We start from the raw sequence: 72,089 nt of genomic DNA, 5'->3' as shown, positions 1-72,089 counted from the left end.
CGACGGGAGTAGAGAAACCAAAATGAGAGAGCTTGTGTAGTAAAAACTCGTAAAGAGTGCTATCAAGCGACAGCAAGGAGGTAAATGAGAGAGGTCAGCTAGTGAAAACCCGCAAAGGGCGCTGTTGGCCGAAAGGATGACTCCATCTCAAGAGATTTTGGCATGTCCCACCGTTTTGAAAACGCAGATCCATTTTGGTTCAGGGGGGAATGCAAGTTCATTGAAGGTCAGGCGTCCAGCCCAAAAAACATGTCATATCCATTTAAAGTCAGCATTGTTTCCCTCAGATAAGTCTTTCTTGTCCTGAAAAGGACACTTCTTTTCTGAAATTTGCTTTCTCCGTGTCTTTATTTTATTTTTCCTTTAAATCCCTTTCATTTTTTAACCCCAAGTCCCAGATATACTAGAAAGGATAGGTGGCGGGTCTGGCTCCACGGAGTTCCGTCTCAAGAAGGAAAATACCTCGTTTCATTGGTACGTTTGTCCAAACCTGATGGATCATAATGTTGACTGCATTTGAAGTAAAGTCACAAAAAGAAAAAAAAGGAGAAGAAAATTTTTTCCCCAGCATAGCCTACCCCAACGAATCAACGGCAAGTCCGCCTTGTACAAATCCCCATAGGGCTTTCTTTTTGTACAAATCCACACAAAGAATCCACTTTGTAAATATTCCCCAAAGAGTCTGCCCCAGCGAAATCCCCACAGATTTTTCCTCTTGTATAGATCCCCACAGGGTCTCCCTTTGTTTAAACAAATAAAAAAAAAAAAGGGATTTCCCCAACAAATCCCCAGCGAGTCCCTTTGTAAAGATTCCCCAGCAAGCTTACCCCAACAAATCCCGGAAAGCCTGTTTTGCAAGAAATCCCCAGCAAGTCCCCGTTATACAAATCCCCACAGAGCCTCCCCTTGTACAAATCCCCACAGAGTCTCCCCAATAAAATCCCCGTTTGAAATCCCCAAGAAAAACCGATGGAAAAACCATAGCCTTACAAGGCAAATCATCACATAATCTGGAAACGCAAGCCTAAGTAGTCCAAAGGGTTTTTGCCATTCAAATCCAATCAATGGCGGAATTTCTCAACAGAAATAAGGACGTAGCAAAGTAACTGGAACAATCAAGGTCACCGAACCAACCGCCATTTCCAAACTAACAATTGTTTTTTGTTTGAGAAGTTGAAACAGGTATAATCCAAGACAACCGTGCAAGAAGCAGGTGTCACCCAAAGAAGAAGGTACATGAGTACAAGAAACAGTTCGGCAGTAAGGAATCCACTCGAAAGGTAAGTTTTCACGAAATTCTCTTTTACCTTTTACTAAAACAAGAAAAAATCAAAAAAAAGGGAGGTGTCGGTTAGTATCCTCGAACTTTCCATTTAGTCAGCATTAGGGTTTTAAACCCTAAACTGAACGTTTCCCTTTAGTCAGCATTAGGGTTTTAAACCCTAAACTTAACTTTTTCCATTTATTCAGCATTAGGGTTTTAAACCCTAAACTGAACTTTTTCCTTTAGTCAGCATTAGGGTTTTAAACCCTAAACTGAACTTTTCCCTTCAATCAGCATTAGGGTTTTAAACCCTAAACTGAACTCTTTCCATTCAGTCAGCATTAGGGTTTTAAACCCTAAACTGAACTTTTCCTTAGTCAGCATTAGGGTTTTAAACCCTAAACTGAACTTTTCCCTTTAGTCAGCATTAGGGTTTTAAACCCTAAATTGAACTTTTTCCATTTAGTCAGTATTAGGGTTTTAAACCTTAAACTGGACTTTTTCCTTTAGTCAGCATTAGGGTTTTAAACCCTAAACTGAACTTTTCCCTTCAATCAGCATTAGGGTTTTAAACCCTAAACTGAACTCTTTCCATTCAGTCAGCATTAGGGTTTTAAACCCTAAACTGAACTTTTCCTTAGTCAGCATTAGGGTTTTAAACCCTAAACTGAACTATTCCCTTTAGTCAGCATTAGGGTTTTAAACCCTAAACTGAACTTTTTCCATTTAGTCAGCATTAGGGTTTTAAACTCTAAACTGAACTTTTTCCTTTAGTCAGCATTAGGGTTTTAAACCCTAAACTGAACTTTTCCCTTCAATCAGCATTAGGGTTTTAAACCCTAAACTGAACTCTTTCCATTCAGTCAACATTAGGGTTTTAAACCCTAAACTGAACTTTTTTCCTTCAGTCAGCATTAGGGTTTTAAACCCTAAACTGAACTCTTTTCCTTTAGTCAGCATTAGGGTTTTAAACCCTAAACTGAACTCTTTTCCTTTAGTCAGCATTAGGGTTTTAAACCCTAAACTGAACTTTTCCCTTCAATCAGCATTAGGGTTTTAAACCCTAAACTGAACTCTTTCCATTCAGTCAGCATTAGGGTTTTAAACCCTAAACTGAACTTTTCCTTAGTCAGCATTAGGGTTTTAAACCCTAAACTGAACTATTCCCTTTAGTCAGCATTAGGGTTTTAAACCCTAAACTGAACTTTTTCCATTTAGTCAGCATTAGGGTTTTAAACTCTAAACTGAACTTTTTCCTTTAGTCAGTATTAGGGTTTTAAACCCTAAACTGAACTTTTCCCTTCAATCAGCATTAGGGTTTTAAACCCTAAACTGAACTCTTTCCATTCAGTCAACATTAGGGTTTTAAACCCTAAACTGAACTCTTTTCCTTCAGTCAGCATTAGGGTTTTAAACCCTAAACTGAACTCTTTTCCTTTAGTCAGCATTAGGGTTTTAAACCCTGAACTGAACTCTTTTCCTTTAGTCAGCATTAGGGTTTTAAACCCTAAACTGAACTCTTTTCCTTCAGTCAGCATTAGGGTTTTAAACCCTAAACTGAACTCTTTCCTTCAGTCAGCATTAGGGTTTTAAACCCTGAACTGAACTCTTTTCCTTTAGTCAGCATTAGGGTTTTAAACCCTAAACTGAACTCTTTTCCTTCAGTCAGCATTAGGGTTTTAAACCCTAAACTGAACTCTTTCCTTCAGTCAACATTAGGGTTTTAAACCCTAAACTGAACTCTTTCCATTCAGTCAGCATTAGGGTTTTAAACTCTAAACTGAACTCTTTTCCTTTAGTCAGCATTAGGGTTTTAAACCCTAAACTGAACTTTTCCCTTCAATCAGCATTAGGGTTTTAAACTGAACTCTTTCCATTCAGTCAGCATTAGGGTTTTAAACCCTAAACTGAACTTTTCCTTAGTCAGCATTAGGGTTTTAAACCCTAAACTGAACTATTCCCTTTAGTCAGCATTAGGGTTTTAAACCCTAAACTGAACTTTTTCCATTTAGTCAGCATTAGGGTTTTAAACTCTAAACTGAACTTTTTCCTTTAGTCAGCATTAGGGTTTTAAACCCTAAACTGAACTTTTCCCTTCAATCAGCATTAGGGTTTTAAACCCTAAACTGAACTCTTTCCATTCAGTCAACATTAGGGTTTTAAACCCTAAACTGAACTCTTTTCCTTCAGTCAGCATTAGGGTTTTAAACCCTAAACTGAACTCTTTTCCTTCAGTCAGCATTAGGGTTCCGGGGTTTAAAACTAAACCTAATTAAACAAAATTAAACCCCATTAATTAAACACTTAATACAATTATTTACACACATATCAAAAATATAAAAAAAAAAGGTAAAATCACCAAGGCGACAAATAGGACAAAACATGCATATTTCGTGATTTTCCTTTTAATAACCGGACTATGGTTCAACTACACATGACACACACATTTTTTGTATTTTGTTTGATAAAAAATAAAAATGGACAAAATCACAAATAACTAACGAAATGCCACGTAAAAAATCCAAAAAAATTGTACAGCAAGACCATTTGCTATTATTTTTATTTATTTTGGAGTGATTGTTGCGTAGAACAAAAATCACGTGCTCACACCCTTTGACCCATTTAACTACCCGACCCAAGGCTCTTTTAATCCTGACCGTTGATCAATCTGATCAACGGTCACGATCTCCCCTTTCCATTTTTAATTCCCCAAACCTTACCCTAGTCCCCATTTCTGTTTAGCCAGCCGCTTTTGAATGCTCTCCACCCTCAAACTCTCTCGTAGGTTCTTCGGAACCCTAGCCGCCTCCGACCCCTTTTTCACCGTACTTTCACCGAAATCCATGGCTTCTCAGGCCATGGATGGTCTATACTCACTCCTCTCCACCATTAGACCTTGGTTGTTTGAAGTTGTGAGGCTTGACCTCGACGATTCCCTCTCAGATCTTCTCCGATCTTTGATTCCATGGTTTTTCCGGCCATGCTCCGGCACATTCGAGACTCAGGAGCTCGGTTCTTGACCTTCCTGACCCAGGACCAGACATGTCTCCAAGCCTTTCTCATTTCTAGGGTTTCTCTGAAACCCTAAGCCATTTGAGGTTCTTTCAACCGTTATTTGTTTAGATCTGTACTATGTCTCTGCTTTTCTTGACATCTAGAGTGATTTCCCCAAATGTTTTTGTCAAAATCGTTTCTCTTTGATTTTTTAGGGTTTCCGCAAGGATTTTGAAAAATTCTTTCTGATTCTTTTCTTCTTTGCTTTATGCGTGTTTGTTTATACCTTGCTTGTATGATTTCTTTTATTTTATGCATATATTGTCTTTTACCTTCTTATTTTCACCTGTTAATTTCTGCTATGTTTTCACTACTCTTCTGGTATATGTGCCTACCATTAAAGTTATTTGATTTTTGACTCTGTTCATGTTCTTACATGCTTCATCTTCTTGTGTTCAAGTTTGCATTGTCTCTTTCTTCTGAACTCATTCATGTTCTGAGATTTTCGAATATATTTTTCATGATTTTCTTCCTTTGTTGTTCAAGCATGCTATCATGTCTATTTTGTTGAGACTCTGAAAAACAAATGGTTTTCTTTCCCACCTCCATGTCTGATTCAACATTTGAAACCCTAGGATTTGGGGTTTCCTTTTGACGATTTCGATTTTTTGTGTTCGAGTCAGGGTTCCACAATGGGGCCCTGGACTCTCAGACTCACTATGAGTCTGCAGTTTGAACCTGCATCTCCTTACTTATGATTCTGAACTTCTCTTCGATTAAAATTATCTTTTAAACAACTTGAAAGTCTCTTCTTGATTTACATGGACGCCCCCTTTCCCCTCACCATTAATCCCAGCGGCATGGACGCCGGTGACCCCCACTTTAACACCATAGATGCACCTCACCACCCTGAACCCAAATCCACCAACCGCTTAGCTCGAATCCCCTCCCACCTTCTCGAATCTTCATTTGAAGATTCGAGTCGGACCTCGACTTACACCGATCTACCCCAGCTTCACACCAGACAGTCCCCGGACCTCCCTCATGACCAAACCATGCTTGGTTTGGTCCGAATCTAACCGTGGAAACCCAAATCCTAAATCTTGCCATCTAGGAACCCTAGAAACCCCGAGCCTGGTCTGTGTCCGTTTGAGCCAAGTTGATTAGGGTCTAATGGACCTTAATCGAAGTGTTCTCAGTTGAGAACACTTCGATTAAAGTCCGTTCAACCCCAAGAAGGGTCTTTTCAAATACGAGCTAAGGCTTCCTGATTTTTCAAGGGGTTTTAAGGTAAGTTTGTTTTTCTTTTCTTTATTCAGTTCGTGTGTTTGTTAAAGGTCTGTTCGTATGGCCAAACGTCTTGTTTAATTTGTGTTTTTGAATTTTTATTAACTGTTTGTTGTCCACCTTTCCCGGACCCCTGTATTTGATCAAATTATTTTTTCTTCATTCACTGGTAATGTGTGTGTATGTAAACTGCATAGTCGACTGATTTGAAATTGGTTGAGTAATCAATTCCCAAGGTCATCTTTGTTTTGACATTGCAATCTAAACCCTTTGTGCAATACTGTTGATTCCAATCCTTGTCTTTGATTGTATATGTTATAATTAGTATAGTCGATTCGATACGTGTCGTCGAATAGTTTCAGCTGTTTGAATGATAACAATTTGATCTGTTCTTGTTGAACATTGTTTGAATCAAATTGGGAATCAAGTATAGCTACTTATAGTTGTTAATTTGAATCAGAAATCTAAGGATTTGGTTTGTAGTTGCAATCTGAATTGGTGGCATGTGCACTTTTGCACAATATGTGCATAAAAGCCCTTTTTAGAAATTAAAATAACTTGACAGCATATGCTATCAGGTTATATTCTTGCTGCCCATGTCTGCTTTCAGTTTAATAAGCTGGTTAAAAGGGTTGTCAGGGAATCTCATGGGAGGGTTTCATATTTTAAAATGTTGAGTGGAAAAACAGCAAGAAAGGTGGGGGTTCTGATGTGTTTAACAGACTAAAAGGGGCTGATGTTAGGCTATAAAGGGAGGAGAACTTCCATTAGTTCAAAAAAAAAGACTCGAACTGAAATTGGGGACTGAAAATTAGACTGATTTTGAGGGGTTTTAGAAAGCATAGATACATAGAGAGATACCACAGAATAGGCATATACAGACACATACACAAGAGAGAAAAACATATAGAAAAATCAGAAATTGTTTCTTCCTACTGTTGTTTGGGTTTCATTTGTTCAACCTGTTCAATCAATTCTGATTTCTTCCAAGCCTCAACTAAGTCTATTGGTTGGTTTGCATTGGTTGTTCTCCTAGACTTGGTTTGTTTTGGAGCATTGTTTCTACTGCACTGTTTGCTGCTGTTATTTTGTTACTGCTTGTTCAATCGGCTATCGTTGCATCTTGCACTGGGATTTGTCCTGTTGTTATCTGCTGTTACTGTTGCTGCTTCTGTTGCCATTGTTACTCTACTGACTTCCCTTCTTATTCAATTGTAAGCATTTCCAGGTACACACTTCTGAAACCATGTTTGCTGAAAGCTTGAAGTTTGAAGTAGAAATAAAGAAATGAATGTTGTTTACTTTACAATACTTGTATTAAAAACATAGCAAAAGTTGAGTGTTAGTTAGCTTGTATTTGTTTAAGTTCATTTTATCTACAATTACTCTGTATGAATTAATATACATCCTAACCGAGGTGGATTACTAGATAGTACTATTGTTAGATCAGATGTGTCGGGAGATGATATATTTGTTAGATCAGTTTATAGCTCATTAAAATATACCTTTGTGCAATATGTACTTAATAGAAGTTTTAGTCTATTTAACACTACGTGGTTATAGTTGTTAAGAGGTCTGTATGACAAGGAGTGCGTGTGTGTTTAGTATATCTGCAGTCAAATCTCAGTTTCTATTCTTGTTTCCCTAACATGTAAGGCAGAATGCTTTAATTCAACAGAAAGACTCATCATAATTCTGAATCGTTTAAACTAACTCTATCAAATTGGGTCGCGTTAGGCAGTTTATAGGATCACGTCTGAATCTCATTGGTATTAGTTTATAGTAGTCAATGCTGTTTAATTTGTTCAAAAGGTCAGTTCGAATAAAATGAGACAGACGCCTAGGGTGAGTTTAGCATGATATTTGTCTTGTATGCAATTTCTTTTGTCAAATTGAAAGCATGTCTAATAAAGCACAAAATTTTTTCCACCTTGCAATAATCAATCAGATAATTAATAAGAGGTCGGGATTAGCTAAGCCCGCAATTCAATTAGCATACATTTTCTTTCTTCTATTTTTAGAGACAAACATAATAGAAATGTAGTCACTTTAGGATATCCTTTCTAAAATAATGAGACGAGCCTCGTAAAATAAAAATGCAAATTGCGGGGCCCTCAATAATTAACCATAATAAATACTTAGAATTTGGGATGGACAGTTTAGTGAATTTCGTTGTCTTCCCCAAAGATAATAATGCGTTAGACTCTTTAGGCGCGACTCAATTAAATTATATTCTTAAATTCGGGTGCGCATTTATGTGACCCAAATTCAAATCTCAACGGAGTCGAAATGTGTTAACAACTACGGGTGCATTGATTGTGATGTGGTTCGAGATGCATTTTCACGACGTTGCAATTCTATAAAAATAAATGATAATAATAAAAGCGGTTTAAATTTAATAAAAGCACATAAGTCACAACATGTATTTAAATAAGATATTTAGCCATTGTAACAATTTAAGCGACCGTGCTAGAACCACGGGATTCGAGGGTGCCTAACACCTTCCCTCGGGTCAACAGAATTCCTTACTTAGAATTTCTGGTTCGCAGACTTCATTTGGAAAAGTCGAAAATTTCCTCGATTTGGGATTCAAGATAAACTGGTGACTTGGGACACCAAAAGCCAAACCTTTCCCAAGTGGCGACTCTGAATTAAATAAATAATCTCATTTCGAATATTGTCACTTAAATTGGAAAAACTCCCCTCGCGCATTTAAACCCTCCGGGGTGGGCGCGCAAAAAGGTGGTGTGACAAAGGGTATGGAATTGGGCTGGCCCGGCTGGGATTCAAATTGGGGGGTTAATGTGGCTATAATCAAAATATAAAATGGGCTACAATTGAAACGAAATGAGGCCAGCTTTTAAATAGCCAGTTTTGTCCCTTTTTATTTCATAAAATAGTAAAAAAGATTTTAAAAACAAATTAAAAGTACTGACCCAACTAATAATGCATAAATATTAATTTAAAAATATTGAAACCAATTTTACATTTGTAGAAATGCTATTAATCTTAAAATAGGCTATAATTGCAATTATATGCAATTTAGTTTTAAAAATACTAAATAAATTTATAAAAATACGAAAAAATCATCTTAATTATATCAATAGTTCAAATATGATAATGGAAATAAATTATTCACTAAAATAATAATTTTGGGAATAATTATTGGATTTTGCACTGTTAAAATAGGCAATAAATTGATTTTAAAAATCCTTAAAAATTAGGAAAAAATACCAAAACTCTTGGGCATGCTTATAAATGCATACACATGCTATTTTGAAAGTATTTTAAGCATAAAATATATAGGAAAAAATTGGGTATCAACAGCTAGTGATGTGGCGGTTGGAGAAGTTTTGGGGAAATGTATCAACAAAATCTTCCATCCGGTCTACTATGCTAGCAAGACCATGAAATGATGCCCAAGTCAACTACATAGTGACCAAAAAAGAGCTACTTGCTATTGTTTTTGCTATGGAGAAATTCTGCCCGTATTTGATGGGAACAAAGGTAATTGTTCACATCGATCATGTGGCGCTTAGGTACTTGATGAGCAAGAAAGATTCTAAGGCAAGGTTGATGCAGTGGGTAATTCTATTGCAAGAGTTTGATCTAGAGATTCAAGACAGCAAGGGTAGTTAAAATTAAGTGGCGGACCACTTGTCCCGATTGGAGGAGGAGGGAGGCCACATGACGACCTTGATGTCAATGATTCCTTCCCCAACGAGCAATTGCTAGCCATTTCAATGACCGGGATGCCATGGTTCACCGACTTAGCAAATTATCTTGTGAGAGGCATTGTACCGAATGAGTTCTCTTCAAACCAAAGGAAGAAGCTCAAAAGAGATTGTCTTGACTATTATTGGGATGAGCCATACCTCTTCCGAATTTGTACCGATGGTGTGATTCAAAGATGTGTGTCGGATGAGGAACAAATGAGAATTCTTGAGGCTTTCCACTCTTCGTCATATGGTGGTCACCATGGTGGAGCTAGAATGCTACAAAAGTGTCGAGTTGTGGATTCTATTGGCTACTCTCTACAAGGATTCTAGTGAGCTTGTCAAGCGTTGTGATAAATGCCAAAGAGCCGGTGGAATCTCAAAGAAGAATGAAATTCCTCTCACCACCATTTTGGAGATAGATATTTTTGATATGTGGGGTATTGATTTCATTGGTCCGTTTGTTAGCTCTTGAGGGAACACATACATTCTAGTCGTGGTGGATTACGTATCTAAATGGGTTGAGGTCATTGCTTTTCCCAACAATGAAGCAAGGAGTGTGGTGGCATTCTTGAAAAAGAACATCTTTATGAGGTTTGGTACCCCAAGGGCCATTATTAGTGATGGGGGTTCACATTTTTGCAACAAGGCTTTTGATACCGTACTCATAAAGTATGGTGTCACTCACAAAGTATCGACACCCTACCATCCTCAAGCAAGTGGACAAGTTGAAGTCTCCAACCGGGAGATCAAGAGTATTTTGTCAAAGACTGTGAATGCCAACCGGACGGATTGGTCAAGAAAACTTGAGGATGCTCTTTGGGCTTATAGAACGGAAAACACCAATGGGATGTCTCCATGTCTATTGGTGTTTGGGAAGGTGTGTCATCTTCCGATGGAACTTGAGCATAAGGCCATGTGGGCTTTGAAGAAGTTGAACCTTGAGTGGGATGTCGCCGCAAACTTAAGGGTGGTACAATTGAATGAGCTTGATGAATTTCGGTATCATGCCTACACAAGTTCGTCCCTATACAAGGAGAAGATGAAGTACCTCCATGACAAGTACATCTATAACAAGGAGTTTAAAGAGGGTGATCTTGTGCTATTGCTCAATTCCCGGTTACGGATGTTTCCGGGCAAGTTGAAGACTAAATGGAGTGGTCCATTTGAAGTGGTGAATGTAACCCCCTTTGGTGCTTTGGATTTGAAAAACCAGAATGATGAGGTGCTTAGAGTCAATGGGCGTCGGGTTAAACATTATCTTGGCAAGGTTGATGATGGCCACCTTGTGGCAGTTCTTCATTTCAAATGATTGGTAATCTGCGTCGTGCCGCGACGTTAAATCTAGTGTTTATTGGGAGGAAACCCATGTGTCTTTTTCTTTTTCTTTTTCTTGCTCTTCTTCATTAGATAGGCTTTTTTTGTGCTAACTAGTTTTGAAGTGTATGCAGGAATGTGTGTGCATTGCAGGGATTAAGCAAGAAAAATTAGCAAATTGTCACAAAGTGCGGACTGCGCCATAATTATGCGGACTGCACAATCACTCTACCGCCGCACAATTCTGTGTGCGGTCGCACAGTTCTATGTGTGTCGCACAATTATGTGCGCGATCACACAATTTTGTGTGTGGTCGCACAACTGAAAGACCAAAAGTGCATGCTCTCTCAAGATTGGCCTGTCAAATTTCACTAACAATTGCACACAGAATTATGCAGTCCGTACAAATTTTGCAGCTGCACTCACTTTTGTGCAGACCGCAGAGCTTCTTCAAAGGTTCAGGCAAAGAGTGCAGACCGCACTCAAAATTGTGTAGCCGCACTCAACTTCATTTTTTGACCAACTGGGTCAACCTATAAATAGGACCTAAATGCACTTCACACTTTACACACTCTGAGCTTTGGAACCCTAAGCAAACACAGTGCATGTTCCATTAGTTCTCAATATTCCATCATTTCATCAGTGTAGATTTTTACATGCATCCTTCATAACTGGTATGTTCATTATATCTTTAGATTTTTCAATTTCTTTTAGTTTAGTTTTTATTCTTTTGTGTTAGGGTTATTTTTAGGCCAAAAATGTTAATTGATTAGTCATTTGCACTTAGAATCATGTGGGTATTATCATATATGTTCCTTGGGGCATGGGTAGATCATTAATGTGTTTAATTGAAAATACCATGTCTTAATTGTGTGAAAATTGCAAACCACAAAAAAAGTGTTGTGTAACTTCAAATTATGCGGACGCACTCACTGTTGTGCGGCTCGCAGTTCTCTAACTTAGGGCATATGTGTGCATGGATTTTGCGGACCGCACTCAAAATTATGCGGTCCACAATGAAATTGTGCGGTCCGCACTGTTGAATGATCAGAAACCCAGTAGTCTGAACCTAGGGTTTTGCGGTCGCATTCAAAATTATGTGGTCCGCACAACAAGTTGTGTGACCGCACTTCAAAATTGTGTGGTCCGTACAAGGTATTCTGCATCCGCACTCACTTTTGTGCGGTCCGCACTCCCTCTTCTATAGTTTGATTCCTGCAACTGTCATGCATTTGTGTACACTATTTTGAGCTCTAACTAATTCTTATTGCTATGAATTGCAGACAATGGTTAGATCACGTGGTCGAGGTGACACTTCTAAGGGAGAGGTGAATCTTCCCGAGACCGAGGCCAAGGCAAGAGTAACCTACCACTTGCCATATAGAGAGAAATAAACAAGAAAGCTACAGCCAACAGAGTCCCAGAATCTTTAGGCACCAGTGAACATGCCTCATATAGGGAAGCTTCAGAGGGAAACTCTGTGCAAGCACAGCCGGAAGCCCAATCACAACAAGTTCAAGGGAGATACCAACTCTGTGATGAATCCTCCACCTCAGCTAGTTCTTCTGAGGGTTCAAAGGCAGGCAGCCAAGGTTCAGAGCCCTCCTCTACATACACTCCTCCTGCACTAATTGATTTAGATGATGATGATGATGTCCCGAATGATGGGAGAGGAGGTGACACTCGAGTGGGTGGCCTTGAGAGGTCTAGGAAAGCTTGGCTAACTAGGAATCGGGGTGAACTCAAGAAATTGATAGCCTCAATTAAAAGGTCTAACATAGAGATAGTAAGACCCGACTAGAGCATTTATCACTTGCTTTGTGAAATAGCCGTTTGGACTTAAGAAAGTCAAATCGGGCAAAATCACTCAAACTACTAAGAGGTATAGAGTAAGTAATTGAGTGTGATTGCTATATTGTATCCCGATCAACCAAACATGCCCTAAAGCTCTAAATCCGTTAGGTAACTAACTAGGTGGAAATTGCAACCCTAGATCTTTTATAACTTAAAAAACAACAAAAACCAAAAATATTGTCTCTTAGCTCGACAATTATAATCAATAGCTTAAAAGTAGAAGTATAAACAACATTTGAAAATGTGGAAGTGTAATTTGGAGCACATCATACATTCACACTAGGTGTATACCTAAACCAAAATCTAACTCCATGTGGATTCGACCCCGACTTGCGTTGGATTTTTATTATTTCTTCGACTGCCTCACTACCTATATTTATGGTGTGAGTTTGGGCAACATCACTCGTGCATGCTTATAAAGATGGCCGTTGAGAACATCTCAGCCTTGCAGTTGAAGAAGGGGGTCAAAAGACATGAACCTACGTTCCTGGCTACCCTTTGTACTGAAGATATAGAATGCTCCTTGGGTCTTATTCATTCACCCGTGAATGAGCTGCTATTGGAGTTTGAAGACGTCTTGCCATAGGAGATGCCAAAGTGACTCCCGCTGAGGCACACTATGGACCATGAGATTGAGTTGGTACTGGTCGTAAAGTCACCCACTCGGGCGCCTTATAGAATGTCACACCCGAACTCACAGAGCTTCGGAGAAAGTTGACGAAAATGCTAGACATAGGGATCATCAATCCCTCCAAGTTCCCATACGAGCCCCCTGTGCTATTCCAAAAGAAACATGATGGCAACCTACGATTTTGTATGAATTATCGGGCTCTAAACAAAATCACTGTGAAAAACAAGTACCATGTCCCGCTAATGGCAGATTTGTTCGATATATTGGGTGGTGCGACGGTGTTCCCCAAAATAGACTTGAAGACAGGTTATTGGCAAGTTCGGATTGCGAAGGGTGATGAACACAAGATGACCTGTGTGATAAGATATGGGTCGCATGACTTCCTAGTTATGCCATTTGGCTTGACTAACGTTCCAGCCACATTTTGCACTATGATAAACCAAGTCATCCGAGAGTACATTGATATATTCGTGGTGTTCTACTTGGATGACATTGTGGTATATAGCCAAACACTGGAAGAACACCTGGAGCACTTGCGAAAGGTTCTAGCCCGATTGGGGAGCACAAATTATATGCGAAGCTATCCAAGTGCTCCTTTGCTCAAAAACAAATTGACTTCCTCGGACATGTCATCGAGGAAGTCCGGATCAAGATGGACCAACAGAAGATTCAGGCTATCATAGATTGGCTGATGCCTAAGGATATCCACGCCTTGAGGGCGTTCCTTGGCCTATGTAACTTCTATCACCGATTTGTGAAAAATTACTTCCTCATCGCAGTTCCACTGATAGAACTCCTAAAGAAGATCACGCCTTGGGATTGGGGTCTAGGCGAGTGGAGGCCTTCGACAAATTAAAAGCGGCTATGTCTAGTAGCCCCATCTTGGCCCTCCCTGATTTGGCCAAGTCATTCGAGGCACAAACAGATGCCTCCGACTATGCCCATGGCAGAGTCTTGCTACAAGAAGGGCATCCTATAGCATACGAGAGCTGGAAGCTGAAGGATGCAGAGTGGCGCCATGCCGCCTACGAGAATGAATTATTGGCTATCGTTCATTACTTACGCCTTTGGAGGCACTATCTGATAGGAACCCCATTCGTGGTCAAGACAGAAAACATAGTTGTTAGTTATTTCATGACCCAGTCGAAGCTGAATGGTTGATAGGCCAGATGGCAGGAACTCCTAGTAGAATTTTACTTCAACCTGGAGTACCGAAGTAGGAAGACTAATCATGTTGCTGATGCGCTCAGTCGGAGAGCTGATCTAGAATCGATGTGCCTACTCGCCACCCTAAGGGGGAGCGAAGTAGCCACCTCCATAAAAGACCAAATACAGGATCTACTCATCAACGATCCTGCTACACAGTATTTGGTTGATTTGGAAGGACAGGGCAAGACTCGCTAGTTCTACATGAAAGATGGGTTCCTGAAAGTGAAAAGAAACCGATTTTATGTTCCTAAAGGAGGTGATCTACGAAGGACTCTTCTGATAGAATGCCACGATACTTTGCGGGCCGGCCATCCCGGTAAAGAACGCACCATGGCATTACTTCACCACGCATATTATTGGCCTCAAATGGCTAATGACGTCGCTCAATATGTGAAGACTTGTCTAGTATGCGAGAAGGACAAGTCAGACCGCTTGACACAAGCGGGACTCTTGGAACCACTAGTAGTCCCAAAGAGAGCTTGGGAAAGCATTTCCTTGGATTTCATCAACGGATTGCCCAAGGTCGGAGATCTCACAATTATCTTAGTTGTGGTGGATCAATTTTCCAAGTAAGCTACATTTATAATAGCCCCACAATATATGTCAGTATAAGATACAACTCGACTCTTCTTCTCTCATGTTGTTAAATATTAGGGCTTGCCTAAAGACATTGTTAGTGATTGCTACTCATGCTTCACTAAAAATTTTGGACCCAACTCTTTAAGTGCCTCGGGTCACAATTGAGTCACAACTCAAGTTTCCACCTGCAATCTGATGGCCATACAGAGCGGTTCAATGGTATGCTGGAGGAATATCTCCACCACTTTGTAATCGGATCGCAGAAGAATTGGGTAAAGCTTCTAGATGTTGATCAACTGTGTTTGAATTCACAAAAGAGCTCTAGTACAAACTAAAGTGCTTTTGAAATTGTTACCAGACAGCAACCGCTACTCCCACACATTGTGAATGCACCAAACATGTCAAAATCTCCTCAAACTACTAGCTTCTCAAAAGAATGAAAACAAAATTTGGAGATAGTGCTGAGCTATCTTGTCAAAGCCCAAAAGCGGATGAAGATGCATGTTGATCAAAATCATCGCTTTATTGAATACCAGGTAGGAGACAAAGTGATAGTCAAAATCCCATATCGGTACTTGTTTGTAGGGGTCCATGATTCTCGCCTATTGCAAAAATACATTGAACATTTGTCCATTAAAAGGCGCATTGAGAAAGTTGCATACCGGCTGAATACCCCAGCCTGGTGGAAAATCCATCCCGCCTTCCATGTTACTCTTTTGAAATCTTTTCGAGAAGACATGGAGGATCCTTTACGGAGCCAACTCATAATATCCAGTATTCGAGGCCCTAATTCAACCGGGAAAAGGCGTGTTGAAGCTATTCTCGAGGATCGAGTGATTCACGCCTCAAGGAAAGATCACCAAGAGTTCTTGGTGAAATGGCAGGGTTGTAATGCAGAGGAGAATACTTGGGAGAGGGGAACAAACCTCAAAGTCTACAAGAGCCTTATTTATGATTATCTTGCAAGTAAGGCTCCGAGGACATCTCCAACTCAGGTAGGGGAGAATGTAATGGGCGGCTTTCTATCCATACCCCATGACCCCTTGGACGTGCCCCATGGCGCCCTAGCAAGCCTCCCAACGCCTAATGACATGGATGACCCCGTAGTCTAGGCTGCACCAAGTGACAATCGTGCATGTGTCTTTGTCGCCCCACCGATAGCATTGCCAGCACCCAGCCACAGGCAGATCCCAACAGTGCCATGTGCACAGACAACGCTGCTCGCGCAGACCTTGATGCCAAAGACAAGGTTCCTGACAATGGACATGTTTCTACCTTATAGAAAACTAAGTCCTTTTCATTATATATATAATTGTATTTAAAAAAGATGAACGATATTTCACTAAGGGCCTTCGTACTTTTAATATAGTGTGTGTAGACCCTTAACGGAATATCGTTCGCCTTTTTTATCCTCCATAAGTACACTCTATAATGGATAAAATTATAAATACAAATAAATGGCTTTTTAAAAAAGAAAAAATTAGGAAGAAGAGAAGAAGTAGGACACACATTTTAAACAAAGAGTGTAAAGTCAAAATCTTCGTAGGTTAAAAACTGGAAAAAAAAATTAGACAATAAGTAGGAGACCCGTTTATATCTATCCTAATAATCGAAAAAAGAGTATAATGTCAAAATCTTGGTAGGTTAACAACGGAAGAAAAAAAATTAGACAATAAGTAGGAGACCCATTATTTAATATCCTATTAAAGAGATTAAATTTTCTGTAGTTAAAGAAAATAAAAATTGGAGATAAAGTTTCTAACTTTTTTGATTGTTCTGATAGTTTTATGATAATAAACGTCTTCAAAATCTTTGTAGTGCCAAAAGTTCTTGTGATCTTTTACGTAGCGATCGAGCTATCAATTCAAGTCCGTAATTACCAGTTGAATAATATTCTTATAGTTTTTATAAGTATTATTATATTATAAATATATTTTATATATTACATCTATTTCCTGTGAACATGTAATTTATTATTTTGAGAAAAAGTTTCTAACGAAGAAAAATAGAAACACGAGACTAAATATTTATGAGTAATCAAACTTCATATAGAAGATATGACAAATTACAAGGATAGTGTGCATGGCTAAAAACTACCAAGAAGATGAAAGTGGCCTCATTCTTGGAGATGCAAGGAATATGAATATCACAATAAAATTATAGTTTTGCTGTTTTGGAATATAAATTCAGTTAACTGCTACGGATTTAAAATATGTCGTATGCACCTTAGTGCTACATAATAATTTTTCCAAGTGAATATAAGATTTAATCTCATTGATAATGTTTGGCACTTGTCTCTCCAACATAGAACTTGTTTGGCCAAATTCTTAAAATTTATTTATTATTTAGTTATTTTACAATTTCTATAGTATTTTTATTGATTTAAAAAATAGAATATTTTACATTTTGCTTGTCAGAAAAAAGGATCGGAGAAGGTCTTTTGTCAGTAAGATGATCCTATAAGTATTTTTTAGAATGAACTTAAAAATCTATACTTCTCAAAAAGATTTTGGAAAAACTCTTAAATCTTCATAAGTTTATGTATTCTTAATGGAAAAAAAATACGCCAACTTGTGAAGTTCTAGCAATGAATAAATCTTCAGCTGAAAATATTGACTAAGATGATGCAGGACTTCTATTATCGCTATTCTTCATTTATCGATTTGCTAAATTAGATCAACAATTATCATTTTCAGGAACTCATATTTTTTAAACTTATTTTATAACTCAAATATAATTAGTTAATATAGTATTTATGTATTTTATTAAAATTATATATTTATTGAGATGTGATTACACGTGCAACGCACGTATCTTAAGACTAGTACTATATTAAAAGTACGAAGGCCCTTAGTGAAATATCGTTCATCTTTTTTACCCTGTAAAAATAAATTTTATAAGGGACAAAATTGTAAATTAGTTATTTTATTAATATTTAGGACTTTAATATCAAGTATAATTTTAGTAATTAAATCCTTTTTATTCCCTAATATTTAGGAGTTCTAAATTAACTAAAATTTTAAATTTATGTTAAATATCTTTTTCCTAATAAGAACCAAAAATAATTAAAGAAAATACTTACATAGAAGGTAAGTTTCTTTTTCCTACAACCGACGATAAACATTTTGTATTTTTTGTCTTCTTACCAATTTTGCCTCTTTATTTTCTTTCAAAAGAAACTATTGATATTCTTAAAATTTTAATCAATAAGTATTTTTAAAAACTTTGTCATTAATATATCTATTTTATTGGTTAAATGATGAAATTTCAGTTAAAACTTTTACAAATTAATCTAAAGAAGAATAATTATACAGCTAAAACAAATAATGATTGTATCTAAAATAATTTATAAAAAAAATACATAGTTTGAACTTCTTCTTTTTTTTGAGCAAACAGGAAGCATATATATTAAAAGTTAAGGAGCGTTTGTTACATCATTGCCTAATAGTGTGCCACTTAGGATACATTGATTGCCTAGGCTTGCTAAACTATTGCAAGCATCCATAGATAAGTACTTAACAAAACAACGGTCTTTGTCTACATCATAGTTAACTGTGACAACCCGGCCGGTCGTCTTAAGAATTTACGCTCCGATCCCCTATTAACTGCTTTCTTCAAGTCTATTTCTGCTATTTTGATTTGCCAGAATGTTCGGTTTTGAGTTTTGGAGAGTTTTGGGACACTTAGTCCCTAAATGAGAGTTTAAGTGTTGGAAAGTTAGTCGTAGTCGAAACAGTGTGAAGACGGCCTCGGAATGGAAATATGATGGTTCCATTAGCTTCGTTGGGTGATTTCGGGGTTAGGAGCATGTTCGGGATTGTGTTTTAGAGGTCTGTAGCTAATTTAGGCTTGAAATGCCGAAAGTTGAATTTTTGAAGTTTCTGGTCCGATAGTGAGATTTTGATCCGAGGGTTGGAATGGAATTTCAGAAGCTGCAGTAGCCCCGTAGTGTTGAATGTGACGTGTGTGCAAAATTTCAGGTCATTCGGACGAGGTTTGATAGACTTTTTGATCGAAAGCGTATTTTGAGAATTTTTAGAGTTCTTAGGCTTGAATCCATGGTTAATTCGAGGTTTCGATGTTGTTTAGGTGTTCTAAGGATTGTACAAGTTTGGATAGTGGTTTGTGACTTATTGGTGCCTTTGGTTGAGGTCCCGGAGGCGTCAGGATGAATTCGGATGGTTGACGGAAAGATTTTGGAGTTAGAGTTGCAGCTTCAGTTGCTGGTTCTGTCATAACCGCACCTGCGGTTTGGTTTCCGCAGGTGCGGCACCGCAGAAGCGGCTCAGTGGCCACAGAAGCTGAATTTGGGAATTTCTTTAGAAACCGCAGAAGCGGTGGTAATTCCGCAGAAGCGGTACCGCATCTGCGGATTGGGAGTCGCAGATGCGGAACCTGGCCTTTAATGAAAAGTCGCAGATGCGACCTTGGCTCCGCAGAAGTGGGACCGCATCCGCAAATACGAAAATCGCTGGGCAGAACATATAAATTCTTGCCTTCGTGAAATTTAGTCATTTTTCATCTTTTCAAAACGGGAAGAAGCTTGGGAGCACTTTTCAAGAGGGATTTTCAGAGGAGTTCATTGGAGTAAAGTCTTTGGTTCCTAAACTCGTTATTGGAGTAATTTTTTATCAATTTAAGCATGAAAAATTAAGAAAAATCAGTGATAATTGGGGGGTTAGGGCTTGTATAATTGGAGACATTTGAGTGATGATTTGAGGGACAAATTGAGGTCCAATTTTGGTACTCTTGATATGACTGAACTCATGAGAGTGCGAGATTTCTGAAAATATAAATTTTACCTGATTCCGAGACGCAGGCCCGAGGGGCGTTTAGGTCATTTTACATAATTGCTCTTATTAGCTTAAAATTTAATTGTAGAATCAGTTACTTGAAGTGTTATTTACATTATGAAATTGAATTGAATAAATTTGTGCCATTTGGAGTCGAGTACTCGTGGCAAGAACGTGGTTTCGGATTGATTTTGAGCCGGTTCGAGGTAAGTGGCTTATCTAACCTTGTGGGGGGACCTTCCCCGTAGGATATGATATATTTAATAATTGATATGCCTTTTATGTGAGGTGACGAGTGCGTACTTGAGCTAATTGTTGAAAATCCGGTTTTTCTTTAAGTATTTCAATTGAGTTCCTTTTTCTTGTTTTATTCTACTTGCGAATTTAGCCTGTTGTTAGTTAGAAAAGCATGTTTAGTTGACTTAATTGCCTATTTGCTTAAACTACCTTAATTGTATTTCGTGAAGCATGTTAGACTAGAATTAACTGCTTACTTAGTACGAAATTTAGCAATTATTGAGTATTCTTGTGTTGCTCCTGTGTTTTTAATTTGGGACTACGGTACGGCATCCCGGGAGATCCCCTGTACGTATTTATGATCTGGACTGAGGTGCAGGATACCAAGATATCCCTGGCATGTATATTGAGGATAACAAGAGATCCCCAACATATATTGAGGATACCAAGAGATCCCTTGTATACATAGAGGATACCAAGAGATCCCCGGGATACCAACAGATCCCCAGTTATCATCCTTGTTATGAGTGGTACTTCCTTGTGGTTTGCCTTCATCTCTGTTTCTATTATTGTACTCTTATTATCCTGTATAGATTCTTACTGTAGATTCTCAATTGTACTGCTTATCTTATCCTGTCATATTTATATTTATTTAATCTCAGTAGGGCCCTGACCTTCCTCGTCACTACCCAATCGAGGTTAGGCTTGGCACTTACTGAGTACCGTTGTGGTGTACTCATGCCCCTTCTACGCATGTTTTTCATGTGCAGATCCAGGTACCCCTACTCAGGCCTACCATCCTTGAGGAGGCGACTGCTCTAGAGACTTCGAGGTATATTTGCCGCATACACAGATCGAGAAGTACCTTTCTATTCTAGCTGTTAAACATTGCCCTTCTGTATTTTTTTTCTTTCTTGTTAGATATTCTGGAGTTAGACTGTTAGATATTCCAAAAGCTTGTGCTTCCGTGAGTTTCCGGGTTTTGGGATAGTGCACTTGGTTTTGAGAATGTTGTGTGTATATGCTGAGCGGCATTATAACTATTGTTTTCATTCAGTTATTTTAGTTTTTGATTATTTCTTCCGCAAGTTTCGTTTATGTTCCGCATTTGTTAGGCTTACCTAGTCGTAGAGACTAGGTGCCGTCACGACTGTTCACGGAGGGAGAACTGGGGTCGTGACTTTAACAAGATTAAAAACCACATTCGGGGCTACTATAAAAACTTTCTTCTTCACTCCTGGGCTTCCTTCCATCTTAGACATGGTGTGGGCGACACTATTGCACTCCCTAAACGTGTGCTGGAGGAGGGTCACCTTCCCTTGGTGCATTAACGACCTGTAAAAATTAACAACATTATGAAACAGTTTGTTACCACATAGTATAGCTTGAATGGCCTCTGCACAATCTGTTTCGATTTGTAGTGGAAATAAGTCCCACTCATGGGCAGTTTTGAGTTCCTCCTTAATTGTTTTTAATTCAGCTTCCAGTAATCCCATCACATCAATGTTTTTGGTAAATCCAACGACCCAATGCCCATTATTATTACGGATTACTCCCCCTAGAGAGCTTTGGAAGTTGTTATGACTAGCATCGACGTTAAGCTTATACCATCCTTTTGGAGGCCTTTGCCACTTAATTTGAATACGATTCTTTTGGATAGGGAGCGGGTTGTATTCCGTGAGCATCTTGTACTCCACTGCTTTTTGTGTAAGATTATTAAAGAAAATAATATTTTTCATATTGTTTTGGTTATTGGCATTCCTCGTAATCCAAATTTCCCATAGGGTGAAGGGGAGGATATAATTCCAGCCAATTTGATTGTATCTTAAAGAAATTTGTTGGTTTTTTAAGTGAGTTAACCAGTGGCTTCTTGATTGCCTTGGCTTGCTAAACTATTGCAAGCATCCATAGATAAGTACTTAACAAAACAACGGTCTTTGTCTACATCATAGTTAACAAGATTAAAAACCACATTCGGGGCTACTACAAAAACTTTCTTCTTCACTCGTGGGCTTCCTCCATCTTAGACATGGTGTGGGCGACACTGTTGAACTTCATTACTATTTTGACTATTTTGTTTACAATGACTATTTATTTTAACTATTTTGTTTTATAATTTTTTGTTATACTAAAAATAATGGAGCTCTAAGCAAGTATATTTTCAGATTTTTTATAAAAAATACATAGTTAAAATAAATAGTCATTGTATCTAAAGAAAAAAAATAAAAAAAGTATACAATTGCAACTCTAATATTTGGCTATACCTTTTTTATTATTCAAGAAAAATAATGGAGCTCTAGCTATTCTTCTTTTTATTGAAAAAGAAAAATACACAATTTAATTAAATAGCCATTTGGATGGTGGAGTTCTAGCTAATTTTTTTTTTTTTACAAATTTAACTCCCAAAAAATACACCAACCAACGATTATATCCAAATAAAACTTATAAAATACAATATTGGGGTAAGGTATGCATTGTACATTAAGATGAAGCAACAAGAAATATACAATTCTAACAAATAAACTATTGTATACGACTATTGTCATGACCTTAAAACGGACCCAGTCGTGATGACGCCTATCGTGAAACTAGGCCAGCCGATACAAACCCCCAAAACCAACCAAACAATTATAATAAGTCATTTAAAATCATTAATCAGCTAAAATCCCATAGTATAAGATAGAATAAAATAGTGCAGAAATAAAACACAGCCCGACATCGGGGTGTCACCAGTCATGAGCAATTGCAACTCGTCTAGGAATATAAAAAGACACATAGTCTGAAACAGAGCTAATACAAAGTTGAATAAAGATAAGAAGGAGAAGCACTGGGCTGCGAACGCCAAGCAGCTACCTAGTCAACTTCGAAAGCTTGCTGGAAGACAAATCAGCACTTCCTATCGCGACCCGAGATTCCTGGATCTACGCACAAGATTCAGGGAGTAATGTGAGTATACCAACTCAGAAAGTAATAAAAGTAAAGGCAGCTGAGCAGTAAGAAAATACGTAAACCACAGCGTAACGCTACAGCAAAACAGTATAAATCCAGAACATTGCAGTAAAGCAGTAAAACAAGTGAAAATATCTCAGTTCAGTAAAAACCTTTTTAAAACATCTTTCAATAGTTTCAAACGAGTGATGAAAACAGTGAGAAAAAAGGATAGAAACGTAAACATCCCCTCGGGCAAAACATGCACCACAACCGCCCCTCGGACAAAATATCAGTATAACCAACCTCTCGTGCTACCTCACAATCACTCGTATAAGCCCATCAGGCAATAACATGAAACAACAACAACCCCTCAGTCAATATCACATCTCACACTGGGTACCCGCGCTCATTGGGGGTGTTCAGACTTCTGAGGGGCTCTTACAGCCCAAGCGCTATAACAAGATATCTCGTGGCATAATCAAACTGGCCCTCGGCCTCATAACAAGCCACCTCGTAGTGTAACAAATCAGGACTTCGGCCTCATAATCATGAATCAGTACAACTTGTTGTTGCGTGCAGCCCGATCCCATAATATCCTCACAACACAGGCCATCGGCCTCACTAAGACAGAAGTCTCTCAAGCAACTTGGGCAACATTAAAACATGATGCTCAGCCCAAAATATCATTTAAAATATCAAAACGGAGTAAATATGACTGAGTTATAAAAATAGTAGAATACAGCATGACTGAGTACAAATATGAAGTCAAAACAGTGAGGAATAGTAGTAAAAATTCCCTAAGGGTCCAAAACAGTTGGCACGAGGCCCAAATATGGCATTCAGTCCAAAACATGATAATACTTTCCAAAACACAATGATATCAAATAGTTTTCAATCAAATACGCGACTTAAGAATCATACGGGACGGACTAAGTCTCAATCCCCAACGGTGCACGACCCCACACTCGTCATCTAGCGCGTGCGTCACCTCAAAGTAGCACAACGATGTGAAATCCAGGGTTTCATACCCTCAGGACATCATTTACAATTATTACTTGCCTCAATCTGGTCCAAACTCTAGCCCGCGATGCCTTTACCTCTCGACTCGGCCTCCGGATGCTCCAAATCTAACCAAAAACAGATTTATACAATCAAAATATGCTAAGGGAACAAAGCCCACTCGAAAATAACCAATTTACATCAAAATTCCGAAATTGGCCAAACCCGACCCCCAGGCCCACGTCTTGGATTCAGATAAAAATCACAAAACTGGAATCCTTACACTCTCACGAGTTCATACATTCAAATACAATCCGACCAAAAATGACCCCTCAAATCCTCGAATCAAAGTCTCCAATTTCAAGCCCTAACTCCCCAATTTTAGGCTTTAGATTTCATAAATTTCATGTCTAATTAGGTAGAAATCACAATAGGATCGAGTATTGAGTTCAAAAATCTTACCTCTAAGTGTTTCCCCTTGATTCCCTCTTCAATCCTTCTCAAAAAGCTCCAAAATCGCTCAAAATGGTGGAAGATAGACCAAAAATCGCGAACATGGGTATTTAAACGTTCTGCCCAGGTGACCTATCCTTCTTCGCGAACGCGGTCAAAGCCTCGCGTTCGCAAAGCACAAAAACTTATTGGCCAAAAAAATTGCTCTTACGCGAACGCGACCTCCAACTCGCGAGCGTGAAGCTTCAGCTTCCCAGACCATCGCGAACGCGACACACCAAGCGCGAACGCGAAGAACAAACGACCAAAACCCCAGCTGCTCCAATTACTCTACGCGAACGAGGGACCCACATCGCATTCGCGATGCACACTGAGCCTCACCCCTCGCGAACGCGGGACCAACATCGTGAACATGAAGGCCAAATTTCCTGCCTCACTTGTCATCCCTTCGTGAATGCGAGAGCCCTCTCGCGAACGCGAAGGCCAAAACTCTGCAACATCAATAGTAGAAATTCTACAACTTCCCAAAACAAGATTTGATCCGTTTAACCACCCGAAACTCACTCGAGGCCCTCGGGACCTCAACCAAACATTTCAACATATCCCATAACATTATTCAAACTTGTTCTAATCTTTGGAACACTAAAAACAACATCAAAACACCAAATCATCATAGGATTCAAGCCTAAGAAGTTCCAAAACTTCAAAATTCCTTTTTCGATCAAAAAGTCTATCAAACCTCGTCCGAATGACTTAAAATTTTGCACACACGTCAAAAATGATACAATGGACCTACTCCAACTTCCGGAATTCCATTCCAACCCCTATATCAAAATCTCCCCTATCAATCAGAAAACGCCAAAATTCCAATTTCGCCAATTCAAGCCTAAATCTACTCTGGACATCCAAAACATATTCTGATCACGCTCTTAAGTCCCAAATCATCTCACGAAGCTATCCGAATCATAAAAACCAAAATTTGAGATCGTTTACTCACAAGTCAATTTCCGGTTGACTTTTCCAACTAATAGGTCAACTTAAGAGATATGGGAGACGGGCAATGTTACCGAGGCCGCATATAAAGGAGCTCAGGCGAAGGCACGAGAGGCTCGTATCAACTGTGGATATGACTTTGCGATGCCGGAGGCTGATGAAGGCGCAGATGATGAGGGAGAACTTCCTAGAGATGGTGGTGATGGTGGCGATGATGACGCCGAGTGAAAGAATGTTGTCTTTGTCTATTTTCTGCCCCCCTTTTTTGTCGTTGTTTCTTCCTTATTTTCTCTTCTTCTCTTTTTTTAGACTGTTGGTTCGGGCCGTATGTAATTTGCGACCGTTTGCGCAGTGACTTTGTATAAAGAGGAATTTTTCATTGTTATATGCCCTCTGTATTTTTTCCTTGTTTTGCTCTTCATAACTATGGTGTGAAGTAAATTCCTGCATGACGAGTTCCCTGCTCTTTGGGAATTTAGTGTCATGCAGGTTGAATGGGATATTGGCGGCGGCTTTGGCTGGCGAGACGATGTTTTCGAACTTGTGCCGAGATACTGTCCCATCATAGTCAAAATGGTATCGAAATATTTTTCTAATAACAAATTTAGCTGTGGGATATATGGAAGTATTATCCCGTCGAGAGTCCCAGTCTTTCTTTCCTTGGCCTTAAGGGCGTTATTTTGAATTTTTGTCGAGATATTAGTCCGTCGATGTTCGATCGAGGTAGAACTTTCTTTTAGGCAAAGGCCCTTGGCCTTAAGGGCGTTATTTCAAACTTTCGCCAAAATATAAGCCCGTAGATGTTCGATCAAGGTCGAACTTTTCTTTTTGGCGAAGGCCCTTGGTCTTAAGATTGTTATTGCGAACTTTCGTCGAAATATAAGCCTGTCTATGTTCGATCGAGGTCGAACTTTTCTTTTTGGCGAAGGCTCTTGGCCTTAAGGGAGTTATTTCGAACTTTTGTCAAAATATAAGCCCGTCGATGTTCGATCGAGGTCGAACTTTTCTTTTTGGCGAAGGCCATTGGCCTTAAGGGCGTTATTTCGAACTTTCGTCGAAATATAAGCCTGTCTATGTTCGATCGAGGTCGAACTTTTTTTTTTGGCAAAGGCTCGGCCTTATGGGCGTTATTTTGAACTTTTGTCGAAATATAATCCCGTCGATGTTCGATCGAGGTCGAACTTTTCCTTTTGGAGAAGGCTCGGCCTTAGAGGCGTTATTTCAAACTTTCGTCGAAATATAAGCCCGTCGATGTTCGATTAAGGTCAAACTTTTATTTTTGGCGAAGGCCCTTCGCCTTAAGGGCGTTATTTCAAACTTTCGTTGAAATATAAGTTCGTCTATGTTCGATCGAGGTCAAACTATTGTTTTTGGCGGAGGCCCTTGGCCTTAAGGGCGTTATTTCAAACTTTCATCGAAATATAAGTCTGTCTATGTTCGATCAAGGTCGAACTTTTCTTTTTGGTGAAGGCTTTTGTCCTTAAGGGCGTTATTTCGAACTTTCATCGAAATATAAGCTCGTCTATGTTCGATCGAGGTCGAACTTTTCTTTTTGGCGAAGGCTCTTGTCCTTAAGGGAGTTATTTCGAAATTTCGTCAAAATATAAGCCCGTCGATGTTCGATCGAGGTCGAACTTTTATTTTTGGCGAAGGCCCTTGGCCTTAAGGGCGTTATTTCGAACGTTTGTCGAAATATAAGCCCGTCTATGTTCGATCGAGGTCAAACTTTTCTTTTTGGAGAAGGCTCGGCCTTATGGGCGTTATTTTGAACTTTTTTCAAAATATAAGCCCGTCGATGTTCGATCGAGGTCGAACTTTTCTTTTTGGCAAAGGCTTGGCCTTAGAGGCGTTACTTCAAACTTTCGTCAAAATATAAGTCCATCGATGTTCGATCGAGGTTGAACTTTTCTTTTTGGCGAAGGCCCTTGGCCTTAAGGGCGTTATTTCGAACTTTCATCGAAATATAAGCCCATCTATGTTCAATTGAGGTCGAACTACTCTTTTTGGCGAAGGCCCTTGGCCTTAAGGGCGTTATTTCGAACTTTCGTCGAAATATAAGCTCGTCTATGTTCGATCGAGGTCGAACTTTTCTTTTTGGCGAAGGCCCTTGGCCTTAAAGGAGTTATTTCAAACTTTCGTCAAAATATAAGCCCGTCTATGTTCGATCGAGGTTGAACTTTTATTTTTGGCGAAGGCCCTTGGCCTTAAGGGTGTTATTTCGAACTTTCGTCGAAATATAAGCCCGTCTATGTTCGATCGAGGTCGAACATTTCTTTTTGGCGAAGGCCATTGGCCTTAAGGGCGTTATTTCAAACTTTCATCGAAATATAAGTCTGTATATGTTCGATCGAGATCGAACTTTTCTTTTTGGCGAAGGCCCTTGGCCTTAGGGGCGTTGTTTCAAACTTTCGTCGAAATATAAGCCCATCTATGTTCGATCGAGGTCGAACTTTTCTTTTTAGCGAAGGCTCTTGGCCTTAGGGGCGTTATTTCGAACTTTCGTCGAAATATAAGCCCGTTGATGTTTGATCAAGGTCGAACCTTTCTTTTTGGCGAAGGCTATTGGCCTTAAGGGCGTAATTTCAAACTTTTGTCGTATATTAACCCGTCGTCAGCCCCGGTTTCTTGGAGAACCGGGTATCCTCTATGGGAGTCCCAGTTCTGCTTGATTTATTTTGCATCGGAGAGGGTAATGTCAGAGGGTATGAAACGTCGTTGTTTTGCTCGTGTTCGTTTTGTACATACATCAGAGTTTTCTTATCTAATCATTTCATTTTTCGGTCCGGAGATGTCATTGGTGGGTGGGATGATGAATTATACTTTGAACTTGGGGATGTCTCCCTTGTCGTCTCAGTCCCTAAGTTTCCGGGAAAACCTTATTGGGGAAACCCCTTGGTGATGGAGAGAGAGTACAACTTAAGGGGCGTCATTTTTTAGTAGTTGGATTGCCATGTGGGTGATATTTCGGTTGTTTTGTAGTAGTTTTCCATTCTCCTGTTGAGATGTTTCTTTGCTCGCTCGCCCACGCGGCGCATGTGTTCCTGCTTGAGCAAAGAGCAGGAGGTGAGCCAAAATGATATTTTCCTTACCCCATCCGATGAGTTGGTGAATGAGGGTGGGTTTGTAATGTTGCTCATTTTTCCTGGCTTCTCAACAGTTGATGGGATGATGGTTTCTAAATCTGGTGACCGTATTCAGCTCTCTTTCCCCTTCTATGTTATGCTTTTGCCCTGCATGGGTTGGGCTTTGCCTTAGCGCTCTTTTCGGTAGGTAATCATGTTTCCGGTTTTTGATCTGGAAGAGACTAGAAAATTTCACTAAGAAATCCCCACAGACGACGCCAAATTGTTTGACCAAAAGATATTGAAATCTTTTTTATTAAATCAATTAAAGAAATTGAAGAGGTAAATCTTAGCCAAACATAGTAAATCCCAGATCTACTAACAAACCGGAAAATGATAGATGAAATAAAGTAGAAGTGATAAATTATCGATGCCTTTCATTCCTTCTTTTCTTAATCGGAGAAAATGATTGTTGTACATATTTAATGGAAGATTCGAAATTGTTTTCCTTTTTGTTCACTAAGGAAATTATAGAGGAGAGAAAGAGAGAAAAAAGTCACCCAATCAAGGAAGGTCTCATCCCTATATATAGTCATGGAGTCATTGCAAAGTATTTGGGCCATAGCCCTCCTCACCCTGCATCCGCTTTCGTCGTTCAGTGAATACGTGGTTTGGCATAATAATGTCATCTTTCCTTATCCCATTATTTGGACGTGGTCCCAATTGGATCGATCACATCGGTCAGATTTTGACCAATACAATTTTGTCGATATTATAACCATACAAACTAATTTTCAACATTTGTTAACGGGATAGCTAAAACTGAATAATTTGCTTCATACTCATCTTGATCTTTATAAAAAGCCTACAGCTTAGAAATGACACGTGGTTGCAGGGGCTTGGAGTGGTTGCAGGGGCTTGGAGATGGAAACATGACCATTTGTCACCCCCCTGTCCCACCATGTGCATTCACATTTATATTTTATTATTATTATTATTATTGTGGGAGACAACAACAACAACAATGACCCAGTGAAATCCCACTAGTGGGGTCTGGGGAGGGTAGTGTGTACGCAGACCTTACCCCTACCCCGAAAGAGTAGAAAGGCTGTTTTCGAAAGACTCTCAGCTCAATAAGACAAAAAGACAAAAGGAGACAATATCAGTAACACCACAGAAATAATATGAAATAATATGAAAAATAGGAACAACATGAAATCAAGAAAAAAGATACAAATCAAAAGTAAAATAGTATCTCTACCACACTAATCTCATAAAGTTATGACATAAGGCAAGACTCAACTACCTCCTAACCTACAACCCTAATACTCGACCTCCACATGTCCCTATCAAGTGCCATGTCCTCGAAAATCTGAAGTCTCATCATATCCTGCCTAATCACCTCCCACAATACTTCTTAGGCCGCCCTTTACCTTTTCTCGTGCCCTCCACAACTAGTCGTTTGCACATTCTTACCGAAGCATCTGAGCTTCTCCTCTGAACATGTCTGAACCATCTAAGTCTCGCTTCCCGCATCTTGTCATCAATGGGAGACACGCACACCTTCTCCCGAATATCATCATTCCTAATCTTATCCATCCTAGTATGCCCGCACATCCACCTCAACATCCTCATTTCTACTACCTTTATCTTTTGATTATGTGAGTTCTTAACCAGCCAACACTCAGCCCCATACATCTTGGTCGGTCTAACCACCGTTTTATAGAACTTACCTTTGAGTATCAATGGCACTCTCTTGTCACACAATACTCCAGATGCTAACCTCAACTTCATCCACCCTACCCCAATACGGTGTGTGACATCCTCGTCGATATCCCCTCCCCCCTGGATAACCGACCCAAGGTACTTGAAGCTGCCTCTACTCGGGATGACATGTGATTCAAGCCTCACATTCACGCCCACTTCCCCCTGCTCATCGCTGAACTTACACTCCAGGTATTCCGTCTTCATCCCGCTAAGCTTGAAACCCTTAGATTCAAGAGCCTGTCTCCAAACCTCCAGCCTCTCGCTAACACCAGCTCGCGACTCGTCGATCAGAACTATGTCATCGGCGAACAACATGCACCATGGCACATCCCCTTGAATGTGGTGTGTTAACGCGTCCATCACCGGGGCGAATAAGAACGGGCTAAGCGTATAACCTTGGTGTAACCCCATAACAATCGGAAAAGCGTCAGAGTCACCTCCTACTGTCCTAACCCGAGTCTTTGCCCCATCATACAATGTTGAAAAGGATTGTACCACATTGAGTGCAGGGGCATATGTAGCATATAGGTAACGGGTTTAATTGAACCAATAACTTTCGGTGTGGAACATAAATTTGTGCATAAAATCTACTAAAATTGTAATAAATAGTACATTTGAACTTATAGCTTTAAAAATATAAATGGTTCAATACTAAAAATCTTAAAAGTTGAATCCATAAAATTTAAATTATGGATTGGCATGGGAGAAGTTGATGAATGAAAAAAGAATAACTATGGTCTTTACGTAGGCATGGTGAGGGAGTCCCCAGTGGCATGGGTTAGTGCCCTTGTTTTTAAATGTTTTCCTGAGCGCCTATAAATAGCAGTGAACATTTCACATGTCTCACAAACAGGGCAGTACCCACACTGAATACTTCACGTGCTCTCTTTCTAATCAAGTTCTTCCCCTCAAGCCTCAGTCTTCCTCTGCTCTTCTTCTTCTTCTTCTCTCCTCACTTTCTGCTTCTTTTCTGTCTACTGTCTACTGAATAAGAAATAAAGAAATCTCAAAAAGACCAGCTTATCCATTTCTGTTTTTGGGAAACTGTGTCAGTTGGACAGTTGGCATTTATTCACTCCACCAACTACTGCTACTCCATCAATTATCAAATCTACACTACTCTTATTATAAGACTAAGGTAGTTTTGTTCGTTGGTCGACACAACTAACTTGACAAATTAAGAAAGCAGAGATCGATCATTTGTTTTTTTTGGTATATATAATGGAGAAGGCAAATAAGCAAGTGGGGGGTGGTTCCTCTTCTTCGTCCTTTACCAACGACCTTTTTGGTCCTAAGGAGACTCCTAAATCCTCCTCATCTTCCTCTGCACTCTTTAATTCTGTCTTTGGCCCACCTTCCACGGTATATACGTCATGCATTTCTCTGTTTTTTGTTATTTCTTGTTTGTAAATTTGAGGGTTGAACATGGACTCTGTACCAGTAGAAAACGAATAACCGAAGAAACAGACTTATTAATTACCTAGCTTTATATATTGATCTACGTTTGAAAAACACACATGTCTATTGACTATGATAATTAGAAGCCTGAAGCCAGATAAAAAGTGATCTAAACATGTAGATGTTACTTAGTAGGACTAAACATGTTCCATTTGCATGCAAAATATAGCCGTATAAAGTGAGCTCTCTAACTTGTAGTAACATTGAAAATGACAAAATATAAGTCTTGCTTTTACACCTTCTGAAAACTGTTAATGAATGTTTCCCCCAATTCTTTTTTTTCATTCATTAGAATATATAACAATGTGGCTTCTGTCTTCTTAGCTGAAAATAACTTGTTGGTTCGTTCTTTCTTTTTTAGGGACTTAGAAGGGACTCCGCCACTGGAGTTGGAGGTTCATCAACCATGAAAAATTACCAGTATGTAAATGCAAAATATGGAACTTCAGGTTGCTGAAAATCATATTTCTACTATATTAATTTCTGTGCTCAACTAGAAATGTTTTATTGACCATTTTAGAGGGTTTTTTTTTAAAATAAAAAAAAAACAGATAATGGGTCCCAAAGAAGCAGAGGAGACATAAGTAGCAAGGACAAAAGTTCCATGTATGAGAATGATAAAACAGAACCGTGCTATTTCAGTTCATCCATCTATTATGGTGGCCAAGATGTTTATTCTCCAACTAGCCAACCTGGTTCCCAGCATATTGTAAGCCTAATTACCATATATTCTTTTTCTTTTTAGTAAATGATTCTTGCTGTTTTTAACATGGTTCCTTTATGCTTGCTTGGTCAGTTGAAGAAAGATGGGGAAGATGATGATCAAAATGGAAACAATTCAAACTGTGCTTCACGAGGAAATTGGTGGCAGGGTATGGCTATTTTTCGCACTTGTATAAAAAGAATATACCTTTGTCTGTTCTCATTCTCATTGGCAGTGAGATTAATTCTAAGCTCTCTGTTCCTTTTCTGCAGGATCACTTTATTACTGAAATCTTACCCCCCATGCATATCTGATCTCTTCCTTAGCATATATAGGTATTTGAAAGAGAGATAAATTTCCATAGTTTTGCTTATGTTGAGGAATTAAAAGACTTAACAAAAGTTGAAAATGTTGCGGGGATGGAAGTGGAGAGATGAGGACACAGCACTATATCTTCACTTAGGAAGGAACGGAACATCTTATAATGTCCCCTTAGTTTCTCTCCTTTTTTTTTCTTGATGTAGCACTTTTCCTCTTTTGTTCCTGTGATGGTATTGGATTACCTAAATCAGCTTGTATATGGAGTTCCCTCCTTACAGTTAACACTAAATAATGGCTAGCCTCTCTCTCTCTCTCTTTTGAGGTGGGCTCCCTAACTAACATCAGTGGAAGAACACATATTATCTGACTACAAGTTGCACTCATATTCTGTCAACACTCAAATGGAAACTTTTGTCTCAGGCTTCAAGTTACTTATATAAATGTGGGTCATTCAATCTTTTAGTTTGTACAATTGAATTGTCCGATTTGTTACCAATCCACATCAACTCTAATTGTATTGCTAAAGTTGGCATCCCATATGCTTCTATTATTATCGAGTTCATATTGCTGGTGAAATACCAATTACCAGCACAAGACAAAACTTTTGAAGTACCCTTGAACTCAGGACGTCTTGCTCGCTCCAGATACCATGTTGAAGTGTGTGTCTATCTCATCCAAAAACTTAAACTCTTAGAGAACACACTTTTAATCTATTGATTATATTATTTCTAACATAATTAATAACTAAAAGTGTAGTCTCTCACATCGTGGATAAGTCACCTTGAAGGAGAGTATTAGTGCCGAAAATGGAAGAAGAATGCATAGAAAGAGGATTTTTGACAACCTTACATATTTATATTTGAGAAATAGCAATTGATATATTTGAGAGTTCTTTATATATATTATATTCAGTAACATAACCAGGATTTAGGCCCCTGTATATCAAAGTGCGCTAATCTGACGATAGAGCAAGAAAGAAAGGATCATACATAGATGTGCTCGATGATTTTAATTTTTTGCCTAAACATTAGTTGCCCAACTTCTATATAGATATTTGAAAAAGCTTAGGAATGTTAAGTGAAGATCTGAAAAAAAAAAAAAAAAAAAAATTGCAGTCGCGAGTTGCTAACAAAAAGGGATATGTGCATCATCTTCATTGAAAAAGACAGAATGCTAGATACTTGTTATTTTATTAATTTATTAACTAGAAGTTGTACATGGCATCTGATTTTAAGTTAAACCAGGAAAACTGGAACACAATAATAAGATCATTACATCCAGTGAACACATCCAAATCTTCAGCCTTCAAGGCAACGTGTAAGCTGCAAAACCAAACAACCGATTATAGTAATATCAGAAACAGGTCACTTCGACCTTACACGAACTAAAAAGAGTCCCTAAGGAGGATTAATTAGTGGTTTATTCAAAACGGATTATATTATTTATCGTAACCTAATTTAAAAATGATGCAGAGAGAATTAAGAAGCGAATGACAACTTACGTCCACATTTGTAGCCCATGGGACGATTGGCAAGGTTGCAGCGTTTGGGGATGGTTATGGCAACTTCAGGTTTGGCTCCAGAATCCTTAGCAGTATTGGAGAGCATAACAGCACAAAGACATTTCGGATTCTGTCCCAGTTTCTGCATCTGCTGGCAACAGCTTCTGGAAACAGAAGCATTTGAATCTGATGCTGCTTCTGCACAAGGTATCAGCTTCATAGCTTCCATATCCGGTGAATTTCTCCCGCATTCACCAGCTCCATTAGCTGTATTGAAACCAGCAATCACCAAAACCACAAGAAATGCTACAACGCACAAGTATTTCATTAGAGCTGTCATTTCTTCACTCTCAATACACAATTAGGTTCTTGCCGCTCCAGGGGATTAATACTGGACTTGTAGCTTGGCTAGTGTTGACACGTGAAATACACTGAACACCATAGTGGACAAAGCACTAAAGAATACTGAATTTTTAATGAAGCAATTGCTTCAACAAAAGTTAGGTTAGTGGTTTATATTCCTATTATAAGCTAATCAAGAGTAGTGCATGCTAACAAAGTTATGAGTAGAGTTTCAGCACTTTGAAAAGCCATGGAGGTATTCACATTATATTGGCAGATGATTAATAATCGGACACCTTTAACTCCATTTTCACCAACCAACTAAGAGAAGTGGCCTACAAGAGAATCATTAGATTGTGCAAAGTGAATTGCAGTTACATTATACACATCTGCAGCTGGTCTTCAGCAAGGCAGACTCTGGGATTGTCATACTAGTGACAGGTATAGAACAGTTCAGCTATTAGCAGTAAGCTCTTAGATAAATATTTCATCATTTCCATTAAAGGGAGATATGTGTGAAGCATTGCAATACTCAGCAATATTGTAATAAAGGGGCCGATCAAGTCGCATTGCATTAAGAATCAGTTTAATTTATGAGAAAAAGTCCAGATCGAAAGCAACTCCTAATCAATGTTATTATCTGAATAAACCTAAACAAGTTTGATCATTTCCCCCCTTTTTACACAGTGGGTTTCTGCTAACATTTCAACTCACTGAGACGGTTTAACTTGCATATGCCAATATTTAAGCATTTTACTTAATAGATTTCAGTTTTCAGGGTTAGTTCCTCCTTTATTTGTCCTTGAATGATCATCGCAACTTTTATTTGTTTTACTTGGCCGCGTGTTGCAACTTATTGCTCTGCTTTCTTTCAAATAAAATTCTTCTTCTGTCTTAGTATTAGAAAAGTAATCCATCAACCATTCAAATGCTCTAAAATCCTTCTAGTTTATGAGACATGTAAACCAAATACCAAAAGATTTGTAATGAAAAGAAAAGGTAATCTCAGGAATAGAGACAAAATACATATTAAGGAAGGATCTATTGATACAAAAAAAAAGGTGGCAAATTAACGAGTGAAAGCATAAAAAATAGTACAAACATTAATAAGGAGCCCTAAGGGAACAAAAATCACAAGTGGAATAACAGCTCCATAGGTATGCTTGCTCCCACATCCCAAAATCCCAAGCTTGATCTGAACCACATTGATCAAAGCAAGCATCAAAAACACCGACCCGCAAACAGAACCCGCAGCAGAAACCAGGTACCCGACCCGAAGCGCATTCTTGTTGATTTGGGCCAAGTCAAGAGAATAGATGGTGGGGAAATGGTGGGCAGACTTAGCAAGACGAATAGCCTGCTTAAGGCACAAAGCAATGAGGCTAGAAAAGAGGAAACAGCTGAAGGAGTAGACGTGGAAGGCGACAAGATCCTCGGCAACCTTGGGCTTCGCAAAACAGTTGGTGTCGGTGGCGAGGCTGTTGTTCAGATCGTGGGGATTCCAAGCTAGTCCGATGAACACTGCTAGTGTGAAAAGGGAGTTGACGTTGATGATGCCGTCTAGGGCTGTGATGTGGATTGTGGTGCCCAGTTTTGGGACAGCTCCCTCGCACATTTTGTCCTCGGAGTTAGTCCCAGAATCAGATCCCGACCACTGATGTCTTACTTTTGACTGACTAGGTAGTAGGTAAGTCTTGATTTTCTTTAGTTTGGATATTGAGGCAGTGAATTGAGATAATTCCTTGCTCCATTTAATTGAAAACACAGGCCCATTTACTAAAGTGTCAGCCAAACAAATTGGGCCAAGAAAGAGTAGCAGGCCTACCAGCAAAGCGTCCGCATAGCTTTTCTGAACTTTTGACAAGAGGGAAGACTCATCAAACATTAACGGAATATAAATAAAATGATGTATGTTGATAATAATAAGGAAATAGGAGGTCAATGAACCAGGAATACAATTAGCTGACAAATGTTTCACCGGCATTTTCTGTTGGAGCATTTTCGTCAAGTCTTCCGTGATTTAATGCTAGCTGTGAAAGATATTGAAAAACCCCAAAAAAAAATGCCCAAAAACAGGATACTCGCCGTTGCCGGGATCGAACCCGGGTCACCCGCGTGACAGGCGGGAATACTCTCAGAATAAAGTTCAGCCTTTGACATATCAATTACCAAAAAAAAAGACAACGTTAGCGTTCATTCACTACCTAACGTTATGACAATATTTTAAATATATACAACCCAAAGACATGGTTGAAACTTGAATGTAGTTAAACTTTGACGTTAAACTTCAAAATATTTTTAATCTAAAATTACTTAAAGATAATTGTGATTTTGAAATTTACACTGTTTCTGTTAAAAGGTTTTCAGTTTTCTAGAATAAAGCTTATTTTTCTATACTTCAACGGAAACCTTAGGAGTCCCACCGCCTTAAAACTTTTTCTTTTACTCTTAAGCAACCTTACGAGTTTTTTCGTGCTTCAAGCACATGAATATGTTTATTCACTAATTTTGTTGGCTTGTCATAATTCAGTATTATCAAAGTTTCAAGTGGTAACGCTTATGTGATGTTACTTGTTTTAATTTCTTTTTCTAAAATATTAGTGTTTTCCTAATTCAGGGTCCTATTGTTGGTAGTTTATCATTCTATCAATAGTCCTAATCCATCCTACGAGGAGAAGAATCTATGAGAAAATGAAACATTCTTTTTGTTTTGTATCTATATCAATAAAATATTAGAAAAATAAATTTATATCATGATTGGTTGTGGCAACCGCTAACAATGGTAGTTGTGAGTGCTCATGACACTATTGGTTAGCAGTGGATGATAGTAGTAATTGTGGATAGTAACTAGTAGTGATGGTAGCAGATAATAGTGGTTAACGATGTTGGTTGATGGTGAGTCTAGTGTGATGGTAGATAGTAGTGGTGGTGAAATGACCTTTTTGTAAAAATTCTTAAGTGTATAGCATCTTAATAATATTAAAACTATGGAAAAGGGCCAAAAATGCATTCTACTATGCGAAATTGAGGGCAACTACCCTCCATTAAAACTTTGGCTCTGGCCTACCCTCCTGTTAATACCTTGGGCCAAAAATGACCCTTTTTCGTTTCCCACCCGACAAAATAATTTAGGGACTTTTTATACTAATTAATGTACCAACTCCCCTCCCCCTCTCTCCAACTCGTCGCTTTTTTAAGAGAACCGACCCTATTCTTCTTATTATTCTATTAACATTTCTTTCCCTCCTTATTCAAAACCCTAGCCCCTCTTCTAAATTTCCTAATTCTGCTCAAGTGAGTATTATTTTTCCTTTAATTCGAGTAAATTTCGCAATATGTAGAGCTTAGGAGTAAGATTAAAGTCATCTTCTTTATTTATATGTCTCTTGTTCATGAAATGTCTCAATCTTCTAGTTCTTCATACGGATGTAAGAGGATGTGCCTCTGTGGAATTGTAGCTCTGCATCTCATGTCCAAGACTCCTGAGAATCCTGGAAGACATTTTTTTAGGTGTCCAAAACCTGATGTAATTGGCCGTTGTTTCATGTGAAATCTTGTGAATTTTGTGTCTAATTTTGAACATATTTATATGGATGATTTCTTCTAATGTTTATAATTTTTTTCTTGTAGAATAAGGGGTCATGTGGTTATTGGGAATGGAAAGACGATAAATTTTCATCAAGAGCTTTAGTTGTCATCAATAAATTGAAGAGGGAAAAGGAGGCTCTTGTGAGGAAAACAGATTTTCTGCAGAAAAAATCAGATGATCTTCATATTGAAATCAATATTAAAGGGAAAAGTTGTTGCCTTTGAAGGATCTTCTATTGATCATGATAGAGTAGTTGCAAAGTTGAAAGAAAAACTATTTTGGTAGTGGATTCTCATTCTTATGTTGTTGGGTTGCTTTGTTGGGATTTTCAGATTGAAACCAATGTATTAAATGCATTGTTGTTGTTCGATCGATTATAATAGGATGTTTGATGAAATGTAAAGTGTGTAATATATTTTCTTATGGAAAAAGACATTAGCAATGTTGTTTGAGCTTATAAGAAATGGGCTTAACTACTACTGTTGTGATGCATTTTCAAGTTAATGTATAATTGCAGTGCAATAAAGCTTGCTGAAAAACTATTTTGGCAGTGGATTCATATTAATGTTTGAGCCTAATGCCTTTACATAAGAGATAGCATCAATGCTAAGGTTAAGAAAAGGGACTCCAGTGATTGATTCCTCCAGAATCTCTAGTAAGACAATGTATTAAATACTTCAAAACATTGCAAACAAAATTTGGAACTAAAATGCAAATTTGCAACCGACGACGCACCTCAATCCCCACTAGTTGGTGCTGCAGTACGTTAACAACAAGCCTAAAACTTATCAAAGTAATAGGAAGTCTCACAAGTAATGAGAATACATATGAACACATGACAATTGAAAACCGCCATGATACATTGCTCTGTATGATCACAATATTCAGTTACTACTGTTATTAAAACTGAAAATGCAAGCAAGAAAGACCAATAGACATTGAACAGCGATATAGAGTAGTGTTATTTGGTATCTGGAATCTTAGATCAACAACTGTTTCATAAGTTGTGAGCTGATTACAGAAGCAATTGCTAAGCAATAGTAGTCTCAACTTCATAACAGCACATGAGGGGGGAGGGGGGGCAAGCTCAGAAATAAATTAAAATCAATAGCCTCCCTTTATGTCCATTGCATAAACTAATCTTCAAATCCCTCCTCATTAATTTATTCATCAGTTGGCACTCCTTTTCCCTTTCTGTCTATCATCTTAAAGTTCTTCTTTCTTCCTTCATCCTATAGTTGTTTGAGTGTCATTGCTGCCTTACCTTTCCAAGTAGTCTTAGTTGGTGAGTAAAGCAAGTCCGATGATATTGCCACCCCATTAGTATCTTCAGTAAATGCAATTCTTATTGACCTAGTTGGTGGCTTTGCCTTTGTCATTTTCTCTTTCAGTCTTGCCATTGTCTCAGAAATAATCTTTGGCCTAAGTGGTGGGTCTTCGTCAGTACCAACTTCAGGACCATAAGGCTGCGATTGTTGTGTTACAGCTTGAGTTGAATAAACTAATTGTTGTGTTCCAGATTCAGCTGGATAAACTGACGATTGTGTCCCAACTTCAGTTTGAAATTCTGCTTCTTCTTCTTTTTTTCATGTGTGCCACCTGAAACTAGTACAGTTGAAGTTAATGTTTGTCCATAACTTTTCCTTTACCTCGAGCTTGAACCTTCTCTATGAGTAGTGTCCTATCATCAAAAGAAAACAGACATTAATTTAGTTGAGTCTCAAAATAAAAAAGGAATGATTAGAAAATAAATGCTTACATTATAACAAGCCCTTGCATTATGGTCAGCTTCACCATATTTTCTGTAGTGCATGGTAGCTCCCTTCCTATAAACACTCCATTCACCCTTCTTTTTTCCTGCTTCATCTGGTACTCAATTCCTCTTAACTTTGGGTATGCCTACAGTTTTCACAACTTCTGGTGGCTCCATAGCTTGTGCAGGATTGATCTTCCAGAATTTAACCTCCCTAACAGACTGTATTTTGCTCTTGTAGCTCATCAGGCATGCCTCTTTACTATGGTATCCGTGTATTTGTGTTACTGGATCAACCTTAGATACAAGCAAAGCAAAATAAAATACATTAAAAATTAAACAATTGCATCAGTAACAAAAAAGGTTTCAACTCAAGACAATATACCTTATCATACTGCAAAGCCTTGATAGCATGGGGGCATGGGATCCTAGATAAGTCCCAAAGCCTACAGGTGCATCTTTTGTCTTAAGATTAAATGTGTGTCTATCATCTCCCTCACTGATTTCATAGCCAAATTCACCATTGAAGTGTATATGGCAACCATGAGCTATTTCTCTGTAAGAATTGTATAGCTTTATTCAAGTTGGATTGAATTGTCCATTCCAACTCCTAGCTTTGGCTTCATTATCAACCAACATCTTCATAACCTTCAACCTTATCTCCTCCATCTTGCCTCCAAAATTCATGCATTAAATGATTCGGTGAAATTATTGTCAACCATGACATTTACTAAGTGTCAAAATAAGCTTTACACCAAGTTTGAGGTGAATATTTCAGCAAGTCTTTAGCAGCTTCTTCATTATTATCACCCAATTTTCTCAATTTATCCTTGAAGTCTTCTTCATATGTGGATTGTGGCCCATGCACACCACAATATAAGCTTGTTTACCTGTCTACTCTTCCATTTTTTATACCAATTTACTTCAATATGTCTTGCACAAAATCTGTTCCTAGCTTCAGGAACCACATCGTTCTTGGCATCAATTAATCCCTGTAAATTCATAAAGCAACAGTTATGAAAAAATTGAAATTGACAGAAAAACAACTGAAAGTAAAAAAAATTAAAATTACTTACTTTTTCCATGTCAGAAATGAATGTCCCTCCATCTCCATCTTTAAGATCCAAGGAATGCTTCAAAAGCTCCAAAAACCAACTCCAAGTTCTGCTTGTTTCTTTGTCTACCATTTCCCATGCTATGGGGAAAAATTCATAGAGTCTTTCCCTATAGCTACTAACAACTGCTTTTATATCTTCTCTTCTGAAAAGTACAATCTAAACCAATTAGTGGTCTCAAACCACTTTTTCAGCCATCCTTTATTGCTTTTGAAAAAATGTACATCCTCAAGAACTTCCTTTTGCCTTGTTCAAGAGCATCATTTGATATGTTGATATCTACATCACTTCCCGGATTAGAATTTCTAATTTCAATGCCATATGCTTCAAGTTTCTTGTAGTCATCAAAGAAACTATCTTCAAGCTTCTCAAGAGCAAACCTCTTAGCTCTTTTCACCATGGTCTTAGACACATTTAGGTTATAACTAGTCTCCAACTCCCCTCTCATATCTTTTACCTTGTATTGAGGATTATATTGAACCCTACTCTTAAATATATGTGCTAATATTTTGGCACCTGCCATTAGGGTTTTAAACACAGAGCCACAAGTGTGATTAGAATTTAAGGTTTTGATTCTAAAGGTGCCACTCCTGCCATCTTTTGATATGAAACAGATAAAGTGGCATTCATCTTGGCACTTATATCTGGCCCTAGTAGTATCACCTTTTTTTACCATCAAGCCTTTACGATTAGCTATTGCATAGAAGTTTATCACATTTCTGACCTCAGTTATATCCTTAAATGTTTGACCCTTCTATAATTCCTTATAGTTCTCCAATTTATAGCTCATATCCTTCCTTCTTTCTTGGCCCAAAAGTCTCAAGTACTTCAGAATTATAATCAGATGAAATTGAATCATTAGACTCACAATCACTTATGTTACTTTCTTGGTTAGAAGCTACATCGACATTTACAATGTATGTTTCAGTGTGGTATTTGATATTTTGAGCAAAAATCCTCAAATCTAAATCATCTACAGCAAAGAAATTTATAACTCTAAACTCTGCAAGATCCTCATACCATCATTATTTGTTACCAAGTAATATCTTCCAGAAGGTCCAGTTACTAAAAGTTGTTTGATTTTTGTAAACCCTAAGTTCTTTGTAAACTCATCACAAACAATAGTAAATCGAACACCACCAGATTCATAACCAGACAAAACATGCAACAGATTCTAATTATATACGTAGAAGTTCAGGTGAATTACCCAATTACCCCATAGTGAAAAATCAGGTCAACTTTCTCAATCATCTTCAATAGCTTTCACATGCAAAGGAACAGAAAAAAGGGACAAAAGATGGACCACATCAATAACTACACAACAACAACTAAAAGACAAGAAACTTGCTATCGGGACCATAAAATATACCAATAAAGACATAAAAAAACTAAACTTTAGGTATAAAACCAAGTTTTAAATCATTTCCTCTTACAACAACACCAAAAAGAAAATATTTCTTTAAACAGAAAAGGGCTAACAAACCCTAACTCCACAATAAAAAATTATAACATTGATTAATAGCATACCTTGATTTTTCAGATTTCACTACCAAAAACTTGATTTATGTTCCACTTTCGTCCGCAAAGCCCTCACAAACGAAGCCCTAGAACGAGTAGCCTAGAGAAATCGTACAATATTCTGAGAGTTATGAGATAAACATGAGGACTGATTGTGGTTAAAAGAATTGTGTTGGTTCGGGTTAGCTTAAATTATAATGGTCATGTTAAAAAGTAATTTAAAATATTAATTTAAAAGTCAAATAGTCAAATCTTATTAATTAATAATATAATTACCTCTAACGTATCCCTAAATTATTTTCTGTTGGGTGGGGAACGAAAAAGGGGCATTTTTGGCCCAAGATATTAACGGGGGGGTAGGCTAGAGCCAAAGTTTTAAGGGGAAAAGATAGGAGTACCTATAAAAGTGAAATTATTTACCCTGCCCTACTCATTAAAGAATTCTACCCACTAAATAATTACAATCTCCTACCCATTTAATAAATAAACGGGAATATCAAAATAACTACCCCACGCTTAATGCCCTACCTGTAAAAATGCAAAAACTGCTCAAAATTTCAGAAAATCAGCGCACAAAATTGAGATTTCCACCGACATTCCCTAATTTGAAGATCACTAAGTGTGAAAAAATAGATCGAAGATGTTGATTCACATCTTCTTTTTGGATTTTGATTTCGCTGTTGTTTTCAGATTTTGATTTCGCTGTTGTTTTGATTTTGATTTCGGAGCTAAACTTCTGAATTTTAGCTGAAAATTCTAATCTAGGTTTGGAGATTTGGAGATCTAGAGGTTTGATTTCGAAAAATCTGTTGCAGCTATATACTGTTGAAATTTCGAACACTTTTGATTTCGAACACTTTTGATTTCGAACACTGTTGAAATTTGCATTGTTGAGATTTAAGACATAAAAGTGATTATAACTTCAGAATCATGGAAAATATTCCAATTCTGCTGCAGCATAGTGGAGAATGGGATGATAACAATAATTTCATAAATTTTCATGTTGATGCAATTCTAATAAAGACCTCTTGGAAATTTGAACAACTTCTCAAAGAAATTGCAAAGCAACTGCAAAAGGACAGTAAAACAATAGTTATTCAGTATGCTATTGCTCAAGGATATCCACCAATTACAATTTGCAGCGATATGAGTGTTAGTGTTTACATGGAATTGAAAAAATCAAGTGCAGGGATGACAATACTTCCCCTGTGTGTGTCGTTTGCTAAAAACACTATAACTGCAAGCACCTCCAGTTTCGATGTTGCTCCAATTTCATTTGAAATTGCACAATTTGAAAGCACTGATATGATTACTACGTTTGATGTGCAAGAAGGAGATGACGCCATTTTAGAACTTGATGATGCAAACATCATAACTGATCAATTTCATCAAAATGTTGAAAAAGGACAAATTTATGAAGACAAGAACCTGCTGGCTCTCGTTATGAAACAGTATGCTGTTAGAGAAAAATGTCAATATCGGGTTCATAAATCATGCCCAAGAAGGTCCGTCTGCATGTTTTCAAGTAAAAAACTATGTTATACCTATATAGTATATAAGTATGCTAAATCAGTATACTATACGAGTATTGAATTGTATTGGTTTGTATGTGTTTTTTATCAGTGATATTGGTATAGTATATAAGTATGCTATATCAGTATACTATGTGAGTATATAACTGTATTGGTTTGTCTTTGTTATTATCAGTAAAACATAATACCAATATAGTATATATGTATGCTAAATCAGTATACTATGTGAGTATAGAATTGTGTTGCTTTGTCTATATTTTTTATCAGCAAAATATGATACTGATACAGTATATAAGTATACCAACAGAGTATACCATGTGAGTATATAATTGTACGGATTTTTGTGTGTGTTTTTTATCAATAAAATATAATACATAACTGTATTTGTATTATAAATAGGTATATCCTTGAATGCGTGGATGAAAGATGCACTTGGAGACTTAAAGCATCAAGCCTGCGAGCATCAAATCTTTTCAAAGTGACGGATTTCAATTCTGTCCACAGTTGTTTAACTGATAAGAGATTTTGTTCACAAAAGCAAGTTGTCTCAGCTTTTATTGCAGCTGTGGTACAAGATAAACTTGTTGACCCGAAAATCATATATACACCAACAGATATCCAGAGAGACATCCAAAAAGCATATGGTATGGACTTAAGCTACATGTAAGCATGGAGATCAAAAGAAAAAGCAATGCAATTATTGAGACGATCACCAAGTGAATCATACAAGAAAATGCCAACATATCTTTATATGTTAGAGTACGCTAACCCAGGATTAGTGACACGACTACACACTAAAGGAGATGGGAGCTTCTTGTATGCATTCATAGCTATATATGCATTGATTAGAGGATGGGTCTATTGTAGGCCAACAGTTGTAGTTGATGGAAGTTTTTTAAAGTCAACATATAGAGGGACCATACTCACGACTTCCACGCAAGACGCAAAGGGTAAGAATACAATCCAATTATATTCAGTTAAAGAAACAAAAAATATTTTCAAATATTATATGATACCAGTATGGTATACAAGTATACCAACAGAGTATATAGTTGTTTTGCTACACACCTGCGCGTACCTATAACTATACTACTATATGAAATGCTAAATTAATATTTTGTGTACAATCCAATTACATTCAGTTAAAGAAACAAAAAACATTTTCAAATATTATATGATACCAGTATGGTATACAAGTATACCAACAGAGTATATAGTTGTTTTGCTACACACCTGCGCGTACCTATAACTATACTACTATATGAAATACTAAATTAATATTTTGTGTACAATCCAATTACATTCAGTTAAAGAAACAAAAAATATTTTCAAATATTATATGATACCAGTATGGTATACAAGTATACCAACAAAGTATATAGTTATTTTGCTACACACCTGCACCTACCTATGACTATACTACTATATGAAATGCTAAATTAATATTTTGTGTACAATCCAATTACATTCAGTTAAAGAAACAAAAAATATTTTCAAATATTATATGATACCAGTATGGTATACAAGTATACCAACAGAGTATATAGTTGTTTTGCTACACACCTGCACGTACCTATGACTATACTACTATATGAAATACTAAATTAATATTTTGTGTACAATCCAATTACATTCAGTTAAAGAAACAAAAAATATTTGCAAATATTATATGATACTAGTATGGTATACAAGTATACCAACAACGTATATAGTTGTTTTGCTACACACCTGCACCTACCTATGACTATACTACTATATGAAATGCTAAATTAATATAGTGTGTTGTAATTGATAGTTTGTTCTTTGGGTTTACAGGACAAATTCTACCCCTTGCATATGCAATTGTTGATTCAGAAAATGATGCATCATAGGAATGGTTCTTCGTGCAATTCAGAGAAACCTATGGACAAAGAGAGGGAATGTGCATTGTATCAGACATGCATGATGCTATATGGAAAGCAACTTCAATTGTCTATCCAGAAGTCCCTCATTGTGCATGTATGTTCCATCTGTGGAACAACATAAAGACAAACTTCAGGAAGAGCCAAAAACAAATCAAAGAAGTATATTTTGCGTTAGCAAGAGCATACATTGTTGAAGAATTCAACAGGCATATGGCAGAGTTAGAAGCTATTGATAGTAGAGTGAAAACATACCTGATGGATATTGGATATGATAAATGGTCCCGGGCGCATTCCAAGGCAAATAGAACCATGACCATGACATCGAATATTGCGGAATCAGTAAATGCAGCAAACAAGCACGCAAGAGACCTCCCAGTTGTGAATTTGCTTGACTTTATGACAACATTGATTCAAAAATGAAATTACACCAATCGGAAGGATTCAGTGGAATCATTTATGAAGATTGGTGCAAAGTATGAACAAATATTGACAGATAATACTATCTTATCACAAACGATGACGGTATGCATTTTCAAAATCATAAAAACACTGCATGTACTGTATTTTTACTTTTTTACCTTAGTGATTTCACTAAACAACTTAATATTGTTATTTAAGAAATATTATTACTTCATATAGCTAATGACTTTTCTTAATTAAAATTATACTAGGTGTTGCCATCAACTGAATTCTTACATTTAGTAATTGATGGCCAAACAAGAAATGTGGTGCGCCTACATGAAAGAAACTGCACTTGTGGGAGGTTTCAGCTAGAGGATATTCCATGTCCACATGCAATGGCAGTTATACAAAAATTCCATATGGATTCATACAAGTATTGCTCGGATTACTACAACATAGACTACTTGCTGAAAACATATGAGATACCAGTAAATCCATTGCCTGATGAAACAACGTGGCAAATTCCAGAAGATGTCTCTTCGCAGGTGGTACTGCCACCAAAAGGAAAAATCAAACCAGGAAGACCTAAAAAGAAGAGAGGCATAGGAGGCTGGGAAGGAAATACAGTTACATGTGCACTATGCGGGAGAAAAGGACACAACCGGAGAACATGCCGAAATATTCCAAAGAGAGATTGATATAATGCTTCAATGTTTTTATAGAACTCATATATTGTAGAATCATAGCATTTGAATTGCAAAAAAATAAAATACATTTCTTGCACTAGACATATATTTGGTATGATGATTCTTTGAGAAATTACTTTTTGGCAACAAATTTATATGGCTACTTGTATTTTCAATAAGAATCTATTTATTTTCTATTTTAGTATATAAAGTGGGATGCATTCTAGTTGCTGCAGGAAAAAAGATGCTAAAATATAAATGTGATACCCAAGTGGTATATATGTATACCTTATTGGTATATCTGTATATCTTATTAGTATCAAAATATGTGCAGAAATAGAAGTGGTGCTGCAAATGCAACATTTGTACATACTTTATTAACAAAATGGGCACGCTTTGCAGCTCATGTCTGTATTGAAGTATAACAAATTGGAAGCCATTCAGGCAGTTATTGTACATCATCAGGTACATTAATACAAGGTGATACCCAAATGTTATATTTGTATACCTCGCTGGTATATAATGGTATTGCACTAATATGGCTAAAACAAAATATGCGCAGAAATACAAATGGTGCACCAGATACAACGTGATACCCAAAATGCGCACGCTTTGGAACTCATGTCAGTACTTACATCTAGTTGCCGAAGGAAGAAAGGTGAGTCAAATACAACGTGATACCCAAATGGTATATCAGTATACCTGATTGGTATATAGTTCTACTACACTAATACACCATCTATGATAAAACTACAGATGAACATTAAAGCTTAGACCATCATCACATTCGAAAGCAGATCATTTAACTTCTCTCACAACTACTTTGTATGTTGTTGGAAGTGTTCGCTTCATCTGCCCCTAATTTTCACTTGCAGAATCCATTAAACCTTACCCTATGGCAAAGGAATGGACCTCGGCATCCTAATAAACCAACAACTTTATGGAAGAACCCTAAGAAAAGCCTAATAAAACAAGCTGAAATCAGAAACAAAATCAGCAAATTTTCAGCATCAAGAGACATAACTAAACTGATAACCCCCATGTACTTGAAGAAATCTATACCATATATTCTGAACCAGAATAATTAAATATGACAAAAGAAACATTAGCAGCTGGAAATATTTTATAAAGGCACAAGTTTCCTACAGTCTTGAATCAGCAGAAGGTCATTTACTACTAATAATACCATACTTCACTAAAAACTAATAAAATCCTGCAAAATTTTCATGATACGATTAACTAAAACCAAAAAGAGACCTATACTACTTCTTGCGTTTCTTTCCACGAGTCTTTTTAGGTGCTACTGGAGCCTCAGATTCACTTGATTCGCCATGCAACTACTTGTTCCTCCCATAGTGCCACAACAGTATACCAAACCTAGCTCGAAGATCATCCACATCAAAATTGGCAACAGGGATTGGAAGATCTTCAATAATATACTCAGCAAAGCAAGCAACATATACTCCACAATCTCTGAAATAAAACAAATAAATAGACTATAAAAATCAATTAGAAGTGAAAATGTTAATATGAATGAGGAAAACAAAGTAAAAAAAAGTAACTATTCTTACGAATTTTGCTGTGTTGGCAGATTTGTAATCAGTTCAATCTCAAAAGGATCAGTCAACTTCTTTCCCATGTGCAGACCATTTTCTACTACAATGTTACTTCTTTGGTTATAAAATTCAATACTAACTAGAAATAGGGGGATCAACACAACATAAGCCTCTGCCACTTTTTGAATAGCTTTTTTGTGCTTTTGACTACGTAGCGAGTCATATACGTAAAAACATCTCTTGTGGAATGACACACACCCCAATATCCAATGCCAAATTTCTGCCAAATTAATTGGAAAAATGACATGATCAACCTGGTGCCATGGAGTGTTGCAATGCATCCTAAATCCTTTCATGTACTCCATGATATCGTCTGATCTATCAATCAAATGATCTTGTTTCCCACCTTTTACAAATTCTGTGAAAACCCTTTGAATGATATTATTAAAAAGAGTATCTGTAGTTGTGACTTTGATTGGCATATTAATTCCATATTTCGCCTTCTTCCTAAGATAGTAGAATATAATATTCAAGTGCTGCAAAAAAGAGAGGAAGAAAACATGACTACCACTAACAATATGAATGAACTACTACAACAAGAAAAATAAAAAAGCAGTACACATACTGAACTAGAGAGCAGCCTGCCAGAATAGTTTAAGGTATGGAAAAACGTCTTATCATCAATCTGTTCAACTTCAAAGTCAAAACAAGGCTCTAGCTTTTGATCACCAGGTAAATACACTTCCCTATTTCATATAAAAGAAGATATGGATAAGAAATATAACAACAAACATTAAGAAAAAATGAAAACAAAAGTACATGGAAACGAATACGCACTCTCCCAATTGCATGTTTTCTTCAACAAAGTTTGAGAATGCAGTCGTAAGCTTAAAATCAATAATCTCTGAAATGTCATTTACAAATGGAAATCTTCCTTTGATAACCTTCGAGGATCCCCCAACTGCACTAATACCAGATTGCCAGTCATTCCTATACGGCGACTGTTTTACAGCTGTGGGGCGCCTTCTCCGTGCGAAAACTGCAGGAGTAGTTTCAATGTCTGTTTGTATCTGGACAATACTTCTTGATACCGACTGATCAGGTTTAGACTTATTTATAGCACGAGTTGTCAGTTCATTTCCATATTGATTTACATTACGTCTCCCTCCATGTGTAATGGCAGTAATTAGATCAAGTTGAGAATCAGTATATTCAAAATCAGAATCCAAGTGAAGATCACCCCCGTGTCGACATGAAGCTTAAATTAGAAAATGCTAGTGAATAAATAAATATACAAAGTTAAGAAATTTAGAAAAAAAGAATGAAAAGTTATATATAGAAGACATTACCAGAAGGTAAATTCACATTACTGCCACCAACATCCACTTGACCAACACCATCAACCCGACATGCAGAACACATAAAAGCATTATCAGCATCACTACTTAAATAAAAATTTAAAAACTATCAAGAACTTATCATTTACATACTAACTACAGAATTAGTAACATCAACATCGTACCCTGTGGAGCAGTATTAGACTCAATAACAACATCTGCTCGTGTCTGTACAGGGATTCCCGATAGCAGCGGAGCAGGACCCGACTTTTTAACATTATGAGATGACTGCTTATATGTTGCTTGTTGTGTAATGGCGGTGATTTGATCAATTGCAGATGCAGACAGTTTAAAGTTAGAATCTAAGCCAAAATCATCATTAACTACACCATTACTTGCTGTGACGTTCTTCACATTGACACCAGTGGCACCTCCATCTTGACCAACCCCACCAAAACCAGATACTAAACATATAAAAGTATAAGCAAGAGTACTATTTTCAAAAAACAACAGCAAAAAAAAATCAATCAAATCTGTGATTTACATACTAGAAGGCGCTTTGGGCGTGCTATCTCCAAAAACTACAGGATCATTCCCAACGTGGCCACTTTCAAACTGGTCATAATCATTATGCATCTCACGAAAGTCAGGATCATTATCCTGTTGCTTATGCTGAAAATGAGAAACTAACAATTTTAGTATTATGTATATTACAAGAATACTATGTGCACTAAAAGTAAAGAATGAAATAGTATCCTATAAGCATATATTGCATCTTTGAACAATATACTATAGCCTTATATTATATAAAAGATCAATACCGCTGAATTTCCCTCTGGTTTCATTGACTGCCTACCAATAGCTGCAAGCACCTCCTCAAACTTGGTATCTACAAAAAGCTTCAAAGCTTGTAACTCCTTCATTACCTCAACATTGGTAGGTTGAGAATCACCTCCAGTACTTTCATGTATACTTTGTGTCTTTGGTAATTGAGTGCCAAAAACCTGAAAGCTATCGGGCTGACTGTCAGTGCACTCAACTTCAATTTCAAAGTTTAGACCACGCACATCAAATAGTTGCTTCTCATCATCAGTTGGGATGATGTTTTTAGCTGCAATTATTAAGCACACTAGTTAGAAATAGAAATGATAACAAAGTATGGAAAGATAAAAGATCCCTATTACCATATGATACCAATATAGTATACATGTATACCAACAGAGTATATCACTGAACTGGGATATAGTATACATGATACCAATATAGTATACATGTATACCAACAGAGTATATCACTGAACTGGGATATTGCTACAACTGTGACTAAACTACTGTACCAAAACATTAAGAGAGGCAATAAAACTATGAGAAAATTACCTGCTCGCGTTGCAAGCTACACATTTGCAAACAACTCGCTCATTCGGTATTTGACCCATGACTACCCAATTCAAAATTCGTGGAAGTTTGTTTCCAAGATGATCAGCAAAGTGACCATCCAAACTTGGGCAACATTCATATAACCTTTGTTTTGAGTTGAGAAAGTAAGAAGTTGTTCACAAAATAAAGAACTGCTATCTTCAACGCATCATCATCTGTTTCCCATTTCTTCTTCTTAAAATAGTTTGCTAGTTGGGCCAATGTCACGGATGCAGTCCCAAAATATTTTGAAATCAACCTATTCTCTGCTATGATCTCTATACTTGTATCACCCTTACATTTCAACCCAGTAACAAGTGCAAATTCACCCAAGCCAAAGCGCAACCTAGAATCATTCACTACAAACTGTATCTCATTTTTCACCTCATGATGTACTTCTCAAATAAGCAAATAGTGCATAACCCGAATCTGCACAATAACTGTTGGCAGATCAAAAAAATAGCCAAAGCATGTTTTCTTAAACAGTCGAAGTTGCCTCTTTGATAAATTCGCTTTCAATTGATGAATAACATGGCAGTTGGTATCCCAATCAACCTTTGGTTTATAATCTAAGTCCATAGGCACAAGGAAATCCCAACACTGCAAAACATGTTTATATAAAATAATTTCAGAAATAGAATTCACTTAAAATGCAACTAAACCAACTAAAAATATTACAACTACCATACGATACCAACACGACATATAACTATACCAGCAGGGTATACAATTCTACTGACTAATTTCTGGCAACTACAAATTTTACTTATAAGGAAATAAAAGGAAAATAGTGTGAGAACAATTTGCAGCAATACTAAGTGACCATCAATGCATAAACTTACTTTAAGTTGTTTCATTTGAAGATGCATATTCAATATTACTAGGGAGGGAAAGCCAAAAGAAACTTAGCTATTAAATCTACAGTATCCGGAAACTATTCTATCAAATACATATTTTAGAGGATAGTAGCAAAATACTTTTCATCTTGCATATTCTTGAGATTATTAAGGAAGTAAAAGAATAGCATAAACTCACATCAAATTGCACTACAAGATAGCTAATATTCGACAAGGAACTTATGCTACAATACCAGTGTTTCTCGCCCATTGACCCCATCCACACAATGCCACCTATAAAGAAAAGCTCATTCTGCACTCCTAACTTACACGGTCCCATTCCTTCCATGCTTCTCTCCACCACTGTCAACTGGCTAAATACTAAATCATGTACAAAACCATCTAATGCAAAGCTGAAAATCAGAAATCACACAGAGCAGCTCTGGCTTCAATAAATATGGTTGACTACAACAGCTATTGAATCAGTGACCCTTTTTAAACCTCAAGCAGAACATTAATTTAATCTGTCTATATTGATTCAAAAACATTGAGAAACTAATAGCAAAGACAAATATGCCATCCAAAATTAACAAGCTCATTATTGAAAATTAACTGGTCTGTACAATATACTAGAAAAGATCACTCAATTCCTTCACGCTCAAACACAATGTATACAAAATGATATCTTTTACCGCTTCTAAGCAGAATGATAGGCCTAAATTTTGCTAATATCACAGAAACATACACATAGAACAGCTCAAATGAACTTCACCCAAAAACTCAAAATTCGCTGGTACTTGATTTTCTCTTAGTTAATCATCTAGTGATGGATTTTGACAGCTATAAACACTATTACGTCGCACTGAACATTGATGAAACGAATAGCTGGAATAAATAGATAAATAAAAATTGTAATAAATTTACAACAGTTCTCTTAAATGTACAGAATGAACTTGAAGAAATAGAATTCACTTAAAGTTAACACAACTGACTATAACTATAATATAATACAAAAGCATAACAGGAAATCAAAAAATAACAATGTACTATACATTAAAAATCTCAAAGATCATAATTGTAAGAAAATTACCTTCTTGGGTGCGATACCAATTTTTTTTCTTCTTTAACTGAGAGTCATTGCTACAATCAACATCTACTGGTTGAGTCTCTGTTTTAGGCACGGATTCACGTCGGCTTCCCCCTAACTCAGAATCCTCAACAACTTTACCTTTTCCCTTATCAGTCACAGGAACACCTCCTATAACTGGTTCGGAATTTGTGTCGGGTAATGACAGGTAGGGAGTTTCATCGACTGACGAAGCATTAATATTGTTGCCTTTTCCACCCTCTAATTCTACATTTTCAGTTGTGTTTTCAACATGACTACTACTAGGGTTACGACTAAATAGAGACTGAGAATCAGGAAATAAGGAAAAACTAGGAACAGCCATGGCTGAGGTAACGAATTCAGCAGCTACTTGTGTTGAAGAATGATATTGTCCACGGCGCCACCATCTACGCGCACAATGCTTCCGACCCATAGAGAAAACAACAACCCATAGACATTGATTCACAAAAGTACAAAGGAAAACACAAAAATCCTATGATTTTGAAAACCCACTTTCACTAAAATGTACTTTCAGAAGCAAAAATTTCACCCAAAGCAAAAATGTCACCCAAAAATAGGTACTAGACGAAGAGATAGAACGGAATCGGAAAAAAAAATTAAAAACTCGAATGTGGGTGAATTTTGCGTTCTCATCGGTTGGCTATAGAGATTTGGAAACTGTACTCTAGTCTACTTGTTAACTGTTAAAGAACGAAGAAAAGCGTGGGAAGCTTGTGCCGGGTAAAATAGGTGGGATGGATCGAAGATAAGGAGAGATGGGTAGATTGGGCCGCGTGAAATATGGGGGCCGAGTAAATAAATTGGGCCGACTGGGTAGGCAGGGTAAATAGTTTGGGCATGGGTATTAAAAGGTAAATAGTTTGGGCTTAATAGGTATAAAGTGAGATTTTCACAAGTTTTAACGGAGGATAGATGCCCTCAATTTCGGATAGTAGAGGGGTATTTTTGGTCCTTTTTCGTTAAAATTATAGATTTTAATTATTCAAATCTATTCAAACTTATTAATTGGTTATAAAAAAATACTTAACGATTGAAAATTAATAATTAAGATTCAAACTTAAAAATTTACTAAATGACTAAGAGCTAAACGATTAGTTGTAAACAAATGAGGCCAAGGAGGAAATTTAGGAGTTGGGTCTTGGCCTTTAAAATGCTACTGCCAGTTTTTTAAGGCTGCTGGGGTGACCAAGCTGCCGTAGGTAGGAACCGTTACTACGTTGGCAAAAGTTTCTTGCCATAGTACTTCGTTATTAGGACATGTTAACAAAATATAGTCATACTCATGGATTACCTCCAGTAAATTAGTATCCAGTACTTGTCAATGTATTGTTAGATGAAAGCAATGTGTCCAATGAGTGAGTCTGCCAATTTTTTGCTGTGAATTTTTGATGAAAATGGTCAAATGCATATCTAGTCAACTGTGGCCATTTGGTCTAGTGGTGTGATTCTCGCTTAGGGTGCGAGAGGTCCCGAGTTCAATTTTCGGAATGCCCCTTCACCCTCTGTTGTACAAGTTTTTTTTAACACGGGTAATTATAATGGGATGTTTCTAATTACTCTTATTTGTTTTCAACTCCATGCCAATATCAAGGCTCATCTCTCTCTCTCTCTCTCTCTCTCTCTATATATATATATATATATATATATATATATATATATATATATATATATATATAAAGCTTTTCAACTCCATCCCAAAAGAACATGCCAATATCAAGGCTCATCTCTCTCTCTCTCTATATAAATATATATATATATAAAGCTAGGAATAGAAAATATAATGTGGCACATCTTATTGCTCAAGGAAGTGGTTTATCTTTTTTCTCCTTTTTTTGGTTTTTTTAAATCCAAATTCTCTTATCCAGGTAGACATATTATATTTTACCTATTATCATTGAAAGGAATATGAAACTGATGCCTTTGTTAATCTCATTTATTACATCGCATCATTATTTCTCAATGAATAGCATACATCAGTTACAAAGAACTTCTCACCTATTGGTTTTCCTCAATTAAATAAATTTCCATGGCTTCATCTGTCTCTACATAATAATCCAATAATGGTTGCTACCTTTGCAAGTTGTAACCTTTCAGTTTCATATTTATGGAGAAAAAAGAACTACTACAATCTCCTATAGTGAATAGAGACTTATCTACAAATATAGACTCCCTTCCTGTCATAAAACACAACTTCCAGGCAATGATTTTTTTGGCCAGGTTTGTATTCTTTTATCCTCAGTTCCTAACTAACTTTACAGGTTTTTTCAAAATTTCCGGCATTACATTATTTATGACATATTCTTAGATTTTTGTTTTACTGCATGTCGTAGTATTTTGGGATGCTATAATTTTGGAAAATTTAGAGAATTTTGTCACTATCCTCTATTTAATGTATACAGTGTATCTCTTTTTACTTGTGTTCTGCCTTTATATTTTGCTTGACTGTCTTTCGTTTTATTTTTTCCTTTTCGGATTTTGTTCATTTATTTACTTATATGGCGAAATTAGTTTATTGGGTTTGCAAGACTGTTCCTGAATATGCATATATGCCTTTTTTTTAGTGTAGTAAAATTGTTGATAAGAACAAAGTTCCCTCTTGTAATCATTTTATTTTATTTGTATTCCTTCTATGATCTTTAGTTTGGAATCAAGTGGGTTCTAAACTACATAGAAATTAAAGTTTGATGAATCGGTTTATGTAGTCAATATGTATGTTCGTCATTTAGCTTAAAAATGTCTATTTGCTGAAAGAAATACTATTCAACTACTTTATGGACTAACTTTTTTCTTATGAAGCTGAAGATGAATGGAGTCAACACAACATTAAGAGGCTCATTGTACATCTCTTTGGGTTAACCGAAGAATTTCTTCTATTGTGCTGCAAAAGAATGTGGTAGTACAGGAAATTTATAAGTTTTTTATTACTCTAGGTTCTAATTTGGAGAAATATATTTTTGTAAAGATTGGAGAAACACATAAACATTACACTTATGTAAGATGATGTGTCACTTCTTTTAGGCCAAGGATATTGGATTTATCTTTTTTCTCCTTTTTTGCCTTTTTCTCTACTTTTTTATTATTTTATTGTAAGAATAAATGTTATGGTTCGTTCCCATTCCCTTATTTATGGTCTTTACACAAAGTAATTAACTCCCGTATAAATTTATTGCATATAAATTACTATATTAATTATTATTAGTTATTGTATATTCTAATGGAGAATTGAAAAGCCACCATCAATCTTCAAGTTCATTTTGTTTTCTCTTCTCCATCGCTCTTCATGTTCTTTCGAGTTGTTGCACACAATCTAAAATGCTACCCAAGCCTCTGCAGTTTGAAGATATTGGGTTGGCTGATTAAGTCCTTGCATTATCTCTAATTCGGATGATAAATTTGTCATTTCTCAATATGAGTTTGTCTTCTTTTATTACATGTGAAAGATGCCTTTTTTGTCCTTCGTATTATTTTTTGTTGTTTAGATTCTCTGTTCACCAACAAATTCGGACAATTTTAATAGCGTCATAGTTAATGTGTATATGCACCGCTAGCCCCTAAAACTTTTGCTTCTTCATATAGCAAGCGTATTTGATCAATTTTTCTACACAAACTTTAAATTGGTTTCGTAGTAGCATTGATACTTGCATTACTTTTAAGTTGTGTTACTGATATATTTATTGTTTCCTATGTATTTTCCTAAAATTCTACGCCATGATTCATTTTATGTGAGAACATTACTATTTAGGAAGTCTACAAGGTTGATCTTTTGACTATATTCTTCTTAGATATTTTATAAGTATTTTGAATTATAAATTATTATGACTTATAATATTTTTTTGATGTAATTTTAAAATATGTAAATTTTACTTTTAAAAACTTGAATAATTTGTATCTAATTTCACGATCAATATTAAGAAATTTTGCTAAGCAACAACAGGAAAGAGGAGAAAAAATAGAGTTTAGTGGAGAAAAATGACATAGGGAGAAAAAAGGTAGGAAAGAAAAAATAATAGAGGAAAGAGAAGTAATGCAGCTGACTTTTATGGAATATGAGATTATTTATAGAATTAAAACTTGAGAGGAAGATTAAGGATAAAAAAAGAAGTGAAGAAAAAGAACCTGAAAGAAAGTATTTGAAAAATAATAAATGATGGGGGAAAATTACATAACGAAAATGCAACTCAATTGATGAACATCGCAACTTGGATTGGCACTTATTTAATTTATTTATTTATTGTTTCTTTTCTTTACATTTTTTTTTAGTTTTTCTTTAATTTGAGAAGAGAATTTTAGGAAAGCTGAAGTCTCACTATCTGATGAAATTAAATGAAATCAAATACTCCTATATTTATGTATCCAAAATACAATTTAAATAAGAAAATAGTGTATTAAAAACCAAGTAAACACCCGTTATATAAGTTTCTGTTTGAAAAGTACTATAATAAAAGTTGCAATTATTTATGCTCTAATTCTAACGAAAATAATTATAGTATTTGTTATCTCATGAAAATAACTAAATTTCATATCTCTATATACAAAAAACTTAACATATTCTATTTCGACTAAAGTCATAATTAGATTTAGTGATCCTTTCAATAATCGCGCGAAGCGCGTTCAATTTCACTAGTTATAGATCTTTTTTGTTTTCATCTTCTAATCTACACGAGCAATTTTCTTCTCTTATATATTTGTTTGTCCATGTTCTCAGTTTGACACATACAGTCTTGAGATTCCAGATTTGAGGTAAAATTCCTGTTTGTGTAATTGTATGTTGTATATTACAAATTGTCTTCCCTAAAACAATTATAACTATTTCTTGTGCAAGAAGCAGGAATACAAATTTCTAACGGTTAATACAAGTTAATTATGATTGCGTGCTTCTCCTGATCTATAACTTAAAAAGGAGAAAAAGAACAAACAAACAAACAAACAAACAGAGTGCTGCAGGTCACACAATGACGGGGCGTGTAAACAAATGATCTCCACTATTATGTAAAAAACAGAGCGTAATTAGTGAAATACAAGAAAGTCCAACAGAAAACTATGTATCAGCTGTCAATCATCTTTTCCTTTTTTCTCTATCATTCTCAAAACTAATTAATTTTAGTTCCACAGATCAGCGGTCTATTGATCGTAGACAATTTCCAGCTTGGAGGGAAGATGGATCCTTGCATAGGTCTGGACCTTCACTGTTGTTTCTTGCCACCTCAGAACTCCTGTTAGAAATAGAAGCAAATGCCTCCAAAGGATTTCCACAATTTTTTGTCTTTGCTTCACAGCCAAGATAATTTGACAAGATTCTCTTCACTCCAAAGCCACGTCGAGCCAGCTTATTATTATTTGAACTGAGAAATGGAGTTCTCTCCCCTCTTGCAGGGCTTATCAGAGGCAAAGGTGAAAAGTTTGGTGTCGCAGAAGCTGTTCTATATGGGGTGCCTGAGACAGGCACTGAATATGGGATGGACACCTTTTTGTGGGCAATTACACTGACCGTAGGAACAGATGACAGCTTATCAGATTGCCTAGTTAAGTCGTCTACATATAGTAGATCATCAATCCGCGCCACAATATTGAATGCCAGACTCTCAAGGACTCTTGAGTAGCTCTCTAGAATAGACTTCCCTACATCCTGAAAAGATTTAAGAAAATATGGTCACTAAATTGTATGATAAAATAGATAGCGAAAGCACCTTTTTCAGAAGTAACAAACCTTGTTGTATTGAATCTTGCTGGCATCTAAGGTGGTCTGGCTTAGGCCAGGGACTCGCTGCTTCAGGCGAAGCAGGAGATTTTCGGCTCTCTCAGCAAGCGACTCTCTCTTGTCTCCATCAACCACTAGATCCCTTACCATCTCCCAAGATGATTTTGCTGTAGAACGATTTGGATTAGTTGGAGGTCTAGGATGATGTCTTTTGCGCCACACATAGATTGAAGCCTCCACGCGGTTTGCTATCTCTAAAGCAACATGTTCAGTTGAAAGATCAAGGCAATCTAGCAAGCACTCCGAAGAGAAATGCTCTGAAGTGATGTAGCGGTAGATGACATCCCCTAGACACGCTCTTCCATTCTGAAGACAAGAAAATAGTCAAAGTCTAGTTGAAATGTCAAGAATAACATAACCATGGACAGACACAAAGTGGAGGCAGACAACACTAAATAAATAGTTCAACAGAAACAGGTTACCACGGAGTTAGCAATTCAAAAAAGATCAAACTGGTGTTCACACCTAGAACTCTAGTAAATGTAATGGACACGTTTAAAAGAATTTCTTGGTGTATTCCCGTAGTATGGAGGAGCATGAGCAGCATTGATCAAGAGAGAGTTGATATTCTTTCAGCGGTTTACCTTTGGAAGAGCATCCAAATATGATTCAGGAACTTCCATCTCAGCTAATGTAATGCTATTTATTGACATGGCAGCTTTCAGAATTTGATTAGCACATTCACGTTTGTGATTTAACTGCTTCCTTGTGTTTTCAAGTAGACCGCCATGAGGCACCCTCGGGACAGGGAGCCACCACTTGTCTTCTTGGCGCTGGATAGCTTTCCGAAAAGAGGCTGAACCATCATCCTCTGCTGCTATTATCCCTTGATCCACATACCAAAACTCCGTATTGGTGAAACTATCTAATATTTCCTGCAAAAAATAGCAAATGGATCATGTAAGGATCTCTTCCCTAAACGCAGTAACTGCGACAAATAGGACGAACAGCTTCTTACAATGAGCATGTTGTCAAGTTTCCGAAGAGCTGGAAGATTAATAAAAAGGTCCGCTCTTGGTCTACTGGTCATAACCTGGAAATTGAACAAGAAATTAAAGGTGAAATTTCATGTTGGAAGGAAATATTGAAAAAAACAAAGCTAATTAACGACACTTGTATACAATGAGATCTCCAGCTTCCTAATGCCAGCTACATAAATAGCACATTAACAAGAAAGTATCACACTTCAACTAGCTAGAAGGCTAAACTCAAATGTCCCAAGCAGGTTGCAAATATACTTGAAAACACTTGATAAAAATACAATAAGTCCATGTGAATGTGATTCGGTTTCTTACAGCAATTTCTTAAACCTAAAATGCAGACTCAAAGAATAAGTACCTCAAGCTTAGTTCCATCAGGAAAAGTTTGCCAAGATGGTATTAATTCAACAATGTAATCGCTAACAGCGACAAGCCACTCCATCTCTCTCCGCCACATTGATTTCTTTTCCAGAGGCAGCGGTTCGAGTCTCCACAATTGTCCAAATATAGTAGCTACACAAGAAAATTTTGTGAAATTAGAAGATCACAAGTCAAAAGCAGAAAATTGTGACCGCTCTTACAAAATAGCAAAAATACACTTACCACATAGGTTGGTTATGGAATTTGAAATGGCCAATGATGTGCAAACTCCTTTCCCACTACCAGACATGTCTTCACCAAGCAACAATTTTGAAAATCTCTCTTTCATCATCTCCACTTCTGTTCAATTCCAGAATACTTTAGAAAGATTGCTAATTGAAAGTGAAAATTGACCAACCGAACCGCCAAATAACGTTCAAATTTGAATATGCAAAAGCACATTGTCTCCATTTAGTAGAACATATATTGTCTTATTATGTGGTAAAAGAAAAAAGTTTAATTCACTATAAAAAAAAATGGAAAGGCATAAAAGAAAAGAATCTCCTCTTTTTTATTTCAAAAAAGCTGTAATCAATCAAGTGAAAGGGGTCATTTTTAACCATAAAATTTAAATTTTGTGTATCAAAGGAAAAAACCAAACCTGAAATTTTTGAATCAAGCTCATTGAAGGCGGAATTATGCACATCTCGAGCTGCATCTTTAGGGGAAGATTTGGTCATTTGGGCCTTGAGAATAGGCCAACCCAAAGGAGCCGGTGAAGAACAACAGTCCTTTCCGACCTTGCTCTCATCAGAACTGGATCTACTCGAACTCGTACTACTACTACTACTCCCCTTCGACAACGAGTCGCTCAATGACTCTGACCCACTTAAACCGTTTTGTTTTTTGCTTTTCTCAGCTATACTTTCCATCTCAGCTCGAAAATTTTGAAATTCAAAATGGTGAAACTATTACTACTCTTTACAAGGCAACACTTGAATGGATTCATCAAATGCCATCAAGAAAAACAATCTCAAATTTCAAAGCTTTCTGATAGAAAACAAAATCTGAGATCCTTTAACGTTTGGTTCTTGGATGGGATTGTATAGACAAGAAACAGGGTACTGAAGAAGAGTTTGAAAACTGGTGCCTCTGATTTTATTCTCTGTTATTTATATATAAATGTGGGTCTGCAATTTCTTATTTCAAATTTTAAGGTAACTGTCAAATGGCCAGTCGCCAACGTCTCTCTCTCCCTGACCAATGACCCCACCCCCCCCCCCCCAAAATATTATTATTATTAAAATAATAGGGGTATTACAGCCATAGGGGTGACGGATATGTCAATATTTCTAGCTAAGTTTACATTTCTACCTTAATGGGAATTAGGAAATTATTCCATTACCCAAAAAACAAAAATCATGGAAAAGTGCTTTACAGTAAGTTTACATTTCTACCTTAATAAGAATGGGGAAATTATTAATTACATTACCCCAAAAAAAAAAAAAAAAATCATGGAAACTGCGATAGTTTACATTTTTGCCTTATTAGGGAATTATCAAATTAATTAGTTGAAAGTCCAGGAAGCTGTTTGAGGAAATTAATTATTAGTTGTGTTTTATTTCTTAATCTTGTGCATTATTTTTTACCAAATTATCATATAACTAAATGATCATTTGTAATGAATTATATAACCTTGTACGAATTAAATGTTCTGCCATATTAGATAATCTGGATTTTCTAACTAGTAGTGACCGTTTATGTGTTCATTTTTACTTAAACAAGATATATGCTAAAATTAAGGGTTAATGTCTACCAATGCTAAAATTGCCAGTCTCTTAGTACGTATATAACTTTGACGAAATTACTTTAGATCTGTCCATAAAATGGTATACTTTGATAATATGGAGGTGCTATGTTCTACTATTGTTTAATTTGCTAGCTATAACATCGGTATAATTAGCACAAAAACCAAATATGGTGATAAATAAGTTTTTACATCTAGTTAATTGAAGGGGAGATTTTTTCTTTCTTATTCAATATATTCGATAAGTGGTTTTATTTTCCTAGTCAATATATGGTTCATTTCACTGTGAAATACGATAATCGTGTATAAGTTGCTCTACGATTTTTGAAAAAGAATTTAGATCTTTTTCAACCGCGTAATTTGTATATAAATGATAGGTTATATACATAGATAATCTATATGTCCGGATTACTTAATTACATTTAGCAGCATATAATAAGGTCAATATATATATATATATATATATATATATATATATATATATATATATATATATATATATATATATATATATCGTGACTATGTGACTGAAAATTAGCAGGAATGCACACATGCGTGCGTGCGTTTGTGTGTCCATGCATGTGTTTACGAACGTTATAGTTGCTGCCAGCTTTTAAATATTTTCAAGTGACATATACTATAGCTAAATTCCCTATGCTTGCCGTGCTCATAATAGACCAAGTTCCATTAACAATGACTAGATCATACTTCAAGGAAAATAGTTAAATTAGAGAGCATAACGGTTGAAACTTTAGTTGTGACACGTTAGCTTTGTGGATTTCCAGTCTAGTTGTCTAAGGCAATTTGAGGTGATTTACCTCATATACAATGAAGTTTTGCAAAGTGAGACTGAGCCAATATTTGAATTTTATAGGTTCTTTAATGCTAAAACAGTGATCTCAAATGTTAGTAATTGGATTCAAAATTTAATTTTTGTACCTATATTTTTATCACATAAATAGGGTTTGAGTTAGAATTATTGAATTCTGTCGGACCTATATATATATTAAAGGCTACCTCCGCCCACAAATAGACAAGACAGAAAACAGAGAACTAGTAATATAAGAAAGTAATCATGAAGAGGATATTTTATATTTAAGGTACTTAGGTTTGAGAAGTAAAAACTTTTTAGGTGGACAAATAAAAAAGATAATGAATGAAGAGGATATTTGAGAAATAAAACATTTTAGGTGGACATAATCAATGAAGAGGATATATGTTTTAAATCATTGAAGAGGATATATTTCGTTATGAACGTGAATGCATTTTGTTCTATGTGTCGGAGGAGCGTTCCATTCAATGGAGTCTCAAGTTCCACGTTATTTTGGTGTGCATGCAAGATCTTAGCTACCTTCACATGGCATAATCTCGAGGAAATAGACTTTATAATTTTCCGTTGAAATGACTCGAAAACCTTGATATTTATACCAATTCCAGAAAATCAGATAAACTCAAATTATTACTATTGGAGAAGCAAATATATAACTACAAATGAGAGGTTTGAAAATAAGACCTGCTCTACTTATTCACCTAACTGTGACCTAATGTTTGAATCCTAGAGCATATACAAAAGCGGATATCGGTTACCAGCTTTCAGTTGGGCACACAAATTACTTAAATAAAGTAAGACTAAGGTTTGTAATTAATATATATATATAGAGTATCGGTCAAAATCCGGCTTAGAAAATCAGGCGTGGGAAGGTTGTTAAGTGAGGACTGTGTTTCGATTTGGGCGACCAAGCCGAGGTCGACTGAAACCCAACAACGAGCAGTCGCTGAGCAAGTCGTTATAGCCGAGGTCGAGTAGCGAATAGTAGGAACAACGGCTAGTGTAGTCTTGGGACTAATGATAGGAATATTCTCTTGAATATTTCCTTTATTATACTTTTTAGGGTTGTAGAGAACATCTCATATAAATAGGAAAGGAGAGAGAGGAAAAGAGACACGTCAGATTCATTCTGAGAAAAACTATTGTAAGAAGTTGACTCTTGAGAGAAAATATAAAAGTTTACCTTTCCACAGAATAATTGATTTTGTCAATTATTCTTCCTTTCTATTCACATGATCCAAGAAGACATTGTTCGTTTTCTTACTGATTGCCACACTTTGCTGTCAGGAGGAAGAATCTTCCACATCATTCAATATTTGGGTGAATCGTTCCTCCTATTTACATTTATTGTCATTCCCCATATTTATTGTTCATCATTCATTCTTCCTTTATTCTCAAAAACATGCACTTAATAATCTGATAATCGACGCCACGCGTTAAGTAGACGATGCCATTTAAGTACTTAGCTAGATCTATGAATTATTATGCTTGACTAGGATTCACCTTTCACTGTATTTATCCTTTAATTAGTTAAACAAAGAGTGCTATACTTTTTGATCAAACAAATCCGCGCTGTCTGTGGGGACTTCTAGTCAATATCATAGTCTTTCTAGATCGACAAAAACACGCTAATAGCAAAATACAGGACTTTCTTTCCCCTACTTGCACAATTTAACATGGTAGGAAATGGAGAAGAAAGACTAAAAGCTGTAGCAGGCCTTACTACTAATCTCCTAAACATCATCAATGAAACTCACGGAGAGGACGAGGAGAACGTGACACCAAACGCCTCCCCTAGGCGAGGTGATTCTCCCCCCTCATGGAAGCATTACCGCTTCTCATGGAAAGGGAGCCTCTGCGTCCACTATGGAAGAAGCACTACCAGCGGTAAAAAAGCTACTGGAAGCATGGCTAACGAATACACTGAACAATATACTCGACAAACCCGCTTGGAGGGTGAGCAGAGAGGGTGTGCGAGTCGACATCGCCACAACGACCAATGAGCAACACACCCACCCTCCCTCGACAAGTATCAATCATTATGATAATGATGCAGGTAACGACGCCCTCGTTGCCATCCTTAGAAAAATGGAGGAAATGGAGAACGATAACAAAGCACTCCGCGACCAAATGAGAGAGCATCAAGAAAGGGTAGATAAGATATCGGTTGCCCCAAAACTCCTACCAAAGCGAGATGCCAGCCGGTTTGTGGAACAACTATATAGCGACGAGGTCGCACCACATGCTATACCCAAAACATTCAAGATGCTACCATACCTGAATATATAAGACGATACAACAAACCCTGAGGATCACATTATCCACTATGTCACTACAGTGAAAGGCAACAACCTCCCTGAAGATCAGATGACATGCGTATTGCTGAAAAAGTTTTGTGAAACCCTAATCGGGGGAGAATTAACATGGTACTCGCAATTGCCCGCACGATCCGTACAGACATTTGAAGAAATGGCCGACAAGTTCGTCACTGCCCATGAAAGGGTCAAGAAAATGGAAGTCAGGGTGAATGACATATTCGACATCAGACAGTCACCTGGCGAAGGGCTCATGGACTTCCTCGCCCCGTTTAACACAGTGAGAATGACCCTTCCAAATGTATCAGAGGGGATGGCAGTAGCAACTTTCCAAAACGGGCTGAACAAGAGGGGGTTGAGGGCAACTAAAAACCTATTGAACAGACTCATGAAGTACCCTCCCACCACTTGGGAAGAAATACATAACACTTATTGTGCCGAGGTGAGAGCGGACGAGGACGACCTTAATGGTCCAGCCCAACAATTGACATCGATCTAGATGGAGTCGAGAAAAGACCGCAGAAACGGCAATAGGAGGGATCATACAGGTCCGTGCCTCCATCACGAAAAACACCAACTGTACACCAGAACGGCTGCCGTACCACCTCTCTGTCACGATAATGGCTCACCCAAGCCGCAAACAGGGACTCATCAAAGTGAAAGAGGTATACCCCCATTGTTATCTGCTTATAACTTCTGCGTTTCCCCTTCAGAGATAGTCTACGCTCTAGAGAAGCTCGGCCCTAAGGTGAAATGGCCACAAAAGATGAAGTCCGACCCAAACACCAGAAAATCGAACACCCTCTGTGAATTCCACCAGGAACGAGGCCACAAAATCGAAGACTACATCACCTTGAGGAAGGAGGTAGTAAATATGCTCAACCATGGGCATTTGAGAGAGTTGATGAGTGATCTAGGAAGGGCGAACTTCGCTCGCAGACGAGAACAACACCAGGGGCCACCCAAACCACCTTCCCTAGTTCGAACCATTCAAATGATCATTGGAGGAAGCGATGACATATCTATCAACAGCGTGAAGTTCACCACCACCCACAAACGCAAGAGGTCAATCACCCACGATCAGTATGACAAACTCGAAGAAAGTATCATCTTCGGTAAGTCAGATACCCACGGGTTGGTCTTTCCTCACTATGACGCCCTTGTCATTACTTTACGCATTTTTGATACTGATGTAAGACGTATCATGGTCAGTGATGGAAGCGGCGCGTGCATCATCTATCCTCGAGTTCTCACCCAAATGAAGCTCGAGGACAGGATAGTGCCATATTGCATCATGCTAACAGGTTTTAACAATGCAGTTGGCGGACATCTGGAGAAATCACGCTGCCCGTCTTAGCTGGCGGCATCACCTTGGAAACCATGTCCCACATCATGGACCAAGATACGGCGTACAATGCCATCATAGGCCGACTATGGATACATGCCATGAAAGTCGTACCCTCCAGTTTGTACCAAGTCATTAAATTTCCCACCCCCTAGGGAGCATTCTGCATCCAAGGAGAGTAATGCATGGCCCGAGAATGCTACCGCATTGCCCAAGACTGCACGTATACCCAACAGTTGAAAGGAAAAGCTGAGGGAGCATAGTAATTAACAAAGTCGGGGTCGGAAGGCGATAAAAAGAAAGACGTCATCAGCGACCCTGAAATCGTAGAAGCTACGGGGTCAACCGTAGAGGACCTCGACCCCGTCCAACTAGACGACAACGACCACATCAAGAAAGCTTTCATCGGCCATAAACTCCAAGATCCAAGTAAATTTCATCAATTCTTAAAAAATAACATAGACCTATTTGCTTTTTCCTATGCAGACATGCTAGGTATCCTAAAGGAGATAGCAACTCACAAGTTGAACGTCGACCCATTTTACCCCCAGTAAGACAAATCAGACGAAAGTTCAACTCTACAATAAACAATGCAGTTTGTGAAGAGGTCGAGAAATTTTTAGTGAACGGTTCTATCAGATAATCGAAGTACCTTCAGTGGTCGCCAATGTGGTCATGGTGAAAAAGAAAAACGGTAAGTGGAGAATGTGTGTGGACTTCGCAAATCTGAACAAAGCCTACCCAAAAGACTCGTTCCTGTTTCCCCACATCGACCAACTCATCGACGCCACAGTTGGCACAAACTGTTGAGTTTCTTGGATGCCTACTCGGGCTACAACCAAATCCTCATGGAGGAGGAGGACCAGGAAAAAACCACCTTCATCACCTACCAGGGGACGTACTGCTACAAAGTGATGTTGTTCGAGTCAAAAAATGTGGGGGCAACGTACCAAAGGCTAGTGACCAAAATGTTCAAAGATCAACTTGGCAAAGCCATGGAAGTATATATAGACGACATGCTAGTCAAGTCAAAGAGAAAGGAAGACCATATCGACCACCTAAGGGAAGCCTTCGACATACTCAGAAGGTACGACATGAAATTGAACCCTGAACAATGTGCTTTTGGCGTGACATCTGGAAAATTCCTCGGTTTCTTGGTATCACAACGAGGCATCGATGTCAATCCCGACCAAATCAAGGCCATATAAGGAATCCCAGAAAATTTAACCAGCAAAAAGCAAGTGCAAATGCTGACCAGCCGGATAACTGCCCTATCAAGATTCATCTCGCGGTCCTCCGATAGGTGCCACAAATTTTTTGGCGTACACAAAAAGGATAACGGACTCCAATGGAATTCTGAGTGCGATAATGCCTTAAAAGAACTAAAGGCCTACCTGTCTTTGCCATCGTTGCTCGCTAAGGCAGAGCCCAGAGAGCGCCTTCTCGTCTACCTAGTCGTGTCCGATGTCGTAGTAAGTGCTGTCCTAGTACGAGAAAATAAAGGTACGCAATCTCCGATCTATTACATTAGCAAAACTTTGGTCGACGCTAAAACAAGGTACCCCCACTTCGAGAAGTTAGCTCTGGCCCTGGTCGTAGTTTCACGAAAGCTTAGACCCTATTTCCAGTTACACCCCATCTCGATGGTCACGACTTTTCCTTTAAGGAGTATCTTGCACAACCCCGAATTGTCAGGAAGATTGGCCAAGTGGGCCATAGAGCTGAGCGAGCACGATATAACTTATCAGCCACGAACAACGAAAAACATAACAAGAATTTATCCTACAAAAGGTTCTATCAAAACCTTAGATAACAAATTAGTTATTCATAATAGTATGTAAAACTACAATACTAAAAGTTATAACCAACAATGAAAAAATAGGAAGAGGAAGGAAAAACTCGTAGAAGAATTCTCTGCCTTGCTCCTATTGTGTCTCTGCCTCCTTAGGCCGAATCTGTGTCAAAAATTGGTCTCCTCCCCTCAAAAAACCATTTTCCCATGTATATATACCAATTAGGATCGGTCCCAAATAATTATACCTTATCCTACGTCCGCCGCCGCGGCCCGGGCGCGGTACTTTCCTAGTGTACTGCCTCAGCCCGCCTCAGGTCTGCAGTCACGGTTTAGACCGCGTGTTTCACCCTGTTCCATTTGGAATTTTAAAAACATAAACTATTAAAGTTGTAGCTCTTTGAGTTAGCTTTCCAAACATATATTGTGGAGCCCAAATGGAGTTCTGATCAAAAAGTTATGTGCATTTTACTAGACAGTGCGCAATATGCCTACTCGATTCTTCGTTTTGTTGCTCTATCATCCGTTGATCCCCGAATACGATCTTGGATTAATTCCTTGGACTTTTACTCAGACTTAAATGCTCCAAATCACTTGAATTCATTCCATAACATCTACATAGCTCGGAATCACTCCTACAAGGCATAAAACACACAATTAGTGCAAGACACTAGCGATTAAAGCTCAAACTCAATTAAAGTGCAGTAAATTTGAGTGTAATAAGCGAATAAAATACGCAAATATAGCCTATCATCAACACCCCACGCTTAAACCATTGCTCATCCTCGAGCAATCAAACAACATTTTTTATAGACACGACCTTTTTAAACAATTCTCCTAACTCATCACACCAAGAGTATTTAAAATAGACTAAGCACAAAAGCATAACATCTTCACCTCAAGATTTGACTCACAAGTACCACACACTATTCACAACTCACCCACTTACTCTAACATAGAGGTCACTGACATTACCTTTCCTTCATGAATCAAGTGCCCTCACACAACAAAAGAGAGTAGTTCCACACAATAAAATTTAAGAACACTTAGGAACTCAAGATAGAAAGAATTCACTCACTCTCAGAAATAACATTCATATGCCACAAAAGATGCACCATAAGCTTGCCCGTAGTGTACTACTCCACTAATCGAGCTCATTCAATCTAGGATCAATTAGGACTTTATTTGGTGGTAATGTAGGCTACGGAACGGGTAGGATACATTTAGTTATAAGAGTGACTACACCTCCCTAAGCACTTTAATACATATATTTTAACATTCAAACCCCATACTTATGTCAAACCAAAACTCCCCCTTCACATCAACGTATATTACCCCATTCTTCTTAAGCACACTTACATCAAGAGCCACCACTTATCAAGGAATTCTTGTTTCACAACTATCCAACTATTTTTTTTCAATTCAAGTGGCTCTTACTTTTTCAAAACAGTGCACATTTCTCCTTATTTAATTAGTTCCACTCAAAAGCCAAACCAACCACCCCACACTTTAACCATTACAAAGTTCATAAACAATTCAAGTACTCATGAGAGGTTACAATGGTTCAAATAGAGGTTAATTCAAAAAAACAGGTAAAACTTGTAATGTATTTGCCAAAGAAACAAGATTACAGGCTCAAAGGGGTTAACTACGATACATAATAATTAGGCGGGTAAAATATACATATCTGGCTCAACAAAGAAATGCATATATCACTTCCTAGACTAAATAAACTACTATTTCGCTTTACAAATACACGGGGCAAGTTCTAGGCATCAAATACAATGCACAAAATAACACCCAAATCTCACACACACATGACACATAACTCACTCAGGATTGGATTCATCAAGATTCTCTAGTCAAAGCAGTTAAGCAACTTTAAAATCATATAATTTAAGGTACTTATACAAGAGTCAAAAACTGAGCCTAAGCGTCACAACCAAAGTACTTACTATTCTCAAGGCATAACAAAGTCAAGAGATATTGCTTCAATTCAAAACACAACACAATGGATCCTATTCCTTAAAAAAAAAACTACACCCAGTTCAAATAAAACCCTTTTAAAAGAACCGCGGCATAAAGAAAAACCAAGGGGAATTGCTATACTACCTAACAAAAAAAAAATATTTTTATTTTATTTTTTCTTAGACTTAAATCCCTCAAGAAAATTATCTAATAGATCCATCGTCGGGAAAAGTCCAATCTTTTCTATTTTAAAAAAAATTATTCAATTAAACTAACACAACTAAAGTAGCATAGAAAGTCACCCAGACAATCTCCTCACCCTACACTTAAAATTGTGCATTGCCCCCAATGCACACCATAACTAATAAAAGGGTAAAAGAGACTCCCTGATAGGCCAAAGGCCGAAGCACTAACAGCTCATGAGGTACTCAGACTTCTCCCAAGTATGGTCCTTCGTGCGGGTACCTCACACTTAGTTCCACTCATTTGGTTTGCTGTTGCATCCTTCCAATACCTTTGCTTTCCATGCTCCTAGAAAATAAAAAATTAACACTACAAAAATAATATAATTAAAAAAATAAAAAATAAATAAAAGAAAGCAATAAAACTGGGTTGCCTCCCAACAAGCACTTAATTTAACGTCGCGGCACGACATGAATCACTTTTTGCCTCCACCTCGAGCTTATGAATTGAACCCCCAATTTGGCATCAAGTTTTCGGCTATGCTCCCGGGGTGGAGGAACCCAAGCAACCATTGTACTATTCTACACTTCTTGGCTTTTAGATGAGGTATGTAATCCTCTTTCTGGCAAGAAAAATTTCAGAATATAGGCACCTTGTTCCTCATTCCTTGACTTCTCAATCGGCTTAGATGACTATTTCCATATCGTCATCCAAGCACAATGTAGAAAAATGTTTTGAGTGGGGACCAATGCGCTCACACACATGAACTTCAGGACTTTCAGCATCCTCAACATCAATGATACTAGAGTCAACAAAATTTGTATCCTCAATGTCCTTGGCTGACTCTAGTCTCACTTCTTCAACATTGACATCCTCAAATTGTAGTTGTCTAGGTTGTTGATGTTCTACTATGACCTCCCCAATTTACACCTCAAATTCATGCTCTTCTTGGCTACTATCCCCAATATTGGCTTTTTGAGCATTGACAGCTCTTACCACTTGACTCAATTGAGTCTCCAAGTTGCGAATAGTTGCCTCTTGCCTCTCTATCTGCAGTTGTTTCTCATTATTTTGTTCCAGAAGGCACTTTAACATATCCTTGGTCTCCTTCAAGCCCGCATCCCCAAGTTCTTTGTTCCTATTAATTTCACAAGAAAAGGTAGAACCATCATAGTAAGGGGTTGGGGGAAGATAAGAAATATAAGCACAACCATTAAAATAACCATTTTTACCACCACACACATCACACACATTCCACAAATAAGATTGAGTTGGTGCACATAACTCGCTCTCGGGAAAATTTTGATAATTTTGATACGGGTGGTTTCCTTCACATTATGTATGAGGATTAATAGTAGAATTATCTACACCTAAATTCCCATAATTCCAAGATGTCATATTTCTCAAATCAACAGTTATAAGAAAAATACAAAAAAAAGAAAAAAAAATAAAAGTTCAAACTTGAACCTTAGCAATATATACAACTATAACTACACCGTTAGTTCCCCGGCAACGGCGCCAAAATTTGATCACGCCCAACTCTAGTCCTAAAAAGGATAAGCGGTCGCT

At 37.4% G+C, this 72,089-nt stretch overlaps 5 protein-coding genes across 5 annotated transcripts; 1 reads left to right on the top strand and 4 right to left on the bottom strand.

Annotated features, from left to right (window-relative positions):
- The first annotated feature begins 30,933 nt into the window (after nt 1-30,933).
- On the top strand, nt 30,934-32,815 carry LOC104245908 (uncharacterized). Its single transcript, XM_009801611.2, has 5 exons — nt 30,934-31,448; nt 31,906-31,993; nt 32,096-32,253; nt 32,341-32,416; nt 32,520-32,815. Exons 1-5 carry the CDS (start codon nt 31,308-31,310, stop codon nt 32,534-32,536), a joined length of 480 nt encoding a protein of 159 aa, XP_009799913.1. The 5' UTR covers nt 30,934-31,307; the 3' UTR covers nt 32,537-32,815.
- A 909-nt stretch (nt 32,816-33,724) lies between these two features.
- On the bottom strand, nt 33,725-34,494 carry LOC104245907 (uncharacterized). Its single transcript, XM_009801610.2, has 2 exons — nt 34,070-34,494; nt 33,725-33,890 (listed from the first exon to the last, which is right to left on the bottom strand). The coding sequence occupies exons 1-2, from the start codon at nt 34,407-34,409 to the stop codon at nt 33,874-33,876; spliced, it is 357 nt and encodes a 118-aa protein (XP_009799912.1). The 5' UTR covers nt 34,410-34,494; the 3' UTR covers nt 33,725-33,873.
- An 878-nt stretch (nt 34,495-35,372) lies between these two features.
- On the bottom strand, nt 35,373-36,536 carry LOC104245906 (uncharacterized). Its single transcript, XM_009801608.2, has one exon. The coding sequence runs from the start codon at nt 36,408-36,410 to the stop codon at nt 35,481-35,483; it is 930 nt and encodes a 309-aa protein (XP_009799910.2). The 5' UTR covers nt 36,411-36,536; the 3' UTR covers nt 35,373-35,480.
- An 11,576-nt stretch (nt 36,537-48,112) lies between these two features.
- On the bottom strand, nt 48,113-53,595 carry LOC138887421 (uncharacterized). Its single transcript, XM_070169174.1, has 15 exons — nt 53,145-53,595; nt 52,309-52,456; nt 51,908-51,971; nt 51,715-51,818; nt 51,324-51,564; nt 51,023-51,038; nt 50,625-50,914; nt 50,352-50,475; nt 49,982-50,267; nt 49,816-49,907; nt 49,304-49,724; nt 49,092-49,212; nt 48,482-49,002; nt 48,283-48,383; nt 48,113-48,123 (listed from the first exon to the last, which is right to left on the bottom strand). Exons 1-15 carry the CDS (start codon nt 53,593-53,595, stop codon nt 48,113-48,115), a joined length of 2,991 nt encoding a protein of 996 aa, XP_070025275.1.
- A 4,573-nt stretch (nt 53,596-58,168) lies between these two features.
- LOC104234219 (rop guanine nucleotide exchange factor 5) lies at nt 58,169-61,439 on the bottom strand. Its single transcript, XM_009787754.2, has 7 exons — nt 60,943-61,439; nt 60,525-60,641; nt 60,280-60,434; nt 59,900-59,974; nt 59,526-59,816; nt 58,891-59,247; nt 58,169-58,809 (listed from the first exon to the last, which is right to left on the bottom strand). Exons 1-7 carry the CDS (start codon nt 61,211-61,213, stop codon nt 58,297-58,299), a joined length of 1,779 nt encoding a protein of 592 aa, XP_009786056.1. The 5' UTR covers nt 61,214-61,439; the 3' UTR covers nt 58,169-58,296.
- Nucleotides 61,440-72,089: the final 10,650 nt, after the last annotated feature.

The sequence above is a fragment of the Nicotiana sylvestris genome, chromosome 3 (assembly GCF_000393655.2).
Source record: "Nicotiana sylvestris chromosome 3, ASM39365v2, whole genome shotgun sequence".
In the NCBI taxonomy this organism is placed as follows: domain Eukaryota; kingdom Viridiplantae; phylum Streptophyta; class Magnoliopsida; order Solanales; family Solanaceae; genus Nicotiana; species Nicotiana sylvestris.
This window is presented reverse-complemented; position numbering and strand designations above follow the sequence as displayed.

Coding starts and splice junctions, on each gene's coding strand:
- LOC104245907 (XM_009801610.2), bottom strand. CDS start 34,409: ATGACAGCTCTAATGAAATACTTGTGCGTTGTAGCATTTCTTGTGGTT.
- LOC104245908 (XM_009801611.2), top strand. CDS start 31,308: ATGGAGAAGGCAAATAAGCAAGTGGGGGGTGGTTCCTCTTCTTCGTCC. Junction 31,449..31,905: donor TCTTTGGCCCACCTTCCACG/GTATATACGTCA, acceptor TTTCTTTTTTAG/GGACTTAGAAGGGACTCCGC. Junction 31,994..32,095: donor TGCAAAATATGGAACTTCAG/GTTGCTGAAAAT, acceptor AAAAAAAAACAG/ATAATGGGTCCCAAAGAAGC.
- LOC104245906 (XM_009801608.2), bottom strand. CDS start 36,410: ATGCTCCAACAGAAAATGCCGGTGAAACATTTGTCAGCTAATTGTATT.
- LOC138887421 (XM_070169174.1), bottom strand. CDS start 53,595: ATGGGTCGGAAGCATTGTGCGCGTAGATGGTGGCGCCGTGGACAATAT. Junction 50,476..50,624: donor AACCAGAGGGAAATTCAGCG/GTATTGATCTTT, acceptor TCTCATTTTCAG/CATAAGCAACAGGATAATGA. Junction 49,213..49,303: donor GAAAACATGCAATTGGGAGA/GTGCGTATTCGT, acceptor TATATGAAATAG/GGAAGTGTATTTACCTGGTG.
- LOC104234219 (XM_009787754.2), bottom strand. CDS start 61,213: ATGGAAAGTATAGCTGAGAAAAGCAAAAAACAAAACGGTTTAAGTGGG. Junction 60,642..60,942: donor GCTTGATTCAAAAATTTCAG/GTTTGGTTTTTT, acceptor GGAATTGAACAG/AAGTGGAGATGATGAAAGAG. Junction 59,248..59,525: donor ATTTGGATGCTCTTCCAAAG/GTAAACCGCTGA, acceptor TCTTGTCTTCAG/AATGGAAGAGCGTGTCTAGG.